This window comes from Chionomys nivalis, chromosome 19 (assembly GCF_950005125.1).
Source record: "Chionomys nivalis chromosome 19, mChiNiv1.1, whole genome shotgun sequence".
Classification (NCBI taxonomy): Eukaryota; Metazoa; Chordata; class Mammalia; order Rodentia; family Cricetidae; genus Chionomys; species Chionomys nivalis.
Genome location: NC_080104.1, coordinates 57,178,148 through 57,245,385, shown reverse-complemented (window position 1 = coordinate 57,245,385; position 67,238 = coordinate 57,178,148). Strand labels below are relative to the sequence as shown.

Sequence of the window (67,238 nt, the reverse complement as noted above, 5' to 3'; positions counted from 1 at the left end):
CTAAGATGGCAGGCTCCCCCGACTTTGAAATCCTCCCACTTTAAACACATATATACACTTATATATGTATGCATGTATATACATATATATGTATATATACACTCTATCCCTTCCCCTTCATTGCGGTGGCTGTTGTGTCTATACCAACATCCAATTCTGATTTCTCCCACCCGATGGAAGAACTAAATCATAGCTGTTATGTTTGATGGGTGTGGGGGAAGTGATCGATTTTCTCCTCTCCAGACTCCTCCCACACATAATGAGCAGCAGATAGGGCAGGACAAAGGAAAATCCGTCACTACTATCCCCAGCCACCATGGTAAAGTTGTCAGGGGACAGCAGTGCAGAGACTCGGATCTAAGGACGGCCTCCCTGGGAAAGGCAATGAGTTCACAGAGGCCATGGAAGCTTCCAGAGCTGGAAAGAAGCCTAGTAGTCCATACCTCCTTTGAGGTTGGGGTAAGGGCGGCTTCAGACGGAGTCTCATGTGAGGTTGATCTCTCCTTCATCCTGTGGAAAGTGGGGCACCCTCCCCAATGCTTTCACTAGACACATTCTCCTGTGCCCCTTGGAGAAGCATTGGGCATGTATGGGAGATAATAATGGGCCATAAAATACACCAAGCATAAAATTTCTTCTCCTTCAGCTTTGACCGAGTGTTGTGTCTGTGTTAATAGGGAAGTGGAGCCTCAGGCTAGAGAAAGGCCATGCCGCCTTGCTACCTCCTTAACCAAGACACGGGGTTCAGTGGGGGAAGTGGGCCCAGGATCGTCCACTCCCTAAGAACCAGGGCAGGCTTCCCATTGGGCACCTCTTTCTTGCTTTCCCTCTGGGAACAGTGGAAAGATAAGCATGGGATAAACTGGGGACTTTAATTACACGAGTGAAAGGAAAAGACAGATTTAATCTGCCTGAAATAAATTTTCCAGGGAGAGATGTTGGAAGAGCGTAGGCAACTCAGTAGGAGCCGTTTATGTGGGGTCCTTTCCCCCTCTGGAGTCTGGATTCCCGGCTTCTCCACATGCCACAGTCCAAGATTTTCAGTGCAGGTTTCCCTTGCCAGATTTGTGATACTGAAGAAATGTTTGCCTTTCCCCAAATCCCCATTCTATTTATGTTTGTTTGAATGGCACCACACTTCCCCTGAGCTCTTTCCAAACTTGCCCAAGCTAAATATAGCTCCCCTAGGTCTGGGAATTATCCAATGCTATGTACTCTGAAATTCCACTAGCTGTTTACATGCCTCATGCCATAAGTCTAAGCCTGGCATTGCTGAGAACTCTCTGGCTGCGCCTGACCCTGTCCTGGGGCTACATTGCTGGCCTATAGGGTTTGTAAGTGGTGGCTTTGTTGGAGATATACAGCCAGTGGGCGCATATGGTAGTTGTTGGTGGCTGCTGGCTTCAGCACTCTGGCCAGCTCCTGGGACCATGGTAGGGGCCGAAGTCTCAAAGACTCTCATAGGCCACTTCAACCTTTGAACAGCTAAATCATTGAGCTTCACAAATCACTTACACTGCCTCCTCTTTCAAACGACTTTCTGGAAGGCAGGCGTGATTACAATTGCCCCAGCACTCGAGACAACATTAGTGGGGTTCTGGGGTGCTTTGTGGGCAGGAAAGATCCTGACAGTCCCTCTTGACCTTGGTCTGCAGAAGTGAGGAGAGAGGCTTGCAAAAAGCTTTGCTGGGGGCCACAGCACTAGCCTGCCAATGCGGATGGGCCTCTGGGAAGACCAGGTGAAAGCAGGAATGGTCATTCAAGATGTGCCAAGTACAAGTCCTCACGTGACCTGGAATTTATATTGAGGAAATGGAACAGCAAAGGTGAACCCACCACATGGCAAAGGTATCGCCCCTGGCAAGAGGAATCAGGGTGTGTTTTACAGCATGATCTAGTATCTCCCTCATTCTTGTCTTAAAATTAAGAGATGAGGGGGGTGAAGAGATGGACCAGTGGTTAAGACTGTGAGCTGCTTCTGGAGAGGACCCGAGTTCCCAGCACCCACCCACATCAGTAGGGTCGTGATCTCTTGTAGCTTCAGCTCCAGGGTATTTGACACCCTCTTTTGACCTCCACTGGAACCTGCACACATGTGGACATGTGGCATACACACAACTCACGCAAACACACAATACACATATACACAAATGATAAATAAAATCTTCAAAAACAAAGAGATGAAGTGCAACTCAGCATATCGGACTCAGTATTTGAGAGAGCATGGCATTCTTAATGACTGTCTTACAGTTTTTCAGATTCATCTTTTTGTTTAAAATGTGTTAGGAGGCGCACGAAGTGACTGAACTTCAACTTTCCCCCTCTAGTGCTCCCTAAATTTTAGAGTGCTCTCACAAATTGGACCACTAGATGGTACAGTGCCCCAAAGGATAAATAGAGTCAGTTTTCATTCATGCCTGAGCTGGCTGTGTTTCAGCAATCCAAGGGAAAGAACACTATGTGTGCCTGTGTTTGTCCTGTGCATTCCAGTCCAAGGTGAGGAGATGTGGGAGCCAGGTTCAGTCCTTCTCCACCATGAAGGTCACAGGCCTGCACAACCAGGGTGGGGTGGGTGTGCTGGTTAGGAATCTGGCAGATGCAGCCCCTCCATGCACAGGCAGGGTTTCCATTATCACTAATGCCTGCGACGTGCTCGGGGAAGGCAGAATATGTTTCAAAGCTTTATTTTCCATCTGCTGAATTGATTCTAATCTACAGGGCTGACTCTACTTTTGGCTCCTAGGAGGCAAACTTTTTTTTTCAATCCTCAAATAATAAAACATGAGGATTGATTTTGCTTAAGATGGCTATGCAAATAGCATGTTAAATATTCAACAGAAAGCAAATTAGCATCAACTCTAATGTCACGGTGGGGTGGGTCCTCTCCTCAACTTTTTTTTGATAGCTCAATCGAGTTTCCTTGTTGAAAAAAGGGGTCCAGTTTGAGAACCTTCTACCCACATTGCCATGCTCCCATGCTGTTGTCTGCAGCCTGAGCCATTTATCTGGCCTTGGGGGACAACCACATCAAGAAGAATTATTCAGAATCAGTGAGATGGCTCTGCTGGTCAAAGACTTGCCTATAAGCCGGATGACTCGAGTTTGATCCTGGGTCCCACATGTTAGAGAGAACTGATTCCCAAAGTGGTCATCTGACCTACATGCATGAGATGGCATGCATATCCCCAACACATACCCACATAATAAATACATAATTGTAATTAAAAAAATTAAAAGAATAATAACATTCACATTGCTTTGGAAAATATTTTCTTAAAGAAGTGCGGGTAAAGCCGGGCGGTGGTGGCGCACGCCTTTAATCCCAGCACTTGGGAGGCAGAGGCAGGCGGATCTCTGTGAGTTCGAGACCAGCCTGGTCTACAAGAGCTAGTTCCAGGACAGGCTCCAAAGCCACAGAGAAACCCTGTCTCGAAAAACCAAAAAAAAAAAACAAAAAAAAAAAAAAAAAAAGAAGTGCGGGTAAGCAGTGTGCTTTTGAGAGCTTTCCTTGGTCCCATGGTGTGTCTAGAGTATAGTTATTTCTGCTCTGCTGATGGGATGATTGGCAGGATGTTGTGGGACAATGCTCTTGTACACTGTAAAGATTTGTCACTCGTATTGGTTTAATAAAACACTGATTGGCCAGTAGCCAGGCAGGAAGTATAGATGGGGTGACCAGACTAGAAGAATTCTGGGAAGATGAAAAGCAGAGACAAAGACACCAGCCAGATGCAGTAAGAGAATGCCTTACTGAGAAGAGGAACCAAGCCATGTGGCTAAACATAGATAAGAATTATGTGTTAATTTAAGTTGTAAGAGTTAGTTAATAATAAGCCTGTGCAATAAGCCAAACAATTTATAATTAATATAAGTCTCTGTGTGTTTATTTGGGGATGAATGGGTGTGGGACGCAGAGAAACTTCTGTCTATAGCAGGAAACAGATAAGGTTAATTGTAAATTTGAACAGTAAATAAGACATCTTGTTAGAAACAACAAAAATGTATCAACTTTAGTTTTGTTGTTAAGGACCTCACTATGTATTGCAGACCAGCCTAGAGTTTTCCAGTCTGAAGAAAAACAAAAATAGAACAATATTTTAAAAATAAAATTGAGAGGACTTGAAAGATCTATTAGATGTTGTGGTGGTTTGAATAAAAACGGCCCCCATAAGTCCATAGGAAGTGGTACTGTTAAGAGGCGTGGCCTTTTATGGATTTGGTGTGGCTCACAGGCAACCCACAGCCACCACATTCTCCTAAGATCCAGAGAGGGCAACATACCCCAATGAACTGAACACCCACTTGACAAAGATAAGACCAGATATCAGCCCTAGAATTGCAAACATCCCAAACTCAGATGCCTAGATGCCAGTGTAAAGACAGAACCAATAACAGCCAGGACAAATATGTCTCCACCAGAGCCCAGCAACCCTATTACAGTGGGCCCTGAGAAATACATCATAGCTGAGGCAGAAGGCAAGGATTGCAAAATGGCCGTGATGAGCAGGAGCCTCAGAGGCAGGAGTCCTAGCAATATAAGATGGAAAAGAGAGAAGCTCGGGCATTGCTGACACAGTAGAGGAAATAGATACCTACGTCACAGAAAGTGCTAGATCTAAAAAAGGGGACACAAAACACCCAGGAAGTCTGGGACACTATGAAAAGACCAAATCTATGAATAATCGGAAGAGAGGAGGAAGGAGAAGAAACCCAGGTCAAAGGCACAGAAAATATTTTCAACAAAATTGTAGAAGAAAATGTTCCTAATCTAAAGAAGGAGGTACCTATCAAGGTACAAGTAGCATACAGAACACCAAACAGCCTGGACTGCAAAAGGAAATTTTCCGCAGCACATAATGATCAAAACATTAAACATACAGGACAAAGAGCAAATACTAAATGGGAAAAAGACCAAATGGCATCTAAAGGCTATCTTTTTGAATAGCCGCTGACTTTTCAATGGAGACTCTAAAAGCCAGAAGGGCTGGACAGATGTTCCATAAACTCTAAAGAGAACTCAGATGCCAGCCCAGATTACTATACTCAGCCAAACTTACAATCATGATAGATGGATGAAGAGAGGCATTACATAATAAAAACTAAATTCTGGCAGTATTTTTCTACAAATCCAGCCCATAAAAGGTGCTAGAAGGAAAACTTCAATCTCAAGGTTTCAACTACACTGAAGAAAACACAAAGAATAAATATCAGACCATTAAATCAAAAAGGACAGAAGCTCATACAACAACAAAATAACAAAAATCAACAAACACTGCTCACTGGTAATTATCAACATCAATGATCTCCAGTCCCCAATGAAAAGACAGACTAGCAGGATGGATGGGAGAACAGAATGCGTTCTGCTGCATCCAGGAAACACGGTCACATCAAGGGTAGACATCACCTCAGGGTAAAAGGACGGAAAAAGATATTCCAACCAAATGGACCTAAGAAACAAGCCGGCAACGCCATTTTCATATCTGACATAAAGACTTCAAACCTAATTAAAACAGATAGAGAAGGGCACTACATACTCATCAAAGGAAAAAATCCACCAAGAGGATATTGCAATCTTAACGCACACCCGACACAAGGGCACCCAGGTTCATAAAAGCAACGTTACTGCAGCTAAGTCACATATTAATCCTCATACAGTGATAGTGGGCGGCTTCAATACTTCACTCTCCCTGATAGATGGGTCATCCAGACAAAAACTAGACAGAGAAATGCTGGAGTTAACTGATGTCCTAAAACAGATATTTACATTACATTAAAGCACAAAAAAATATGCCTTCTCTGCACCTCATGGAACTTTCTCCAAAGCTTATGTCTACATACTTGGCCATAAAGCAAGTCTCAACAGATACAAGAAAACTGAAATAACACCCTGCGTTGAAGAATATTACTTTAACTATGAACAGTTGTGTTTGTTTATGCTACATTTGTTTAACGATATAAAGATGTGTTGGTGTCTTTGCCTGCCTAAGGTACCTGATTGGTCTGATAAAAAGCTGAACAGCCAATAGCTAGGCAGTACAAAGATAGGCAGACCTTATGGGGAGAGAGACTAAGTAGGAGGGGGAATCTAGGCTCTAGAGAAGAGAGGATGAGGAAGAAAAAGAGGAGAGGGAGATGCCCAGGGTCGGCCAGCCAGGAAATTACCAGACAGACAGACACAGAGTAGGACATACAGAATGAAAGAACTGAGGCAAAATGTAGATGATGAGAAACAGGTTAAATTAAGTTATAAGAGCCAGTGGGACAAACGTAAGATAAGGCCGAGCATTCGTAACTAATAATAAGTCTCTGTGTCATGATTTGGGGGCTGGCAATCCAAGAAAGCCTGCTACAACCCTGCATGCTACCTGACCACCGTTAAAGGTGGCTATCAATAATGGAAACAATAGGGAATTTACAAATTCATGGAAACCGAACAACTAGCTTTGGAATGAGGAATGGCTCAAGAAAAAAATTAAGGAAGAAATTTAAAACTTTCTAAATTGAATGAAAATGAAAATCCAGCATCCCCGAACTTATGGGACCCAAAGAAGGCTGTTCTAAGAGGCACGTTCATTGCACTAACTGCATTCAGAAATGCTCCCTGTTTCCACATTTATATGACTCACACGGGATTACTACACACAGATACAAAGCTGAGCCCGACAGAGCCATAGCTGAGCTCAGTCATGGGCAGTCCAGAAAGATGTTCAAGTCACTACATCTTGGCTACATAGGAATCAAGACAGTGCCTGCTTCCCTGGCTCCTCATTGATCTTCTGGCTCTGTGATCCTTCAGCTTGCCCTACGGAAGAGAAGAATCCTTTTATGGCGGTTCTTTTTTGCTGATTTCTGCCGAAGGTTCTGAATTTCCAGTAAAAACTTCGTTACCGTTGTTTAAAGATTTACTTTATTCTTTAGCTATGTAGGTAGCTGTGTGTCGGTAGTTGGGTCTATGCACATGACTGCCCACGACTGAGGCTGGAAACATACACTGGAGCTGGAGTTACAGACAGGTGTAAGCCACCTGACGCAGCTGCTGGGACCTGAGCCCAGGTTCCCTGGAAGAGCATCATATACTCTCGATTGCTGAGCCGTATCTCCAGCCCTCCAGTTAGAACGTTTAAGAATTTGTCTTTGTGCCGATATCAGCTTTCCATGGTGAAGCCACCAGCCTAGCTTGTGGCAGGTCAGTGGCTGGGATGACTCCTCACTGTCACACCAAGGCTATCCTTCCCGTGTGCTTGCTTTCACAATTCTCTCTTCCTTTCTTTCTTTCCTTTTCGTTTACTCTGTGATGAGAGGAGGTGCCCCCTGAGACCTTGGAATAGGAGTGCAGAAGAAGGAAAAGTTTTGAGGACCCCCACGCTTGAGGATGGGGTGTGGAGGGAAGTATAGATTACAAAGAAGCATGGGGCACTTTGGGGCTAGATGGATGTACTTATTTGATTGTAAACAATAATTTCAGAGTTATATGCATTTGGCAAAATTCATTAAATTGTGGCAGTATATTATGGCATATCAATTAAATTCCAATGGGGCTTCAAAAATATGAAGAAAGGCATACACACACACACACACACACACACACATATATTTTTAGCAAGTCCATGGGGAAACAGTTGCTCTCAGTAGTGTTGGTCTTACTCAGGAGAAATGGCACAGTCTTGCTCAGGAGAAATCAGATAATATCCACACAACTGACAAATATGTTTAGTCTTTGGCCACTTTTGAGAATCTGAGCTGAGGGCCAAGGCTGTAACCCAGTGATAGATACTTGTCTACATTCAGTTCCCAGTGTTGTGGGAGCTCCTTCCGCTCCTTCAGCCAATAGCCGCTGAGATACCAGCCCATTGGGGCGTGGCCTCTCTCTAAAAAAGCGGCCACTGCCCTCAGCTTGGCTCTCTGGCTTCCGGCTCCGCTTCAGGCGACTAGGCTCCCTTCCTGATTGCGCAGAGGGCTGTTGTCTGTGACGGTGATCTGTAAGTTTTTCCCCCTTAAATAAATAACCATTCTATTAATCATAATTCCAAACTGGTGTGGGATTGTTTGTGACTTACGCCTTCATCCCAGTACCAAAAAAAAAAAGAGAGAGAGAGCATATGCAAATACACACAAACGGAAACACAATGTGTAAAACTATTCGTCAATGCTCCATTTGTAAGAGCAAAGGAGCCATTAAATCTCCATAAACAACAGCGCAGTACAACTGCTCAGCGAAGCACTGTGCCATTGAAAAGAAATAAGGGCACTCTCGGAAATACTGCTATGGAGAGGCCCAGAGGGATGGCTAAGCAGTTAAAAGTAGACACTGCTCTTGCAGGTGACCCAAGTTCTGAGCACCCACATCTGCTTCAGAGGATCCCACATATCCATCTAGACTCCACAGGCATATGCCCTCACACGGATATGCATACCTAAAAATAAAATAAATCTCTAAAAAATGTATACTGCTATAGCATTATCAAGTGGCAATACAGAGTTATGGAATACTAAGTACATCATATTCCTGAAAATGCTGCACATCTTGATTAGGATAGTGGCTGCTGAGGGTGTATAAATGTGCAAACCTACACTGAGCTGCACATTTGAGATCAGCATGCTTTATATATAAGTTGCATCTCCATGAGTTTTTCTCCCCTTACAGAGAGGGAGGTAAAGAAGTGAGAGGAGCCTGAGGAAGTGCAGACAGTAGGCGTGCGGCCTAGGAGAAGGAAGGACTGGCTAGCTGGAATGTATGAGGTGACAAGAGTTTCTCTTCTCTGCTCTCGCTCCCTCTAGCCATCCCTTCCTTTTTGTGATGGAAAGACTTAAGCATGTCTAAATGACAATGGCTGATGAGAAGATCAATTTAAAAAGTTAGACTCTGTGTGCATGTGTGTGTGTGTGTGTGTGTGTGTGTGTGTGTGTGTGTGATGGAGCATGCCTGTAATCCCGGTCCCTGGGAGACTAAGGCAGAATATCATGAATTTACAACAAGTTTGGTCTACATAGCTAGTTCCAGGCCAACCTGGGCCACACAGTGAGATTCTGGCTCCAAAACAAAGCAAACAATGAGAGTGAGATGGTGTTCACACGGGAGAACCGAGGTGCAATCACGAAGACACTCCCCAGGAAACAGGGGTGGTGGGGGATGTGAGAATCCATGTCTAAACAAGGAGAGACATCCCCACTGTCCCAGGCACAGAAGGGGATGACGGGGACAGACACTGAGGACTCAAAGGATTGGGAACATCAGACACAATTGTCCTCTGTAAATGAGCGAGGACAACATGGCTTGAGGCAGGAGTTGCGTGGGAGTACGATTTAGAAAGAAAGAATCTTTCAGGAAGAAGGATAGGAGAATATGCAGGCTGGTTAGATATCAAGTACTTACTTTGAAGGTCATGTGACTTTCTCGGACAGCGTTACGTGGAAGCTGTATGATGGCTCCATGCATGCGCTTTGCCCAATTGTCACCAGTAAGACAGGGAACAGAAAGAAAAGGTCATTGCCCAGGGTGTTAGTAAAGTGGTGGCCACACAGCCAAAGATGGCTACATAGAGAGGGAAGGGTAGGGGAAGGCTGACTGATTCGAGGCAAACAGAAGAGTGAGGGACTGAGGTGCTGAAAACTGAACAGGAGGCAGGAAAATGAGGCCAGAAAGGGAATGCTTGAACTGTGGGTGCATGACGTCTCCAGAGGGTCTCTGCCTGAGACAGCTGAGGTGAAATGAGTCTCACACAGGGATTAAAAACCGTGTGAGTCGGTGGTTTTTTGTTTGTTTGTTTTTTAGGAATACTACCCAGTCACAGGTTCATGTAGTAATAATGTCTTCTGTGGATAAATATACCCGTGTAACGTGTATGTTTATGTGTGTATGTACATGTGCATACTTATGTGTGTACATGTGCATATTTATGTGTGCACATGTATATGTTTATGTGTGCATGTATATATGTGTGCGCATGTATATATTTAAGTGTGTGCATATGTATTTTTATGTGTGCACATGTGTATGTTTATGTGTGTGCATATGTATGTTTGTGTGTATGTGCATGTATATGTTTATGTGTGTGTATGTGTATAGTTGTGGAAGGCATGGAGATGAGCTAAGGGAACATGGAATGTTAAACACACAGGGTTGTTCATTCGAAGGAAGGGATGCATAATCTGTTATCCATCCAGGCTGGGAGCGGATGGGATTAATAGCCTGGTGAGCTTTGCAATATCTGTGTGCAGGAGACCACACTGGACGGAACCTCCCCAAACTCTGGTAAGGTTTTCTTAGTCAGCGTATAGAACCTATCTTTATGGAACATGTCACGTGTGCTTTACAAAGACTTTGATGCAGTCACGTCCAGTCTTTATTTGGCTCTCTTTGTACCTCAAGGAGATTTATGCATGCTTTGTTGTGCACACGGGACTGAGTTAATTATCACCAAGGAAGTTTTCACCAGATTTCAAATTCACCGCCATCCTCTCCATTTCAAACTTCCCAAACAATATTCCTTTGATTACCTACAAAAATTCTGGGGCCGTGTCACTTGGGGATGTCCTTATCCACCTACAACTATTAAAGACTTGGTTCTGCCCCCCCCCCCTTTTAATTGACTTTATTGAGCTATACATTTTTCTTTGTTCTTGGCTCCACCCTTTAAGTTGTTTGCTGGAGACTCTTGGTGAAACTCTGTAAGAATCACAACACCTGCTGCCACTAAAGCGGTAACTCATAGAATTAATTCATCAATAATTTGTTCTTCCTTCCTCCTCATCACCAACTGGCATTACATACCAACAAGGTAATGGTGCTATAGAAATTAACTTATGCCATATTCTCTGCAAAGATCTGCAACTCCTATATACAAGAAATTATAGAGTTGATAATGATGGGAAGGGCTCTTCTTAACTTACTGGTAAAGGGCCTACGGAAATTAGTGTGCCATTCGGTCAAATGCAGGTTGACTATTTGTTTCACCCGGATAATACCTGGCAGGAAGCAGTAGCATGTTACTCTGGGTGTAGAGATAATCACTACCCTATAGATGTAAAGATAATCATTGCTCTATAGATGTAAAGATAATCATTACCCTATAGATGTAAAGATAACCATTACCCTATAGATGTAAAGATAACCATCACCCTATAGATGTAAAGATAACCATTACCCTATAGATGTAAAGATAATCATTACTCTTTAGATGTAAAGATAATCATTACTCTATAGATGTAAAGATAACCATTACCCTATAGATGTAAAGATAATCATTACTCTTTAGATGTAAAGATAATCATTACCCTATAGATGTAAAGATAATCATTACCCTATAGATGTAAAGATAATCATTACCCTATAGATGTAAAGATAATCATTACCCTATAGATGTAAAGATAACCATTACCCTATAGATGTAAAGATAATCACTACTCTATAGATGTAAAAATAATCATTACTCTATAGATGTAAAGATAACCATTACTCTAAATATGTAAAGATAATCATTACTATATAGATGTAAAGATAATCATTACCCTATAGATGTAAAGATAACCATTACCCTATAGATGTAAAAATAACCATTATCCTATAGATCTCCTTTCAAGATTTTTTTAAAGATACCCCATGGGTATTACAAAAATTATATCTAAAAAATTCTAGATAGAGATTGATTTTGGTGCTTTTACAGGTGGCTCTTCAAAAGGACAAGGAGCTTACATCTTATATACAAATTCCACACCCTCCACAAAAAGATCGTCCCCGTCCTTCGTTGAGATCAACAGTCTGAACTTGTTTTAATCAATTAGCCGTTATTAGATGTTTCTCAGCCATTGAGTATTTTAACTGACTCTGCATACTGTGATCAAACTGTTTCTCTTTCAGAAGCTGCAAGACTTAAGCCTAAGCCCACTACTGTTATTTCACAATCTTGTCTGTCCCTTCAGACATCTGTACGACAAGGGCAACCTCTCTTCATATCTCCCTTTCCTGCTGATTCTAATTTGCCAGGTCCCTTAACATCTGCCAATGCTCAAGTCGATGAGCTGAGCTGGCCTCCTCCTTGCCCCTAATACTTCCTTTTCAGGATGCTCAAAAAAAAAAAAAAAAAAAAAAAAACAGTCCTATGACCGGCTTCAACTTCTTGTTCTTCTTTTACACCACTGCCCTCTACTGGCGGAATTAATCCTAGGCTGGTTAAAATCTAACCATTTTGACTTCAGGTTTTGACTCATACCTCAGAATCAGGACGTTTAAAAATATGTTCATGAAATGGTTGATACTTTTTCTAATATGATTGTTGCTTCTTCTCACAAGGGTGAAACAACCTCAGATTAGATTCATTATTTATTGTACATCTTCTCCTTCCTAGGGCGCCCACTACAACCAAAAACTGATGATGGCCCTGCTTATGGTAGCAAACACTTTAAGGAATTTTGCAATTTATGAATTATCAGTCATATTATTGTGATCTCATACAACACAAGGATCAAACTATTGTAGAATGGCACAAAAAATTCTTAAATGTCAACTTTAAAAATATTTATATATAATATTTAATACTTATATGTATACAGTATTTGTCTTTATATATACTGTATATGAAACACACATACACTATTTATTATTAATATATACAGTAAAGTATGTTACAGTATACAATATAATATTAGGAGTATAGACATTTAGCTATGCTAACTTTACTTTTTTTCCACTATAAAGGATAATGCTTCTTCTGCTTCCCCCAAACATTTTATTCTTAAGGAGACACAACCTAAGGTACATGTTTTTATGCTTTTTTTAAGATTGCCCGTCCCAGGAATGATTACTGAGCTACGAAGAGAGGTCTCAAGGAGTCCTGCATGGTAAGTAAAGCTACTGATATTACAGCAAAAATATTAAATATTAGCAGAAATCGACCAAGAGATGGGTGACCTGAGAACCACAGTTTTATAAAATGGAGCTACTACAGATTATTTGTTGGTCAAGCATCATCTTGGCTGTCAATGATTTCCTGGCATGGGTTGCTTTAATGTGTCAGATTTTTCTCCTACGATCAATAGTCAAGCTAATGATTTGCATAAAGAGATAAACACAGTCTCTCAAGTGACCTATGAATGTCCATCATGATTACCATGGCTTCCCCCTTTCCTTGGTCCATTGCTTGCTACTCTTATAATTATGTTATGCCTGCCTATATTAGCTAGACTAGCCAAGCAGGCAATGCATTCAACATCGGCCTCTATTACAGCCACAATCTTCTCTTTGAAAAATAAAAATGGGATGATATGGAAGGCATGGAGATTCTTGTGCTTGCAGATAAGCCCTAAGGGAACCTGGGATGTTAAACACACAAGGTTGTTCCTTCAAAGAAAGGCAAGCATAACCTGTTACCCACCCAGATGTCTAGGAGAGGATGGGATTAATAACTTGGTGACCTTTGAACTCTGTGTGGGTAAGACCACACCGGATCCTCCCCCAGACCCTTATTGTAACCTTATTTTTCTCAGTTAATATGTATAAGCCAGCCTTATGGAATGTATCTCATGTCCTGTACAAAGACCTTCAGTGTAGTCATGTCTGATCTTTATTTAGCTCACTTTTTCTTTAAGGAGATTTACGTAAACTTTATTGTGGACACAGGATTGAGTTATCACCGGGAAGGTTTTCACCAAATTGTGCTGTGCTTAAATATGCCTTAATAAACCACTCATGGTCAGACTCCTGATGTTTGAACTCACATCAGCTACTTAGCCATGTTGAACCAAACTACCTTCTTGTCCCCTGTGGATCGTCACTCCGTTGACCATGGTGGTAACAGAGACCCTGGATACATGTATGTGTGTGTATATTTATGTGAGCATGTATTCATGTGTGTATTTTGTGCACGCTTATTTGTATGTACATTTGAATGTTTATGTATTGTATACTTGTGTATTTAGGTGTATAAACATGTATATTTATATGTGTGCACATGTGTATATTTGTGTGTGTTCCTCTGATACATTTTCGTGTTGCCCAGGTTAGCCTCACACTCCTTATGTAGCACAGAATACTAAAACTCTTGACCCTCTCTACCCGACCTAAATCTTGGGGTAACAGATGTGCACTGCCAGCCTGGCTTGTACAGTACTGGGGATTGAACCCCGGTGCTTGTGCGTCCTAGGCAAGTGCTCTACCAACTGAGCCACATCCCCAGCCCAGACAGGAGCTTAAAAGTCCAGTTCCTGTATAACATGATAACCAATGGATACGAACAACATCCCAGTATGTCTACCAATCCTCAGGACAGTTCTCTCTGCTTCCAGTCCTGGATGTGTTTGTGTCCAGTCCTGCGTTTGTTGGATGTCCTCACAGTGGCATCTTTGTGCAGGGGAATCCTAGGAGGCCTTGTTCTGGCCTCTCACCACTGAGTTCTGCAAACTGGTGCTAAGGTGTCTTTGGGTGAACATTTCACCCTGTGTGACAGGGCACATGGATCTCCCCAATCACTGGCTCGGCCCCTCACTTCCCACCATTCTTTTCATGATTTCCCATTTTGAAATCCTGCTGGGCTCAGAGAGTCCCTTTGAGCACAGCATCTCCAGTCCCCAGGTAGGGAGGGACTGCGTGGAGCTGACGAACGGGGCTGTGGCCTCTGAGCTCTATTGTTGGGTGGTATGAAGGCCCTTCTCTGGAGCTGATGTGATACTTTGATGTGGGCCTGTCTTCTCCTGCCAGCTGGGAGCAGCAGGGTAACGGAATACTTGGTGTCCGATGTGGGGAGTGAGATTTGGGTCTGAAATGCATTTTCTCCACGCAAACAAGATGAGACCCAGTGATGTGGCCGAGGCTGTTGGCCGCTCACCTTTCCGAAAGATGCCATCTTCTCGGAACAAGAATAGGCTCTGACATGCGGGTGCCCCCAGGGAAGCAGCCATGGCAGCGGCTGGTGTTAACGAGCAGGCATGAGGGACTGCTCCCCGCCAGCCCTCCTCTGAAGTCACTGCCACTAGCGGCAGCGCAGGGGACACAAGGGCTCTTTCTCTGGGCTGGGGCAGCCTGGCTTAGGACTCAGGTCAGTGCAGTAGAGGTCTCAAGTCCTGCCAACACCCGCCAGTGTCACCGCCGGATGATGTCCAGGACCCTGAGGCTGGCCCTGCTGGCTTTGGCCTGTACTGTGGACCTGAGCTGGGCCAGTGGCTTCACAGGTGAGGGATCTAGGGGTAAGTTTGGAGAAGGGGCTTCCGAGGAGTGCGTCTCAAGAGGACAGTGCCCGCCGGGACCCTGGAAGGCCACAAGCATCTTCTCTGAGAGAGGCATCCTGTCCTGACTTGCCACATTGGCTGTACCAATAGCAACAGGTTACCGGGGATCCTGGGTCTGCATACTGGGTATGCGCTCAGAAAGAGGGCCTCCCCAGTGGGAGGATGCCTCTGATGCCCAGGTTCCATAGGGTTGAGACACGGATTTTGAGCTGGGTCTGTGCCTAAAGCACTGAATTTCTGGAAGAACTGATGTGGACAATGGGCTCCTAGGCGCCCAGCGAAAAGGTCTTGCGTATCAGTCAGGGAAGTCAGGGTGGTTCATGTTCTCAGGTACAGAATTAGAGTGAGCCAGGTAGCGAGGGTGCTGGCAAAAAAGTTAGAAAGTACATGGCTTACAAAGTTGTTTAAAAAAAAAAACAAAAAAAACAAAAAAAAAACACCTTGTGGGATTGAGATGCAGCTCAGCGTAGCCAGCATGTGTTAGCTCTGGCTCCTATCCCCAGCACCCCCGAAACCAAACCAACGTAGCCAAACCTGTAACCCTGAAACCACAGACCTCAAGGAATTGATCGTGAACCTTGGGAGTGGTTTTTTGTTTTGTTTTTCTCTTAAAACCTATCTGACTTGGTTGGGATTTCAGAGACTCCGTCTGTTTTGAAAGTCACCTCCGTTTCTGTGCCAGGTCCATGCTGTTCTCTATCTAGGGAGGGATTTTGTTTGGTACCGTGTATATGAGCCACAAAGTTTAGTCACAGGAAGAGTGGGGCATTGGGAAGTTCATAGAGATCTCACACGGGAGGTGCGATCCTCTCAGTGTTCCTGTGAGGCCACGGGACAGAGCACGGCCTTCCTTGGGGTTACCTGCTTGCTCGCTCTTCACCAGGAGAGCCATGGAGCCCGCACTGACTCACCACTGTGTGGAAGGTATTAACTTACTGCTTTACCCTGAAACTATAGGACGTGGCGATTACTTTATGAAAGACAGGGTTAGGACTCTGAGAAGTATAACACATTCTTGGGGACTGCTCCATTCCCGGCATGCCTGTGGGGTCAGCAGGCCTCTGAGGAAAGGAATTAAGTATCACTTGCCTTCACCAAGGGGATGGCCAAGATATACCCTGGGGAGTAGCGGAGGGCCCTGGTGACATAACTGGGCATTTGTGGAATAAGGTGAGGGTTGAGGGGCCTGAGCAGGGAACCTCATTCACTCTAGGGTAGTGGTTCTCAAACTGTGGGTCTCTACCTTTTCAATGAAAATGACCTTCAAATAGGGCTCTGTTGAAAACACAGATATTTACATTACCATTCATAACAGTATCAAAATTATAGGATGAAGTCGCAATGAAAATAACTTTATGGCTGGGGGTGACCACATCGTGAAGAAATGTGTTAAAGGGTCACAGCATTGGGAAGGTTGAGAACCATTGCTCTAGAGCAATGAGGTTTTCCACCTCCTGCTGTGATGACTCTCGAAAGGGATTTTTGCACAGCAGATTCTAGAAGGGGGTTTCCACCACGGCTCTACCTGTCCTAAGGGTTGGAGAGGGCACAGTGCTCCCAGGAGAAGATAAAAAGCAGAAAAAAACCCACCATTTCCCAGACTTCCCTGAAGACAGAGTGGGGTATGAAGGAGGATCTTTGGCCCCATTAGGCTCAGGTGGAGGCAGGTGCTTCTATAGATACTGAATTTATCCTGATGCTTCCTGGGTCCTTCATTAACATGGCTGACGGCTGACATCTCAGCCCAGGTTAGTTGGAAAATGCCCAACTCCAGCAGATTCTTGGTGGATGCCCCAGGCTTTGCCTTGCTCTGCATAGCCTTTCGGCTACTCTCAGCCACACCTAACCTGTGCTACTCTGAGATCTTGGTCTCTGGCCACATTCAAGTCCTAAGAGCCTCCGTTTCTCTCCAGAACATTCTGCAACCACTTTTGGTGAAGAGGAGAAATGGGTTTTCCAAGGGCTCGGCTGACCTCACAGAAGTAACTGGGCTATAGCAGCCTCCACCCTCAGAGCTGGCTGCAGGGCATGGGGAAGGGACAAAGTTGCCTGCCGTGCTTGCCTGGGAGGAGGCTGCTGCCCTTCCTTCTCCCCCCACAGTGGCAGCAGGGTTGTGTGGTGCCATTCACACCTTTGGGCTGCTGTTGGGTCCAGGGAGGGATCTGCAGAGGGGCCTTCATGGTCTAGCAGGTGAAAATGGCTGCTACCCTTCTGCCTTCAGGCCTCCACAGACACTAATCCACACAGGGGGGAAGGCACCGTGACATTGGGCTCTGTCTGCAGGCCATGCAGTCTAGGAAAGTTTGGGGGACTCTGAAGTTGAAGTGGTCTAGCAGCTGAGGGGGGCTGAGAGGGGATATAAGAGTTCCAGGACTCTGAGGCCAAGATGCTTAAGTAGCAGGTGGCTTCTCCCATAGTTCTGAGGGTCAGGATCTAATGCCAAGCATGGGCCTCGTTCTCTCTGGGGTCATGGGGGCTGAGTCCATTCCAAGTCTGTGGTTTTGGTGTGTTTAGAGATCTTTGACACTGCTTAGGTTGTAGAAGAATCACCCTTAGCTTTTCCTTCTCCCTCACAGGGAGAGTCTCTCTCTCTCTCTCTCTCTCTCTCTCTCTCTCTCTCTCTCTTCCTCCTCCCCCCCCCCCCGCCGTGTGTGTGTGCATGCATGCATGAATATCTGCCCCACTTTTCCTTTTTCCAAAAGTAGCAATCTTAACATGGCCCACCCAACAAGGCCACTCTCTGAGTTCCTGGGCTCTGGGATTCTAGTGTATTTTGGAAGGACACACCTTGACCCCTAGGGTTTCTGTGACATAAAGCGACAGAGGCTTCATGGGATGCAACCCATCATGAAGAGGTGAGGAGCTGGAAAATGTCAGGGGTATGAAAGTCTGAGAAGCCATGCTGTTAATGTTGAAAGAGGATGCTATCTCATCCTCTCATCCCCAGTGCCAGGCTCAGAGAGGGAGGCCCAGGCCAGGCCTGAGGAGATGAGCGGAGCTGGGATGGACCATTAGCAAAGGCAGGTGTGCCCTCCTACAGCGACGATGATGGTGACAGAAAGGCTGAAATGCCTACCACGTACACACACACACACACACATAAATTTTTATTCATCTTCCAGAACATTCCAAGAAAGCTGTTCCTGCCATCTGCTGGCCCACAGCACACATTTGTTGGTTAACTCTAGCCTGTCTGTGGGCCATGTGACCACACTCAGATTTACAGAGGCTGATATGTAGGAAAGTCTGTAGCAAATGGGACCAAAAGCAGAGTGACAATGGGAACAGGGTCTCCAGATCTGACTCCAACTCTACATTCTTGATCGGGCTGTCCCTTGAATCTAATATTACACTCAAATCCAGACAGGGTGACTCCTGGCTTTAAACAGGAGGGTTTTTAGCACATAGTTTGGTGTCGATGGCTTTGTGTATATGCAAACAGAGGGATGCTTTTGGTATTTGAAATGACAAGACCTTGACCAGGACTGGTGAGGCTGGGTCTAAGTCCCGTCCAACAATAGAGACCTCTGTCCACTTGCCTCCCATATACTTCTGACCCAGTGTCCCGTCCCCCCCCCCCCGTGTCTTGCTAACGCATCCTTGGCGGTTTCCTCTGCAGAAAACGGCCTCTCCCTGCTCAGTTACCAGCTGTGCAGCTACCCAGTGACCCGAAATGTCCAGAGGCTGCAGGAGGTGCAGACCTCACACACAGCCTATGTGCACTGTGGAGCATGGATCCCGTGGAAAAAGTGTCCCAAGACCGTGTACCAGACGCAGTACCTGGCGGTGGAGGTCCCTGAGTCCAGGAATGTGACCGACTGCTGTGAGGGCTTTGAGCAGCTTGGCTTCTATTGTGTTCTGCGTGAGTCCAGGGCAATGGGGCAGGGTGGGGCGCTGAGCTGGAGGGAAGAGTTGCTGGGATTGTGTGTGCAGGACTGTGAGGTCTCCCTGAACTACTAGAGCATTGCTGTTCAGTCTTGATTGTACCCCAGGAGCTTCTAGGATACTCTTCACAGCTCCTCCACCCCCAGTTTCTGATTCCATAGCTCAAGTAAAGTGCAGGGGTCATCAGTCTTTTAACACGTGCTGGAGAGACACCATGGGTAGAGAGTCTCAGTGGTCCTCAGACCCCACTGGACAGCGAGGGCTTCGGTGTGCCATGCAGTGACCTCAGAGCTGGTAACGGAACTGATCTGAGCCCAGCATGAGCTTCTGTGGCTTTTATAATGTTGAATGGTTCTAAAACAGTGGCATTTGAGACCCAGTGTCCCAGCCTCTCCAGCAGTGGAGGCCGCCTGCCCCCTCTTTCCAAGGCTACTGTGAAACTCTTGTCTCAGCTGGAATCCTAATCTAGATTCCACTAGAAAGAGATGGAGGGGCCTCCTGCCTCTCTGCCCAGTGGACCCCGTATCTTCCACCTCCCTGGTGCAGGCTCATAGGTGGTGCAGGCTGGTTACCCAGGTGATCCATATGGCTGCCCACGTCACGGCTGCAGCTGGGCACGGCTGGGGATTCAGGGCCCAGCTCCTAACTTGGGAGGGTCTGCTGTCAAGGGACATGGTGTGGGAGATCATGTCCTGGTAGGCAATGCAACTGGACTCAGACTGGGGCTCAGCTCTGGCCTGTGTGAGCCCAGTCACAATGTAACTGGGACAGTTGTGTACATCACCACAAAGGTAGGAAGACGGGGATAGAAGTTTTACATTGTATTGTATTCGGAGAGCCTGTGGTCTGGGGAGGAGGGTGGTGGCAGCCCCAAGAGCTGCCTGCCTCTTACCACTAGCCAGCAAGCTTATAGGGATGGGTGAAAGGCGAGTCAATCGTCCTGAGTGGTTGCCCTCTGGCCAGGTGGTCAGCCTTGTCGCAGGTGTCCCTGCCTCCCTCCTTATGAGTCCTGGCATTCCTCCTTCATTCTGTGGACATTTGGGCTCAGATGCTGTTTTCGTTTTTAAGTGGCTTCAGAGGTTGGGTATAGCTCGGTGGTAGAACGTGTGTCTAAAAAATGCAAGACTCAGGATTCAGTCCTCAGCTCCAGGGGGAGAAAACACATAATTATTTACGTGTGTGTGTGTGTGTGTGTGTGTATGCAGAGGACAACTTCTGGAAGCCACTTTTCTCCTTCCACCATGTGGGTCCTAGGACTCCAGCTCAGGTTGATGCTCTGTATCAAGCCCCTTAATCCACCTCGCCAGCTCAGAAGGTGCTGCTTTGTAACACACTGAGTCAAGTGAGTGTCTGCCAGTATCAACCTCACATGTATCCAAGGAATCTAGGTTAGGGATGGGGTAGGGGTTCACTCAGAACAAATGAGCCATTAAGAGCAGTTGTGCTAGGTTATTAATAAGACACAAAGTCATAATACAATATACAATACAAAGAGTGCCCCATCTTCCCTCCTGCCCCCAATGAAAGACATTTTCCCGTTCACCCAGTACAGCCTATAGGGGGAACTGAAACCTGAGGCTAGTAGTCCCAGAGAGGGTAGCAGGGGAGGCATCTCAGGACATGGAGGACATCGGTGATCATGGACACAGAAGCTCCTTTGTCACCCTCAGTAACTTGATGGGTCCTCTCCCCTCCTAGAGACCTCCATTCAGGAGAAAACAGGATTGGTGGCTCCGTTGCAGGAAAGGATTCCCGGATGGGGCAGTATCAGAGAGTCAGCGACAGGTTAGGGGTCATCTTGTTCCTAAGTTAGCAAGCTTTATTGGTCATCTTTGAGACATCTGTAGGAAAAGACATGTTATCCAGGCTGGGAGGTTTGTGCTTCCTCAGTGGAGCTTGAGGTCTCTTGTCTATCAGCAGAAAAGATTAAACCGCCCCTTCCCTTCCTTCCCCCTCCAGGGCACATTCCAGGAGGTCGAGCTCCTTGCAGCAGCCCCAGTTCTGCTCGGCCCCTCTCCACCTGCCAACAATTTGGCAATCTCGCTCCTTGTATAAATCCAGGACCTGCTAGGTCAGGGCACCTCCAACCTCCCATCTCCATGCAGCTGCCCAGGGACCCCTTGTGCTGACCACTCTGAGGAGCAGAGGAAGGAGAGCCAAGAAAGACTGTGCCCGCCAGCCGGGGATTCCTTAGCCCTGGGCGGCCTTGGAGGCTGTGGTCCAAATAGGAATCTCCAGGCCGCCTGGCTGAACAGGAACTCACTGGGTTGCCAGGCGCTGATCAGGGCTGCTTCAGTGTTTGCCTTGAGTTGAGAAAGGAGAGATTTTTAACTTTCTACCAAGTTGACTGGTTATTCCTTTAGGGCATAGGGTTAGTCACCAGCCTAAGTGGGAAGGGGAATTCCCAGCTGCAGTCAGATTGAGATGAAGAACTTCTGTTCCAGAACATTGCTGCTGTTGGGCAATCATTGTTAGAGCCTGTTTTATCCTTCCTTCCTTCCTTCCTTCCTTCCTTCCTTCCTTCCTTCCTTCCTTCCTTCCTTCCTTCCTTCTTTCCTTACTTCTTTCTTTCCTTCCTTCTCGTGTGTGAGTGTGTGTGTGTGTGTGTGTGTGTAGCCAAAGAACAACCTCAGTTGTCACCGTTGGATACCACCCATCTTTTGTTGAGCAGGGTCTCTCACTGCCTGGTGGGCTCTCCAATCCAGCCGTGCTGACTAGTCAGTGAGCCCTAGGGATCCAGCTGTCTGTGACTCCCAACTGCTGGACTGACAAGTGTGTCCCACTACACAAGGCTGTTTTTACCTTTTCACCTGCGTTCTGGGACTTGAACTCAGGTCCTGGTGCTTGTGTAGCAAGCATATTGCCCATCTCTCCAGCCTGGAGCCAGTTTCTATGGGGTCAGCTATATTTTCTTCTTTATTTCATTGAAATAAAGAATGGAGTTTCGAATTGTCTTAGATCTACAGAAAATGTGCCTAGAGCCTGCGGCTCAGTTTCCTCCACTGTCAGCATCTGTCCTGACTAGGACATGCTTCACAGCCCACGAGTGTGACTCATGTCAAACCTCAGGCTGAATTTGGGCTTTGCCCACCCTCTATTGCCTTTCTGTTGTCTCAGGACACCTTATCCCCACATCCTCCTGCTTGCTTGGCCTGAGGCCCTTGGTGATCACAATGTCAGATGGGCAATGTCCAGCTCTTCACATACAGACAGCACAGGGATCCCTCAGGTCTTCCTTTCTTTGGGACCTAGAAACATTGTATATTCAGTCACCCAGATGCCAAGGAAATGAAGGACAAACCCACAGCTTGCAAATGACAGAGTTACTAATCATGGCCTCCAACCGTATGTGTCCAACAGCAAGATGCAAAGCCCAGGCCCATACCACCTTGTGTGTTGTTTGCTTTGGCTGAGCATCTGTCCCTGGGACTTGTTCCCAACAGAAGTAAGGCCACGGCTCTCTTCATTAGCTACGGAAATTTCCCTAGACCCTGGGAGACCCAAGAGGATTATCTCTGAGACTGCAGCATCTCCAGGCTGCTTTTCTACCCATGCCCCAGGGCCCTGCTAACCTTCCTCCACCCTCATGGGGTGCTGTCTTAGTTACTCTATTACTAGGTTCAGAAACCATGACCAAGGAAACTTATAAAAGAAAGCATCCATTTGGGGCTTACTGTTTGAAATGGTCAGCATCCATGACCATCATGATGGGGAGCATGGCAGTAGGCAGGCAGACACAGCCCTGGAGCGGTAGCTGAGAGCTTACATCTTGATCCACAAACACGTGGCAGAGAAAGCCTAATTGGGAATGGGGAGGGCTTTTGAAATCTCAAATGTGATACATCCAGTGGCATACCTTCTTCAACAAGGCCACACCCCCTAGTCCTTCCCAAACAGTTTCACCAACTGGGGCCCAAGTATTCAACTATATGAATCTATGGGGACCATTCTCACACAAACCACCACAGGTATCTTCAGATTTGTTAGCACCATCTAGGACTTCTGACACTTGGAATGGCACCCCTGGACACTGGAGTGCTGTTCGATACATGGACCTTTAAATGTGTCTGAGTGGGAACATAATAGGTTTGAATGAAACCCATGGTGGCATGCACCTGTCACCGATGCCGGACACATATGCTGCCAAGTCCCCGGCCTTCCTTGGCACTGGCATTTTCCTCCTGCTGCTCTCCCCACTGACATTTGCCCCTATGCTCACATGTCAGCCCCCTTTCCCCTGGGGAGTGAGACTTTTGCTCATCCAAGCCAGCTGCTCCTTCTTGGCTGCCCTTGGCAGTCTGCTCTGCTGTGCGTGAGCATCTTCTGCCTCTGGCCAGAATGTTCCACTGTCCCCCAGCAGAGTGTGTTCCCCCAAAACATGTCCCCTGAGTTCCAGTTTTGCCTCTTGTGCTTTCTGTGCTTGGAGGAGTGCACACCCCCTGGAATCCTGCTCCCCTGTGGGGCCTATGGACTTTCAAGCAGTGTCACCCTTTCCAAGAGATCTAAAAGCAGTTTCCCCTGAAACCCCACCATGGCTTCCCGCCAGTTCTGAGCACTAGGACTTGGTGCCCTGCGTGTAGTTCTGGTTGATCTCACTTCCACCTGAAGCTGCATTAATGCTTCATTCACAGAGAATACACATGAATGTCATTTCAGCACTATAGCTACAGCCTGGCCAGCTGGCTTCAGTCGACCGCTTGTGCCAATGCAATGGAGTGCCACAACCTCTCCACGCTGGTGTCTGGTAGGAGGTGAGATGGCATGCAAGGCTGGACTGGACCTTTCCAAGGCTGCTGTCCCCAGTGTCCATCCCTTCCCACACCATGCCCCCAACTAAGAGTAAAGAGCCAGGATGGTACCCAGAGCAGCTCTCCAGCCCTCCTGAGGCTGCTCCTTCTCTCAGTACCCCATCCCTCTGCCCACACATCTTAGGCAACTATGACCTCATTTGACCCTTTGGCCAGCTGGTTCCACATCCCATGGATCGCCACAGCAGGACACAATGGGGCTCCGACTCCTCTCCGGCTTTCAGAAGCCACTATAAGAAGAGTCATTCTGCCGCTTGTCCCCAGGACTCAGACAACAAAGGGAAAGGAACAGATGCTGAGGTCATGGCATTGTCTCCAGCTGGGAAGTTCATTGTTGAGACTCCAGCAGCTCCAGTGCTCAGAAAAGCCCAAGGAGCACAAGAGAGGGGAGAATGGAGCTGGACAAAGTGTCTGAAGGCCTGGAAGCACCAAAAGTGTCTCTGTCACCCCAAACCCAAGCACCCAGGCCTCACAGGAAGTCCTCTGTGGCACCCCTTCTGTCTCCACTCCACCCATGGTGGTGTGTCAGCTTCCTGTGGTCCTTGGCCAACTTTCACCTCAGAGCTGAGAACTGCAGGGCTGTTCGGAACTTCTCTTGACCCAGGTGCAATCCTTTCCAAAAGGGCGACTTCCTCTGAGTCCACCTGGCCCCACCCAACACTTGAGGCTCTGACCCTGCTTGCTTTCTAAGGGTTTGCTAAATTGTATTCTTTGGAATTCATTTCCTAGAGGTGAGGTGTAGCCATGGCTGGGGTCCAGGCACAGAACAGCTTATCTGGCTTCTAGCAAGTGCTCAGTAAACATGTGTGTGTGTGTGTGTGTGTATGTGTGTGTGTGTGTGTATGTGTGTAAGAGAGAGAGAAAGAGAGAGAGTTTGAGTGTGTGTGAGAGAGTGTGTAAGAGAGTGAGAGAGTATATGTGTGTGTGTGTGTGAGAGAGAGGGGGAGTGTGTGTGTGAGTGTGAGTGTATGTGGTGTGCATGCACACACATGTCTGCTATGTGTGCATATTTATGAGTAAGCTGCTATTAGGAACAGAAGTAGCACTGGTCCTAGAAGAAGGTGGAGGTCCCTGCAAATGGACTTCTTAGGCTTGAAAGGCCAGGAAGCACTTGGGACCTCCCCTGAACCCGCTTTGATAGGAAAGAAGTGCAATGGTGTCAGAGCCAGTGTAGGCAAGCCTCCCACAAGGCCAGCCAGGAGGCCCCTGTCCCGCTGGAGAAACTGATCAGGACACATGGAACCTCTGATATTCAACACAGAATCAACTACGGGTGTGTGCAGCTCTCTCAGTTCATCCAAGCTGTACTCTTCATGGGTTTCTGTTGTTGCTTTAAAAAAAATATTTATTTATTTATTTTACTTTAGTGTATGTGTGTCTGCATGAGTATGCCATAGGTGTGGAATGCCTGTGGAAATCAGAAGAGAGTGTCAGATCCCCTGGAGCTGGAGTCACAGGTGACTGAGCCACCATGAGGGTGCTAGGAACTGACTGTCCTCTGCAAAAACAGCTAGGACTCTGAACCCCTGAACCACTTCTCTAACCCATTTGTTGCATTTGAGACAGGGTCTTGTGTATTCCAGTATGGCTTCTAACATAGCTGAGGGTAACCATGAACTTCTGATTCCCCCACCACTGCATTTCCGGGCATGTGCCACCACGCCCTGTTGTAACAGGTGCTGGGGAACTGAGCCCAGGTCTTCTCCTGTTGGCAAAGCTCTCTGCCAGCTGAGCCTGCTTTTGATGCTAATATGGTTCATCTGTATCACTCCACCAGCCCTGAACCGGTCCGAAGAGTTTGCATCAAGACCTGGGGTCTGCCCAACGGCAGAACCAGAGTCATCTAGCCCACCGTGCAGCTTGGACACTGACTGCTCCGGACTTCAGAAGTGCTGCTCCTGGTCAGGGGCCCGCCGCTGTGTGGCCCCTGCATCCACAGGTAGGGCTGCACTGAGGAGGGTCTCAGAAAGACAGTGACCCAGGGAAAGGTGCAGGGGGCTTAGCAGCCATATTTGCCTGGAATAGGGCAGGGGGTCTGCTGTCCCCATGTCTGGTCCCTAGAGCCTCCAGGGAGTTAAATGAGTGGGAAAGCAGCCGTGAGGGGCAGAGCCATGGTTCAGCAAGTTTTGGCAACTGCAAGTGGGTTTGTTGGAACTGTGTCCCCTGAAGAAACGCAGGCCTGGTTGTTCTGCACACATCTCACAGCCCAGAGCAGCGCCTGGTGGTCTGGCACATGTGCCCACGCTTCAGGAATGTTCTCTCTGCCCAGAGGCTGTACTATGGACAAAGTTGGATCAATGTTCATCACTTAAGAAATACAATTTAGGAGATTAGATTTAGGGTTCTTGTTTTGAAAAGAAAAAATGGGGAAATGCTTTGGTATAATGCTCTTGTACACTGTAAAGATTTATCACTCATATTGGCTTAATAAAATGCTGATTGGCCAGTAGCCAGGTAGGAAGTATAGGCAGATATGCACCTATACCATATATACTATATTGTCCTATTAGCATATACTAATAAAATTAGCATATATAATATCAAGGATTAATATATTATAATTCTTCTATATGTCAGTTATACTCCTGGACTGCAGCTGGCTCTCCATATCCAAGGGTTCTGTATCCAAATTATTTAAAACATTTGAAAAATGTTTTGTTGCTAAAGTGTTCTATACAGATAGACCTGAGGTAGTCACATTGGTACTGGACTGTAAATGGAAGTTTCTGTCCGACCTGGTCCCACAACCATTCAGTCTCAAATAAACAAACACACAGAAGCGTATATTAATTAAAACTGTTTGGCCTATTGCTCAGGCTTATTACTAACTAGCTCTTACAACTTAAATTAACTCATAATTCTTATATATGTTTAGCCATGTGGCTTGGTATCTTTTCTCAGTAAGGCATCTTGCTTCCTCTGTGTCTGGCTTGAGACTGTGTCTCTACCTTTCCTCTTCCCAGAATTCTCTGCCTGGTCACCCTGCCTATACTTCCTACCTGGCTACTGGCCAATCAGCATTTTATTAAACCAATATGAGTGATAAATCTTTACAGTGTACAAAGCATTATCCCACAGCACTGGACCTATAAGGATATTGATAAAAATCATCATTCCCTAAACAATCCACATACAGAGACTGACAGGCATTAGCAGTGTTTGAAGCACTATCAGCCACCCAGAGACAGTTAGTGTGTCTGGGAGGGAGTATGCTTACATGAAAACATGTGTCCACTTTAAGTATTTTTAAAATTTTTATTTATTTAATTTTTTTATGTGTGTTAATGTTTTGCTTGCATGTGCAATAGTCACAAAGGACAGAATAGGACATTTGATCCCCTGGGACTAGAGTTACAGATGGCTGTGAGCAGCCATGTGGGTGCTGGAAATCAAAGAGCTCTGGCTGCTCTTCCAGAGAAAAGTTCAGTTATATAGGGGACTTGAACATCTGTAGACTTTGGTGGCCCCTGGAAGTCTTGGAACCCACGTTCACCATTGTTGAGGGTAACTGAATAGATTATGAGTGTTATATGCACTACACGTGACAGCAGCCATCTAGTGTGTAGTGAGTCATATATATCTCTCTAATGTCAGGTGCTTACACTATTCACCTAGACAACAGGAATATCTAATATAAACAATGTTACATAGAATATTATATATCATCTTACTTGCTATCAGCATAAGAAAACAATGGTAGATTGGACTGATTATATATTACATTATAACAAAGACTGTAGCTGAACTGTGTTCCAAGGGTCTCTCTTCGAGGGAGGACCTTTGACTCCTCACAGGTGGGAGTCAGTGGTCTTTGCAGCAACAGGAAAGAGAGGGCTGAGAGCGGCAACGGGAAGCCCCTGCAGGCTTTTTATGCAGAACGACAGTCTCTTGCCTTCCAGGCCTGCTGACCACCGGTGGCCTCTTGTGGCCCTGGCCTGTCCCCAGGACTGTAACTCACTGGCATCTGCCCTCCAGGTGCAGAGAGGATCCCAGTGAGCTGGTACAATGTGACTGTGTTGGTGAAGATGGCCTTTGAGGACCTGCAGCGAGAGGACCCTGGCTTCCGGAACCACACACGCCTGCTCTACTCTTTGGTGAGTGTGATAGTCACGAAAGTCATGTTTCTCCCTGGGGAGATAGGATGGGGTGACATCCCACAAGTGTTCTGAATGACTGACTCTGAGCCAAACTTGAACTCTTAACTAGGGTAAATCAGCCTCACCGGTAACCCCAACCCATTGGGCGTAGGAAGATCGGGAGTTCAAGGCCATCCACAACCCTGTAGCAAGTTCAACGTCAGCCTAGGCTGTGTGAGTCTCTGGCTCAGAAAAACAACAACAAACCAGAGAGGCACACAGGGGAGTGGTTGTGATCAGGGTGTGATTTCTTGAGTCCCGGCATGTGTATCTGAAGCCACACTTGGTATGTGGGATGGGGAAATCCTTCTTCTTGAGACGGTCAGCTGAGAAGATGAAAAGGGTGTCCTTGTCAGTATGGCCTTGGCCGCTCAGTCCCCAAACCCTGAAGTCCTCATTCCCACTTTGTAAGATCCTGATCTGTCCTGTTTGGGCCAGGAGCATCCCCCAGTGTGACAACCAAACATATCTCCAGGCAGGGCCTACTGTCCCCTGGGGTCAAAGCCATACTCTTATAGACTCCCCTGCATGGTGGCCACACCTACAGACATGCCACAGCTATTTCCAGTCATGTTATCTCTCTATGCCAGCATCGTCCCAGGCTTGGGAATGCTGGGAGAGTAGGTCCTTCTGCCCTCCTGCTGTGCCCTTAAACAGCAGCCTACTCTGACAGCCAGCTGTGGATAGGAGTGGCCCAGTAGGGTTTGCCACCCTGCTGCTGGCTGAGCACAGGGTAATGAGCCCAGCAAAGACAGACGATTTCCATTCTGTACCTTTAGGGCCCACAGATAATGCCCCATGGGTGTAAAAATGAGAATGGCATCTGCCTTCAGTTACTACCCCTGCCAGCCAGTAGCCTGGAACAGATGGGGCACGCTTACCTTGCCCTGGTCACTGGGAAGTGACGCTGCCCTAGGGGTCTTCTGCAACCTCACCTCTGCTCAGAAGTTCCCTGATGCCCACTGCTGGAGAGACCCCTGTTTGTTCTTGGTTTGTTAAGGGGCTGTCCAACTGGCCACTAAGAACACAGCTCTGCGGACAGCCCACTAGAGTACAAACCCCAATCTGGCACCTGCTGTGTGTGTGACCTTGGATAAGTTATTTCCCCTCTCTGTGCCACAGATAATCATCCATTCCATGTGAATTATCATAATTCTTTGTGAGATGGCGGCTGGGATTTAAACAATATCCATGACCGAATGCCTACCTGAGCCACACAAGGTTTTTTTGAGCTCACAGTTTGAAGATTCAGTCCCTGGGATGACGCCATGCACATTCAGGGTGGGTCTTCCCTGCTCAGTTAGCCTCACTAGGAAGCTCGCTCACAGACACACTCCACCACTTGACTCTCTGGTGACCAGGTCCTAACAGGTTGACAGAACTAACCATCACAGCCTGTAAGGCGTTTGTTTGCAGCGGTTTCTGACACGCTGGGTCCTGGCACCGTGTCACTTGCATTCATTATTTCTCTAGCCCTGTGGTTGCCTCCCTCCCGAGGGAGCCAACTTGCCCAGGCAGGCTCCCGGCTGCAGCAGGTGCTGGCTCCTGGGCTCCCGGCTGAAGGGTTCCAGTGGGGGTGGGCGGGTCTTTGCTTGCCTCCTGAGTTAGTTGCACTCAGTCTTCTGGGAACGGATCCGGGTTTCTGCTCCCACAGAGGCAAGTCTGTTTACAAACCTGCTTTGGAGACAGCGGCCAGAGTGTGCAGTGCCAACTTGCCTGGTTTCCATAGGGTTGAGGATGCTGAGATGTAGGCTAAATAGTAAGAATCCTACGGGATACGCCAAAGGAAAAAAAAAAACAAACAAAAAACAAAACGATCAGACAGGACAGCAGGAAGACCACCCCCTCTTAGTGACTGCTCCTTGACTCTAGATTCCCGTGTCCTTGTCATTATGTGGAGGAGGCCAGATTCCTACAGGTGAGAGGACTCAGGTCATGAGGCCACAACTTTGTAGGCAACCTGGGGCTGCCCCAGCAAAGAGTCACTACCAATAGATGGCTTACCAGAAAGGTTCTCTGTGGCCCCATGGGCCGGAAAGTCTGTATCAGGGTATCAGCAGTGTTTCTTCTGAGGTCAAGAACCCCCAAAGACCCAAAGTCCATCCTCTTGGCTTCTGTGGCCATCTGTCCCCCAATCTCTTCACGTTGTCCTTTCTCTGAACGTGTTTAGCTGTGTGTCCACGTTTCTCCTTCTGATTGGTCAAGATGGGGGGGTCTCACTGTGTTTCTGTGGCTGCACTCAGACTCCAGGGCCCTAGCGACCTTGCTTTCCTCGGCCTCTCAGGGGGTTCATATACAGGCACGTGCCACTGCACCCAACTCAGATTCCCCACTTTGGATAAGGACAGCATCAAGGTCCACCCTCAGCTTAGCCAGTCACACTTATGTCCAACTGAGACCATGTCTGGGGCTGGAGGCCAGGGCTTCACATCTGAGTTTGGGTAGAGCTGGATGTACCAGCAGCAGGGGCGGGGCCTCCAGAAGCTAAGGACAATCTGGTTTCCTCTGAAGGTCACAGTCATGAGAGATACTGGAGCAGCTGTCCTCTGCCTGTCCTCCCCCTCCCCCACTTCATCATCTCCTTTTAACAATCTCAAGTAGCCCAGGCTAGCCTTGAACTCACTAGGTAGCCAAGGATGGCCTTGAACTTGCTTCCCCTGGCTCCACCTTCCAAGTGCTAGGATTCCAGGTGTCTGTGGTGCTGGGGATCAAACCCGGACTTCCTGCATGCTAGGCAAACACTCTCCCAACTGATCAGAACCCCAGCTTCATACCACTTCTTTACTCTTCGGGAGACAGGTGCGTATGCATGTGCGTGTAAGCCTGTGGACAATTTGTTTCAGCTTCTCGATCTTCTGGCTCCTTCCCCCAACACAGGGTGCCCCTCTACCATTGACCCTCTGGCTCTGCTTCCCAGGTCACCAGTGCCTTGCGGCCTCTGAACGTGTCTGTACACTACCTGAACTCCGCTGGTGGCAGGGACACCTTCACCACGGTGTCATGGCTGCTGCTGGGTCTTCCACGGCGCTTGACGGTGGCCAATGTCTCTGCCACATTGGATGACGTGGTGAATCGAGTCTATGAAGTGGTCAGCATCCAGGTGCAAGGTAGGCCTGCCCCGTGGGGACACTGCCAAGCTGGCTCGGCAACCTGGTCCTAGACACAGCGTTCAAGCAGGCTGAGTTCAGGTGTGGGAGACCCCTGGCTCAGGTATATTGCGACCTGGCCCTAAGCACACTGTTCAAGCCGGCTGAGCTCAGGTGTGGAAGACCCCTGGCTCAGAAGTATTGCTCTGCAGAACGTGGGTGTGGTTCAGCTCATCTTCTCCTCCTTCTAGACCGAATCAAGTTTAAACTCAAGTTTCCATGTGCAGATTTGGGGAAATTATCCTGCTCCATAAGCACCTGTGTCCCCCTACACACACACACACACACACACAAACACACACACACACACGATGTCTCTTCCACTCCCTTCCCTCCTCCCTACCAGCCCATCACCTGCCCATGGTCCACTACACTGCAAGCTACAGATAGATAACACATGAAAAACTCAAAATCTAGATATGGCCTTACTTTAGAAATAAAATTTATAACATCAATGGCTAATAAAAAAAACCAAACTGCTATGTGAGGGATTGGTAAAGGTTTTGGAAAACATTTTATGTCTGTCTCAGTTCCTGAGGCCTGCTGCTGGCATGTAGCAGTCACTAGTATGTGAGTGAGCAAAGGGCTGGGGGCTGGGGACAGGAGCAGCTAGGCTCCTGGCCAGCCTTGCCTCTGGTGTCTGTCATGTTGGGGGTGGAGCCCATGACCTGGTCCTTCTGAAAGTGTCTCTCAGTCACTGGTCACAGGCTCATTCCTGGAGGCCAGTGAGCATCCTTAGCTAGAACCTGTTACAGATATGGGTTTTCACTGCGTGGTTTGGGGAGGTTTGCATGGACAAGGTTGGGTGCAACTGGTTTATCTCCATAAATCACACGCATAGAAAATAGAAAATGCATGGAGATGAATGACTAGCAACCACACACTTATCTTCCTCCAGGAGAAGAGGTTGGTGCTTTGTGAGTGATTGTGAACTTTCCTGCTTATGCTTAAACATACTTAGCTATGACGTGACCTCACTTTGCTCTCCTATTCTGGGAGAATGACTTTACGAGAGGCAGATATTGTGGGGCCTTGGAGGGGAGGATGACAGACCCATAGAGAGAGCCTGGCCACCTGGAAATGTTGGGGGGGTGTTTCAGATCCTTTTTAACTTAGGAAGCTTCTGGTCCCCTTGGTTTATTCTTAGGCCCATGATGCTATGACCGTGGAAAGACAGGCCAACCCCAGAGCATCATGGGTAATGAGGACGTAGCAGTGATGTCATCTCACCTGTCCCCCTTTTCCGCAGATGTGAACGAGTGCTTGCACAGGGAGCTCCATGCCTGCTCCGGAGGAGAGCAGTGTCTGAACATGGAAGGCTCCTATCAGTGTGTCCCTACCCAACCGCCCAACCGCACAGATGAAGGTAATACCGGAGTCCTCAGATGGCATGGGAGTGACAAACGCCATGTCTAGGATAGATGACCTACAGACCTCAGCTACTCATGTTAACCTCCTATGAGTGTGTGAGGTCTAGGCTCCAAAGCCTGGAACAGAGGAGGGTCACAGGAGTCTGGGAGGTTGAAGAGGATTTGAAGAGTTGTGGGCAGATAAGACATACTTGGTTCGTTGGTGCTCAGGCCACTGGACAGGAAGACAGAAGCAGGCACTTAGGCACATGCCAGCTCACATAAGCCACATATAGGTGGGTGCAGGCACAAATGCAGGTCAGTGCACAGGCCTCAGGCCTACAGGCATACACACACAAGCAGGCTGGTGAAGGCACAAAGCTCTGACCCCAAGGCCATATTTATGTAGAATCACGCAAAAGTGGCATTCTTCCGGAAATAGTTAGATTCCATCACAACTTACTTTCTGTATATCTGCGTCAGTCATTCCATGATGACTCATGTCCCCTGCCCCAGATGACCAACATTAGGCATCTGGGCCTGGAAATCCATCAGCACCATGTTGTCTAAACAAACTGGCGTGTACAGCCTTCTCGTCCCTTTGCTCCCGGGTGTAGGACGGCTACTGGGTCCCTGCAGCCGTGTCTGCTCTCCTAGCGGGTGGTCCCCCTTGCATTCATCCTTTGATATGGCAGCTGTCTGGCTAATGCATGGCCTGCATTGGAAATGCCAGGACCAGATCAGAGCCCTGCTCTCAGATGCTCCCTGGAGAGCAGTGGATTGTGAATAGGACAGTCCCTGATCCCGGAGTTTCTGAAGAAAGAGAGGGACTCAAGGAATATTTATATCAAACCCGAAGGGATGAGCTGGGTTAATCTCTGGCTTTGTATGGGCGACAAAAAGGCAAAGCCAGGAGGCTATAGGGGGCTTTAAATACACAGACACACAGACACCCCCCACACACACGCGCACATGTACACACACATGCACACACATGCACACACCCGCGCACGCGCGCACACACACACACACACACACACACAGATCCACAGCAGCTCTCCCACTCCCACCCCGGTTTGGCAGCTGCCTCTCCTCCCACCTCCCATAAGCATCGACCTTTTCCCACCATAGCCACACTAGAGTGTAGCTCTAAGAGATAAGAGATGCTAATATCCAAAATAACATACCCTGTGATTGTCCCTTTGTAGCCAAGGTAACTTCTCCTTAATATCCAGCATCCAGCCTCTGAAATGTGGTGTTCTCTTCATTGTCATCTTTAAAGTCTGAACTTATATTTCAGTTGTGTTCACCGCTCATCTCTGACAGCAACGGAGTTGTTTACTTTAACGTACATCGTTTTCCCTCTGCCTCTGCTTCCAGCCCTTTGTCATCGCAGCTCTTCGGGCCTTTTAGCCTAGAAGGTGCATCTTGGTGCAGTGTAGAGACAGACTAGAGACCTAGAGAGAGACCCCCATGCCATCCTGTGGGCTGGACTAAATGACTCTCTGGAACGTCCCATCCATGGGATCCTGTGATGGGCACTCGGCTTTGGAGTAGGGACTTGCCAGATCCTATCAGTGCCTGGAGAGGCTAAAGGCACTTCAGAGCATGGTCCCAGCATATATACACATAGTCACTGGAGTGGGCCTCACAGCCAGAGTGAAGGCAGCTCTGCTCCTGCCCCTTACACAGGGTCCCCTGCTGTCTCTTTCTAAAGCTGTTCAGGCTGGATTCTGCATACACCCAGCCCCTAAGCTTTCCAGATGGGATGCATCGTGTTGCCTCCTGGCCTCCTTTGGCTCCTGGTAGTCACCTTCTCTCCTGGTGTTTTCTCCCCAGATCTCTCAAAACCAGGCATGAAATTCTTATCTCAGGTACATCCTGGTGTTGGGTGGGGAAAGATTACAGACCAGATCAAGACCCCATACCACCACCTCCCTGCTCAGTGGAGGAAACCATGGAATTTCGCATGCACACGCTCTGTTAAAACAGCCTTGTGTCCCTTCTTCCCCAGAAGGTGACAGGTCATGTCATTTAGCTCTAGTAACAGACAGGCAGTAGAACATGCCTCAGGGCTCACAGGTTAAGGGTCTCTTGAGAAAATGTCAGACATAGCAAGGCCACACCATACATTTCTGCAATATAAGACCCTTGCAGGCTCTGTTCCCAGGGTCTCCTGGTATTGAAAATGAAGACAGACAACTCTTTCCGCCTACACACATTCTGCCTACAAAGCCCCGTCTCCCTGGAGAGCATGTGACCTTGAGGGTCTGAGGAATAGTATGACTACTTCATACACCATCATCCCGGGGAACTTGGTGTGTGCCCCCCCCCCATGTGCCAGAGATTTCCTGATCTGTGGACTCCAGGCTGAGAATCCTATCCCTGCAGTGGGAAGGCAGGCTATGGCACAGACACGTGACTTTGGTCTAAAGGTCTAATGCTAGGCTCTCTCTGCAGCTAACTGTGCTGCCAGCTAAATTGGTCTATGGTCTTTGACACAATAAAGTTCTAGTAGCCTCTCAGATCAAGGGCTGAGAATGGATGGGGGACATGACCAGGGAAGACTACCTATCTATGGTTACATTTCTCTGAGGGCGGAACAGGCGTGTGTGTGTGTGTGTGTGTGTGTGTGTGTTTCCAGACTGGAGAGTCAGAGACAATTTGGCTGCAAGTTGCTACGAGGATCACTTGTATTTTAAATTTAGAAGCTAACACAAATGAGCAATCTGTTGGACCAGCTCAGCCACACAACTTGCTGGAAAATACAGCATGAATTTCAGATGCGTTTCTTGTGAAATTAGTCACCCAGCTGATGGGGCAGATGGATTCTCACACAAGATAACAGCCAAGAGAAATCTCGCATGGTTCGCTTGCCCTTGCTGTTCCAGGAATGCGTCCTGCTTTGAGGAAGGCATGAGTCCTTCCCATACTATCTTCATGCTCAGCTGGCACCTGCCAGTTTTTCAGCTGGCACCAAGACTTGTGGTTTGGTGGATCAGGGGTGCCAGCTGCAGAGATGAGCATAGCTGGCAGGGAATAAGAAGTCATGTTCCCCGAGGCAATGCTTGGTTATCAACCTCAAGCTGTGGGAAATTGCCACTGCTGTGGGTCAAGGGTGGTTAAATGGGGACAACTGGGAATCTCTCGAGGTCACATGTCAGAGACGGAGCCACACAAACATCTCCAGGCAGCGCTGCCCTCAGTGAGTGCGCTTCTGGATTGGAAAGGATTTTCTTTCAGCCAATGTTGTTAGAGCAACTTCCGCAGACCCCTGGAGGGTCTCGTGACAGTCAAAGACAGAGTTTGCAGCCCTTCTCCCTGCAATCAAAGAACTGCCGGACCTCAGAGAGTGAGGCGGCCGTGTGCACGGCCACCCCTTGGCTGCTTCCTAACCTGTTCTCTGGCTTCCTTTTAAGGGATCTTATTTTATTTAAATCCCACCCAATCAGAGGCATTTTTTTTTTAATGGAACAGCCCTTTAAACAGTGCAGCAGACAGGCAGGCTGTCTTCTGGAGTGCTCTCAGGGACGCTAGATCCGTGAGGCTGGGTGCTCCTCCCTGGCTTCTGGGTAAGCTCCCAGCCCCCACTTTCCTATTGACTATTGTATTGCCATATTGCTGTTTGCCATGGATGTGGACTCAGCAATGCTTGGCCTTCAGTGTTCTGGCTATCGAAACAGCACAGCCAAGGCTTTCAGCCTTTCAGTTTTTGAGAGGTCAGTGTCGCCTGCCCTCCCTCCCTCCTGCCTGCTGCCCTCTCTCTTTCCTCCCTCCCTCCTTCTCTCCTTTCATGAGCATCTGCTGGGGAGCTCAGGCCACCGAGCTGTGCAGTCACTGGAAGTCTGGGGTGAACCTTTCCTCTTTGGGGTGCCAGTGACTGGAGCTGGGAGTGAGAGCCATAGTTCGGTCTGGGCTGCAGCTCCCTCTTGGCTGGTGCACGCTCTGCATTCCCACCCTTGAGGAAAACGTCATTGTCTTAGGTTTCTATTCCTGTGATAAACGCCGTGACCAAAAGCAACTTGGGGAGGAAAGGGTTTGTTTCAGCTTACAGCTCAGAGTCCATAGTGAAGGAAAGTTAGGACAGGAATTGAGGCAGAGGCCATGGAAGAGTGCTGCTTACTGACTCGCTCCCCATGGCTCACTCAGCTCGCTTTCTTATACCACCCAGGACCACTCTGCCCAGGGGTGGCACTGCCCACAGTGAGCTGGGCCCTCCCACATCAATCACTAATCAAGAGAATACCCACAGAGTTGACCACAGGACAATCTGATGGAGACATTTTCCCAGCTCAGGTCCCTCTTCCCAGAAGACTCCAGCTTGTGACAAGCTGACGAAAGCCAACTCAAACACTTACCAAGTGAGCAACTGGGCATCCATCTCTTCCTATAGCTGAGACTTCCTAATGCACTCACTTCTGTATCCTGGGAGTGTTCCCGGAAACAGACAGATGTGAAAGGTGATCACTGCGCAGAGATCACTCTCTCTCACGTGTGTACACATGGGGGTGACATTCATACAAGTAAGCACATGTGCTCGTGGAGGCCAAATGTCAAGCTTGGTTGTCATTCCTACGGAGCCAGACAGCTTGTGCTAGGATTAGAGGTGTGTGTACCACAACAAGGTCTCACCGGGATCTGAAACTCCCAGATAAGTTTAGACTGGCTGGTTACTGAGCCCAGGTATCCTCCTGCCTCTGCTTCTGCAGAGCTGGGATTTCAAGTACATATTACTGTGACCGTCCCCACCCCTTTCAGGTTTACTTTTAATTATGCATCTGCATGCTTGTGTACGTAGGTGGGTGTGCACTAGTGTAGTTACCTGCAGAGGCCAAAAGAGGGCGTCAGATTCCCTAGAGCCAGAGGGGTAGAGGGCATTGTGAGCCGCCTATTGATTCTGGGAACTGAACTTGTGTTGCCTGGGAGAGGAGGAAGTGTTCTTCACTAAGTCATGTCTCCAGGCTCCCGGGGACAGGGGGTCCCTTCTCTAGGGAAAGCTCTTGCTGCAGGAAGACTCTGATGGTCTTGCTAGCTGTTTCTGGAATCTGACCATGGATGTATTCTGCAGGTGACACAGTGACTCCCACAGGAGGTGGACAGTCTGTAACAACAAAAGTCTCAGCCCCAGTTGTCACTGTGGAAATAACAAGCCTTGGCCCAGACACCCTCACCTTTTCACCCAGTCCCAGGCACCCGAGGAGCACCCCAACAAGAAGTCAAGCCTGGACCCCAGGGCCTCCATCTAAGAGAGGCAGTAGCAGCACAGCCAGGCAGGAGAGGAATAACACAGGGCAAGATGCGGAGCTGCCCAGCACGGCCCCGAGCCTGGGAACGAGCCCCGGAAGTTCCAGCAGCATGCCGAGCTCCTTTCCCAGGACTCCAGAGGCAACCCACGGCTCTCCTCCGAAGACCACAGTTGCCCCACTGCACGCCACGGGAGGGCCACAGGCAAACCTCACTGTAGACCCTCCCCTTGTGACTGCTTCACCCACGGGCTATGTTGCATGGCACCCCAGTCCCACTTGGGAGGCACCCTCTCAGAACTCCACAAGACTGCAGAATGAAGACCCTCGCCCTTCCCTCTTCCCAGGCCTGCCATCGGCTTCAACCCCTGTGGCTTCAGAGTCCCCTGCCTGTGGTGAGTCATCAGGGGGCAGGGGCCCTAGTGGAATCCTCAGCCTGTGTGAGCCATGGTGTCAGGCTTGGCAGCAACGTAGAGTGTAGTTTCTCATCTCAAACACATGTGGACCCAGGCATAGAGCAGTATGGCCCTCTGCCACATGTGTCTGGTCTGGTTAGAGAGAGAAGAACTCTCTTTCTGTCCCTTGCCTTCTCCCCCTTACTTCCTAAGAACCCCTGGCTTTTCACAGCTGGGGCAGAAGATGGCCTGGAAGGGGGATACTCTAGGGAGTATGTATCCCATCTAGCACTGGGGCAATCCCCTGTAGTTTGGATACCCCAACAGTCCCATAATCCCCAGCAGTACAGCACCCTCAGCCCTTGCTAATGGACCTCAGCTTCCCAAACCCCAACTTCCTATGCTGACCCTGTTGAACCTCGGTTCTTCCCCACCCCAGTCACACTGGGTCTCCAGTGGTCATGCGCCCTGGAAGTCTGTCCTTCCAGCCTTCTATACCCACACTCTGGCTGTCTATACCTCACGGCTCTACTGCACCCTCAGCTGACCCATGCCATACACAATGGGTTTAGCTTGTCACCAAGTCTTGGGGACACCCAGGAATGAGTGACCCTTCCAACCAGCAAATGGGCTGGGGCTCACAGAGACCTAGCGGGGACAGCTCTGTTTTGTCAGCTTGCAGAGCTGATGCCACTGTGGAATTTGCCCAGGCTGAGCCACTGTCAGCAGTGAACTCCTCCATTGTTTCCTCTGTGCCCACCCACATGTGTGCGGGATTGTCTCACAGGGGTCATGGACTTCCGTGTCAGAGGGACTCTCGAGCCAACAATGCCCATGGCCCTGAAACACCAGCATAGAGTTAGGGTGGACTGCCTTGTGGAGGAACCATCCAGAACCAGCAGAGGAGTGGTTTGAGGCTGCCTAGGCCCCCAGGGCTGAGTCTGAACCACTTCCTCTGGAACAAAATATCCCAGGAACCACTTTCTGTTGTCTAAGACATGTGACTTCTGCTAAAAAGCCAAACTAAGATCCCTATAAGGTCCTGCATACAAGGGTCACGGTCTGTGGGTGGTCATGACAATCTGCGTCATTGGCAAGTGTCACCTCCTCTCCATTGATAAGTATTAGACTCTAGGAAGCTCTTTTTCTGTCCCTCAATGTATTCAGATCAGTTTTCACGTCAACATGTATGTCCCACTTCCCAGTTCCTGGACCCATTGGAAAGGTCACCGTCTCCAACATGACCAGTACCAGCTTCTCCCTGGAGTGGTCAGCAGACATCAGCTTCTCCCCTACCTTCTACCTCACTTTGGTCTCTCCTCGGGGACCCGCTGTGACTATGGAGACCCAGGACAATAACGTGACCTTGTCAGGGCTGGAGCCTGGAGCCTTGCACCTGGTAGAGATTGTGGCTAAGGTGTGTGGGAAAGAAGGTGCCAGAAGACAGCTGAGAGTACGGACAGGTAAGGATCTCTGGGAACATGTGTCACCAATTACCCACAAGGGGCCAAATAGACAAGCATGAAAGACCGAACAGAGGAAGGCCTGCCTGTGGGCTGCTGGGTGTCCATCCCCTTCTCAGCACAGAAGCACCTGGCTCACCTTGTGAGCGATGGTGGCAGAATCCAATACAGGGACCCCACTGCATGGGAGACAGTCCTCCCCACACTTACACAGTCAGATAAAATCCCCCACTTCTCCTCATTACTTCTGACATGTTTTCCCAGCACTTGGTTTTCTACGTGTGTGATTCTGTAAGGAGACTTCACATCGCAGGGAGTTTCCTGCACAGTGGGGGCTGTGTCTCTCAGGTTGCGGGTACATTCCTTGGGTGATGCCTAAGATGTCCTATGGGGGTGCAGTAAGAACAGCTCATGTTTGGATGGGCCAGCAGGGAAACCCCTGAGTCTGAGCCAAGCCAGGAGACCCCCGAAGGTCTCCCTCATTCTGGAAGGGAGGGGCTGTGCATGGATGTGTGCCCTGCACTTTCAGACAAGTCCTGTGTCTCATGTTCTGTCATGCCTCTGTGCCTCTTACATCAGGTTGCATGCAACACTGGGCATGGTTCTGGCTTTTGGGTTCAGTGACAGCAATGTCCTCCGGGGACACGAGGTTTGAGGCTCATCAGGAATGCATAGTGGGCTGACTTTACCGTTTGTCTTAGGACTGAATGAGATTCTCTTGGGAGGTGGCCTTGAAGTCACTTTCATCTGATGCCCCAGGCCCCTTACATGAAGCAGGCATATCACAGACATTGAGGAAGGGGCTGTGTCAGAAGCCAGGACTTCAGTAGGGAACATTCCAGATTATGCTCATGTTCCATATGATCCTAGATGCTCCAGAGAACAGAGACTTACAGAGAACGGGCTGGGCCAAAGTTAGACCACAGAGACGCAAGTCTGGGGGTGGGAAAGGCACTGCCTAAACAAGGCCCCCATGAGGCATGGGCTCTGAACGGAGGCTGTGATGTCCAGGTTTACATGGTGAGTCCGATTGCCTCTTGGTGCCAGCTCCCTCTCAGCTGTCCTGGTTTGCTAGTCAGCTGCATGACTCGCAGGGAAGCCTCGGGGAAGGCCTGCTGCTCGCTGTCTCACATCCTTCGGAGCCTGGTGGGCTGTGTCTGTGGTCAGCAGTCACTATCCCTTCTTTGGGGCCAGGTCAGCCTTGCTACTCATGCAGTCAACAGGGACACTGAAATGACAGTCTATGACCTAATGCATGCTACATCCTGCAGTGGCCCGGAAACTTGCCGGTGAAGTCCGGATAGCAAACATCCGGTATTCAGAATCCTTCCGAAATGCCAGCAGCAGGGAGCACCGAGACTTGGTACAGCTATTCTTCAGGACGGTGAGTTGGGACGGTCAGTCCTGCTTCCCAGGGGCAAAAGTAAGGAGTCACACAAATGACTATTTAAAAATTTAGCTCCTTTTAAAATACCATGAAAAATTTAAGTGTTAAAACCCAGTGATTTGTTTGCAAAAAAATCTGCAACTGCCACCATCATCCAATTCCAGAATGTTTCATTACCCTTAGTGTGGAGATCCACTACTCATTCCAACTTATTCTCCCTCTGCCCCTCCCCCAGCCCCTGGGCTGCTACTTTGCTTCTTTAGACCTGCCAACTGGATGCTCATGAACATGGGCAAGATTAAGTGACATGTTGTTTCTGCCACTTAGTTAATGTGTTCCAAGTTCATCCACGTTGGCCTGTGCATCTGCACCCCATTTCTTTGATCCCTGTGCACCCCCAGGCCTGGTTTATGTGTTATTGGGGATGGAGCCCAGGGCTTCACATATGCCAGGCGACACTCCACCCACTGCGCTACAGCCCCAGTGCTGGATTACATCACTTTCTAAAGGAGAGAGAATGCACTTACCATAATCTAGTGATCTCATTTACTTGGAGGAATTTCAACCTCCTCTTAGCTTTTCCGTAGTCAGAGAGTTATGTTTTAAGGGTGTGTTGGACAGTGCCACCTAGTGGTGGTTGTGATAACTTGCTGGTATGTCCAAAAGCCAATGGGTGCTACTCTCTGGTTGACCACGCAACCTCTGGAGCTGTTCCAATCTAGCGCTACAGGATCTGAAGCCCTGCCTTCCATATTCTGGAATTTCCAACTCTCCCAGTGCCTGGACCCAAGAGTCTCTGGTGGGGTGGTTTAGGAGGCACAACACCTCTCTTTAGCAAATTGTGGTTTTTATGTAACATCAAGCGACAGATGCTGAGCCCCTTCTCCACTCTGGCGGCCAACTACGGCAGTTCCACTACAAGTTTCTAGATCGGTCTTTCCTTTTAAAACCATTTCCTCCTTGGCCCATTTTTTTTGGATGTAAATTGCTTTATTTGTCTCGTGTCTCCAGACAGACAATAATTGTGCAGCCATATACATGGGTGGGATGCCAAGACCAGCTCTGGAGGTGGAGAGCTAATGGCTCATTGTTTCCCAGCAGGGGCTGCAGCTTCGCCTGGAGACCACTTTAACCCAGTGCTGCCGTGGCTCTGCATATTGGGGTGGGGTGGGGTGAGGAGCAGGAAACTGTAAGAGAAGCACAGCTGCTGACTGAGCCCCCCAAAGGCAGCTGGACTGGGGTTGGCAGCTTATATATGGGATGATGGAACTCTCTGCCTTGGATGGCCTTGAGGAGGGAAAGTGAGGCCAGGAGCTCATGCCTTGGGGTACTGACAGTCTCTGGCTATGTTCTTTCCAGGGATAATTTGAATCACGTGAACCGTTGAGGCTCATGATAAGGGCACATGTCTTTGACTATTTTGGGCTGGATTAGAACAACGTGGTCTATGACACGGGACCCTGCTCTAAAGGACAGAGGACAAAAGCAAGCCCTTCGGAGGCAGGAACTGGGTGTCCTGTTAGGGCTGCTGGAGAAACTCATTCAGAAGTGGCCTGAAACAGGTGGAGAGGAAGAAGAGAGGGGGATGTTCTGAAGCATTCGAGGCAAAGAAACGTTCTAGAAAAACAAATGGAGTAGCTGGCCTTCCTCAAGACTACTCACCCAGCCCCCACTGCCCCTACCCCTGAGCTAAGAGCAGCCAACTGTTAACCGCCACTGGGAACTTTTGTGTTACAGGCCCGCAAGGGTGGGGTCCTGCTAGCATTGCCCCCCATTCCACCCAAAGTCAGCTCTCTGCAGCTGTCTGCTCCATGTAGGGGGAGAGAGATCCTCCGGGCATCATCAATACCTGCAGGCATTTGTCCTGGCCTTAAAGAGATCAAGAACTGATCTGGGGGCCTGGACCTCCTTGTCACAAGCCTCTCCTACAGCCAGGCAGAGCACCAGTACAAACGGCCTGTGACCTCAGTAGGCAGCTCTTCTCACGTTGCCTGTTTCTCTAAGGTGCGGGACTCCTTACCAGCCCCTCTGTGTCAGCACATGGATGCAGGCAGGATCCGGGTGGACATCATCAACATCACAAATGGCAGCGTTGTGGTGGAGTTTAATTTGCTAATAATGGCAGACCTGGATGTCCGGGAGGTGTCCACCGCCTTCCTCATGGCCCTGCAGAACACGTCGGTGCTGGAGGTGGACAAAGGCAGAACTTTCATACAAGGTATGCAGGGGCTGGGCTCGACCCTGCGCTGCCCCAGTTCTGGAGGCAGAGGCAGCATGAAGTCAGCATGAAGGCTCTGGGTTAGGAAAATGTGCTCTGGGCCTCCTCGTGGAGCTTTCTGGGAGCTGGCCGATGCACGAAGTAAATGGGGACTTTTCTGTCTCCTTATTGCTACCGTGATTATTGTTAAAAATCAAAGGGTTTATTTCAAGTCTCAGAGGTGTTCCTCCCCTGTCACCTGTGCTTTGGCGGGCTGGGAACCAGAGGGTCCTTCTGAGCAGCTAGACTATCCAGGAAGTTTCCATGGAGATCTTAGCAAAAGTACCAGTGACGAAAGCGAGGGGAGGAAGGCAATTTGGACTCTTCCCTCCTCGGAGGTGATGATAAATGCCACATGGCCCATAAACAGATCCTTTATTTTATTTAGTCAGAGTCTCACTGTGTAGCCTTGGCTGTCCTGGAACTCACTGTGTAGACCAGGCTGGCCTCACATTCACAGAGATCCGTCTGCCTCTGCCTCCAAAGTGCTAGGATTAAAAGTGTGCGCCACCACACCTGGCCCTAGATGGTTTTATGCTTTGATTTTAGAGAAGACTTTAAAATTGAATGTCTTTATTTCATTTGGAGAGGGAGGAGGATTCCCTAAGCCAAGTCAGGTTTTCAGGGGGAAAGACTGCGAGGTGTGAATGACCTAAAAAGACCAACCTTCCTGTCAAGCAGAACAAAGCTGCTCTTGTAGAAACAATGAGAGAAAACCTCTCATCACTTAGTGAAGAATTAACAGCCTGAGTACAGAGCGAGTTCACACAGAACTGATGAAGACCAAGCCTGAGAGGTCAGTGTGCAAAGATGAAAGCAGACAAAACCGCAAAGGAATATATAGGTCACTGACACATGATCACCATGAAATGGACAAAAGGAAAAAAAATACTATACATAAAACTGAGTTACAAAACAAGCCAGCTCCCAGATTCCCTCTGATACGAGCATTGACCCTGACAAAGCATGGCGGGCAGGCAGGGGTTGTGGAGTCTGTGGAGCAGGCTGGTGGGGTAGAATTTTCTCACTCATTGACTTGGCAGTTGATTCTGAGACTTTGTCCTGGGAGAAGGGACCTCAGTTCAGACCATAGCTAATGCAAAGATAGCCGTCATCAGAGTGCCTTCAAAATCAAAGTTATCGAAAATAACCGGTAGTCTGGGGTAAGAAGAACGCCCAGTTCTGTCCACACCACGGCATCCGTGAATGGGGTTTGCTGAGGGGGAAGATGCTGGATAATCACATGCTGAGTTACAATAGGGTGTCACATGTGAGTATGCACACATGCTTGTGTCTGTGTTGAGCAGGCACATGTGTGTATGTACATGTGTATGAGTATATATGTGGACATGTGCATGCATGGTAAGTGTGCTGCCACTGAGCCAAGCCTTGGTCCTGGAGTATGCTTGGTAAAGACAGGAAGGAAACCCAAGACTCTGCAGCCCCATGGTCTGTGCTCTTTGCTCTGCGTTTTGGTTCCTATCACCCTTCTGCAGGATGGACGGACCAAATGGGCAGAAAGATGGAAGGTGTGGGAGGAGGGGTGTAGCAGGTCACTGGGCTCAGTGCTTTGCTGCTCGGGTCTCCTGGGCTGGAGGGGGTGCAGCTCTGCAGAAACTCTGTTCCTGTCTCAGGGCTGGATTCTTCCAGAATAGCCCTGGCTCCCCATGTCCATGGCAGTTCCCACCCACACTGAGTCTTCTGGACTGTCCTGAGCTGGCCACATTTGTGTGGCCTGTTCTCTGGATATAGTTCCACCCTGCCTCCTGATATGCACCATCCCAGATGCCTGCAGCTGATGGCACTGCCCACCCCAGAGCTACTTACAGCCTGCCATGGCTCCTCTTCTCCTCTCAATGCTTTTCAGACTACGATGAGTGTGAGATGAGGGAGGATGACTGTGAGCCTGGGATGTGCAGAAACACCTTCGGATCTTACACGTGTGGCTGTGATGGGGGAGACTCACATGTGGAATATTCTGGAAGATCCTGCGATGGTAAGTTTTATAGCCTTTTCTGGAGTGCTATCTCATCATCTTCTCTCTTAAGGGCTCTCATTTCTAAGAGAAGGGGTCCTTTGTGCAAATGAAGTCAGCACATTGTTTATGACCTGGACAAGTTTCTGTGTGTGTTTGTGTGTGTGTTTGTGTGTGTGTGCGTGCGTGCATGCATGCGTGTGTGCATGTGTGCGTGCATGTGTGTGTATGTGAATGCGTGTGTGCATGTGTGTGTGCGTGCATGCATGCGTGTGTGCATGTGTGCGTGCATGTGTGTGTATGTGAATGCGTGTGTGCATGTGTGTGTGTATGTGTGTATGGGCATGTAGGGGGTGTGTGTATGCCTGGCTCTCCCTCTGCTTTCGTATATGTCTGATGGAGGGAGACAGCCATCTGTGTGAGTGACAGTCTCTGGGCAGGGGACCTACTCACCCTGGGGACACAGAGTACAGAAGAGGTCAAGTCATGTTGGAGCTGTCATCAGGGCCAACTAAGTCAGCACCTACCTGGTAGTGGGGTCCAATCATACGGTAGGGACTGGCTGAAACTTGGGAGCCTACAGAAGTGGGTGGCACAGAAAAGCCTGCTGCCCAGGAATGTGGGTGACGTTTCCACGGGAGATCTTTCCAGAGATCCCTGGACATTGCAAAACTGTGAGCTCTGGGGCAGGAAGGAGGCCAAGGCAAGGGGCACAGACTCCTGAGAGGACAACTTAGGACTCTGTTAGGAGATAAACCTCAGGACCTTGGGGACAGGTCCTTGCTGATTTGGGTGAGCCCACAAGTGTTATGCAGTAAGTGGACAGCCGGCAGATCTATTAGACTCTCCACGGGAAGTGCGTATGCACACTCCACCTGGATTAACCCATTTCTGCAGAGCTACGAGGACATCTGTCCTTTGGAGAAGTCACTGTCAACTCTGTAGAAGCATTTCCCCCTTCTCTAGGATCCCAGCAGCTTATAAACCTGACAGCCCTTGTTCTCACACCCAAAATCTACAGAAAAATAGTCCCCCACAAACTTTCTTTATTGACAGTAGTCATACAGGAGGTCATAATGTATCTTCCCTAACAGCAGCCTCAGGAAGGTGTGATCTATTGCTCTCCTGCTCTGACTTCACAGGCACTAATACTCTGTATCCACCCTTCACCTTGGCTTCAACTAACCAAGGAAATTAACTGTTTATACAGGAAGAAGGCCTGAGTCGCCAAAACTAGCCTCAGAGAGAAAAATTCTTATCTGGGCACCCTGCTGGAGTCAAAAGCAGCATCTCCAGAAGAGATCATTTTAACTCAACCAGCCAGATGCTAATGCAAATCAAACCCATAGGTTAGTATAGCTACCAGTGCTGTGTTTACAACCGCATGGGGAACAGCCACGACCCCTCTGAGATGTAAAGTGCCCTACTTGTCCAATCCACCAGTTTCTTGAGACTCTGTGAAAATGCATGCTTGATACCTTTGTTACCGCCTATGGGATTGCTAACTTGTCTGATCCCTATATAAATTGAAACCTTTGTGGAGACCGGGGAGAAGCAGGCTGTCTCAGCCTCATGAGGCACTTACTGAAGCAGTTTGTTATCTGGAGAGGGCAATAGGGCCTCCTGGGTTTAGAGCTGCCATGGCCGGAAGAGCAATCTGTAACACTTTAAATGATTATAAATCTGGTGGAATAGATATATGTCGCTGGAAGAACAGGAAGCTAAGAGATCTTCGAAGGCTTCTTAGGTGCACACTTTCCCTCTCTCCCTGACCTAAAACGCCTTTCTCTCCTCTGCCAAACCTGTGCACTTAAAATTCCAAGTGCAACTCCAGCAAACTGCCCAGGTGAGAATTTTTCTGTCTGAAGCCAGTTTTGTGACTCAGGCCTTTTTCCTGTATAAACAGTTAATTTCCTGAGCTATGATCCTATGTTAGTTGAAACCAAGGTAAATGGCAAATACAGAATATCAGTAGCCTGTTAAGTCAGAGCAGATTAGTAAATCACACCTTCATGAGGCTGCTGTTAGGGCAGACGTAGTATAACCTCCTGTATGAGGCTCCTTTCTTATCAGTGACTACTGTCAATAAAGAAAGTCTGTGGGGACTATTTTTCTGCAGATTTTGGCTGTGAGAACAAAGACTGACTGAATTCTTTTCACACCAGGGCTTCAGTTGCCATGGTGTCCAATTGCCCTACAGAAAAGTCAGGTTTATAAGCTGCTGGGATCCTATAGAAGGGAGAAATGCTTCTACAGAGTTGGCAGTGACTTCTCCAAAGGACAGATGTCCTCATAGCTCTGCAGAAATGGGTTAGTCCAGGTGGAGTGTCCGTACACAGTTCCCATGGATAGTCCGATAGATCTGTCGGCTGTCCATAATAGTTGTGGGCTTACCACACATTCACACTTAGCGCATCCATGGTACTTGAGGACCAATGGAAGCTCAGTAGCCCGATCTGTGCAAAGTGTGAGGACGCTGTGACTGGAGCAGGCACCTCCTGGATATGGCTGCTTTAGAGTACAGTATAGGGCCTCAGAGGCCTGCCCTGTCCCCCAGCCCCAAACAGACTCACCCTGAGCCTTTGTCTCCTTGGAACCTGCAGGTGGCTCTTCTGCAAACACAATCCAGACCCCAGGCCCAGAGTGGCCCCCTACCCCAGCAGGAACCAGAGTTGACCCTGTGCCAGATGCTAGCTCCGTGCCCCAGGACCCGCCCCTGCGGCTGAACCTGACTGACGCGGTTGGAGTGTCCTGCGAGATTGAGATGGTGGTCATTACCATCCAGAAACGCTTCCTGCAGCAGGAGGCCATACCCGAGGCCTCCTTGTACCTGGGGGAGCCCTCCTGCAATGTGAGCAACAGCAACAGCACGCATGTCTTCCTGGTGGCTGGCTGGGGCCAGTGCGGGACCCTCGTGCAGAGCGTGAGTCACCTGGAGGGGCATCAGGGTGGGGAAGGTTTGCACCTGGTAGGGCAGCCAGCCAGGGTCTTCACTCTAGGCCTCTGACTTCTAAGTGAGAGAACCCAGAAGAGGAAGTCAGACAGGCCCATGCCTTCACAGTCGGCACACTGGAATCCTGAAGAGATGCATGCTTCACATTGCAGAATTCTTCTGGTGCTTAGGCCCTGGGGCTGGCTGGAGTCAGGATGGGAAGGGAAGGTAGGAAAGGGGAGAAAGTCAAGGAGTCATGTGGGAACATGTGAGTGCATGAATGTGCATGTTTATGTGTATGTTGAATACACCTGTGTGCACATGTATGTATATGTATGCATGTGTGTTAGACATATTTCTGCCACTGTGACAACGTGTCTGAGATAAGTCAACTTCAGGGAGGGAAAGGCAGACTTGGCTCACACTCAGAGGTTTCAGCCCATGGTTGGTTGGTTCCGTTGCTCTGGGCAGGAGAGCATGATGCTGCAAAGCTGCACACGTCATGGTGTCCAGAAATGGAATGGGGGGGGGCAGAAAATGGGGGAGAGAGGGAGAGAAGAGAGAAAGATAAGGGAGGGAAAGAAGGGGAAGAAAGAGATGGGGGAGGGGAGGGAGAAAGAGGGGAGGAAGAGGGGGATGGGAGATTGAAGAAGAGAACGAAGGAAAGAGGGAGGGGGAGAGGAGAGAGAGCAGGAGAAAGCGCATTTGCTAAGATCCAAGTGCTCCTTCAAGGCCCCCCTCCCCCAATGCCCTAACTTACTCCATCTAGGCTCCACTTTCTTTGTTGTTGTTGTTGTTGTTTGTTTGCCTTTTGGTTATTATTTTTGTTAGTTGTTGGTTTTTTGAGACAGGGTTTTTCTGTGTAACAGGCCTAACTGTCCTGGAAGTAGCTCTTGTAGACCAGGCTGGCCTCAAACTCACAGGATCCGTCTGCCTTTGCCTCCCAAGAGCTGGGATTAAAGGCGTGTGCCACCACCACCCAGCTAGGCTCCCCTTTCTAAAGTCTCCCAGGTGCTCACAGATGAGCAGCCACCACAGGAGCCCAACACACCCCTGGCAGCCCCTTGTGTCTGAACAGCATCTGAGAGGACACCAGCAGTAAGACCAATAGCTGTACCACGTGCTCAAGTGTCCCCTGTGTGTCAGTACCTCTTGGCAGGGACAGGATGCAGGAGCCAGCAGATAGAGGCTTAGGTCACCTCTGTTTTCTGAGCCAAATGTCTCATCTGACAGTTCAGTCCAGCTGGGTTTGGGGGATGCCGGGAGAAAAGGGAACACCACCGATTAGATATGGTATGACATGGTAAGACACGGGTTGACGCAAGGACACAGTTGCACGTATATGACGGCATAAGCATAACTGGTAGACTGGCCTCCTCTGGGTGAGTAGGATGGGGGCTAGAGATAGGAACCAATGCCCGACATGAAAATCTCTAGCAGGTGACATCAGGGGACACTTGTCAGGGCCATCACACTTCTAGGGATAGCCCTCTAGTACCTGGAATATAGCTGCAGTTGGAACTGGGGCACACAGAGACCCAGGGGATCACTAACATCCCCTCTTGTTTATGCTCAGAACATGACCAGCACAGTGGTGACGACCACACTGAAGAACGACCTGTCCCCAGAGGGTGTCATCCACCACCTGCAGATCCTCAGTCCCATCCACTGCGCCTTCCGCAATGACCTTCTGACCTCCTCAGGCTACACCCCACAGTGGGGGTGAGTGGGAGGCTCCCTGGCCTCCATATAACCTAGGCTCCCTCTGGGACCTTCGCTTGAAGGCTCTCCAGGGTGTCTCTCCTCCGAGGGCTTTCTTGAGTCTGCCTACACAACTGCCATCTTGCCCCCATCTCTGCCCGAGTCCTTTGTAGGATTAACTAGAGAGGACCAAACGCTTTCCCAACAGCTAGGCAGAACAGCTTCTAGGGAGTTGCCTCCAGCTCCTCAGACCACAGCCTCCACATGGTAGCCCTCTCTCCAGGGCAACTGCCCACACAGAGAGGAGTCCAGCTTCTTGCTTGCAGCCAGCTGTGCATGTGTCACCTCCCCTCACCTGGCCTCTTCCTTGGCTTCCAGGAGGGAAACTCAACTGAGATAAGGCCTCCACGGGATCAGGCTGTGGGCAAGCCTGCAGGGCATTTTCTTAATTAGTGATTGATGGGAGAGGACCCAGCCTATTGGTGCCATCCCTGGCCTGGTGGTCCTGGGTTCTATAAGAAAGCAGGCTGAGCAAACCATGTGGAGCAAGTCAGGAAGTAGCCCTCCTCCACGGTGTCTGCATCAGCTCCCGCCTCCAGGGTCCTACCTTGTTTCAGTTCCTGTTTTCGCTTTCCTCAGTGGACTGTGACTCTGGACATGTAAGCCAAACAATCCCTTTCCTCCCTAAGTTGCTTTTGGTCATGGCATTTCATCACAGCGAGAAACCCCAGCTAAGACCGTTAGAAGGCTGGGGTCAGGACGCCCTCATTTTCTTGGAAAACCATGGTGGATATTGGGTATACAGGAGCAGATTATTGCACCAAACCGCCAAGCAACACAGTGATGGTGAAGGGCAAAGGTATCGGAGGAGTGAAGGCCTGGCTGAACCCTTGGAAGACACAAAAGGAACTCTGGTTTGTCTGGTTGAGGCACGGTCCGAGGGAGGGATGAGAGACTCCTGGTCTCTCCATCTTTCCTCTCTGTGTACCCCATTCCATGCCTCTCATGCTTTGGGTGATGCTCTGGTTTGTTTTTGTCAACCCGACAAAGGCTAGAGTCATTTAGAAGAGGAAAAAGCCTCCAACGGACTGCTTGTACGCAACTCTGTAGGGCTTTTGCTTGATTAATGATTGATGTGGGAGGGCCCAGCCCCCTGGGGCCAGCAGTCTGTATAAGCAAGCAGGCTGAGCAAGTCGTGGGGAGCAAGCCTAGGCCATTTTCCTTCATGGCCTCTGTTCAGCTCCTGCTTCATTCTTGGCTTCCTTCCCTCGACCATAACCTAGGATATGTAAAGCAAATAAATTCTCCACAAGCGGCTTTTGCCCAATAACTCAACACCCTATTCTAGAGACCAAATTGCCAGGGTCAGATGAGGAATGCTCTAGACAGTGAGTTCATGACCTGTAAGCACCACGTGAACTTTCTCTTGTCAAAAACAGAGCTGCAATGACTTCCGGCTGCTGAGAAGCAGTGAAGCCGAGCACCAGATGTCCTGGGGGCCGCTCCATCTCTCTGAAGGTGAGTCCTCCGGCTCTGGGTTTCAAAGGTGAAGAAATGGTCCCAGCTGTCTAGTGTGCAGAGGGCCTGTTGGAAATAAGGGGCTTTAAGGATTTTTTACAGGACTCACAACAGCGGCTGAAATACTCCTCAAGACTCTTGCGTGATTGTGTGGGGTTAAGATCGTCACATATTGGACAGAATTTGTTCCTCTTGGCCTCCTGAGAGATGGGATCTACTTCTGTGGCCGTGCTGTGGGGAAGAGTCCCAGATTCCAGAGGCTCAGAGCACTGAGTTTGTTGGGTGCTATGACCTGAGTCCCAGGAAGCTGAGGACAGGAGGTCTTTGACACTGAGTAAATACATCCAGTGAATACAAAGAGGGAGGACCCAAGCTGCAAATAGACAGCTGCAAGTGTGCATGCGCGTGCATGTGTGTGTGCGTGCGCATGCATGCATGTGTATACTCATGTGTGCACACATGTGTAATTGTAAAACCGCATGAAAAAGCTGTTTACTTTAGAAGATGAACCAAAAGGACACTTCAGATGATTATATCCATGTATTTTCAGAATCAAATTTTCCAAACATGTTTCTTCCCTTATATGATCTAATTATTTGGAAAAACTATGGAATTTACATGCTGTGGGTACTAAGACAGAAGTTTCTAGATGCCTCCAATCCCAGCCTGAGACAGGGATGTGGGCAGGCCCTGCTCCTCTGAAACCTGCAACCAAGCATCCTTTTAGCCTCGTCCAGGTACCACGTGGCCCATTTTGGGTTCCCCAGCTACTTCTCACTGCAGCCATACTGCAGTTCTAGATACTAGTTCTACTGTGTGAGGGCCCAGATCCTCCAGGGTGGCTTCATCACTAGTCCTTCTACAATGGCCCTATTTCCAGAGGAGTCCTGAAGTTCTTGAATTTGGGCTTGAATGTATCTTTTTACACTAGATCACATGACATAGAGGACAAGCTTCCACACATATCACATGTTGATGATCATAGGGAAACATAGCCTTCCTTTATCCTGAATATGTGCTGTCTGCTTTAATCCCATTTGGGACTCTCCCGTGGCCACGGCTTCTCTAGTCAACTATTCAACCTGCTTAGTTTGCATTGCTGAGCAAAGACATGGGTAGCGTGGGATGACTGGGGGATGCACAAATGTCCAGGAGCGTTAACGAGGCTACTGGGCACTTCTGCAGTGTCTGAGCTGGGATTCCAAGTACCAAGAGGGCTTGCTTCCCCTCTGTGTGGGTCATATGTGCACTGGGAGGACTTCCTTCAGCTGTGTGTGGGTCATATGTGCACTGGGAGGACTTCCTTCCACTCTGTGTGGGTCATATGTGCGCTGGGAGGACTTCCTTCCGCTCTGTGTGGGTCATATGTGCACTGAGAGGACTTCCTTCCGCTCTGTGTGGGTCATATGTGCACTGGGAGGACTTCCTTCTGCTCTGTGTGGGTCATATGTGCACTGGGAGGAGTTCCTTCTGCTGTGTGTGGATCATATGTGCACTGGGAGGACTTCCTTCTGCTCTGTGTGGGTCATATGTGCGCTGGGAGGAGTTCCTTCTGCTCTATGTGGGTCATATGTGAGCTGGGAGGAGTTCCTTCTGCTCTATGTGGGTCATATGTGCGCTGGGAGGAGTTGCTTCTGCTCTGTGTGGGTCATATGTGTACTGGGAGGAGTTGCTTCCGCTGTGTGTGTAGCCATGCATGAGGTGGGAGGGATTTATTTCTATTGTTTGAGAACTAACTACACACATGCCGGGTGGGAGGCCAGTATGGGTTGGTCACGTGTGTGCTGGGGGCTTGCTGTTGGTCTTCATTTTCCGCTCTGCTGTTAGATATTTTATCTGCTCAGTGTTCTCTGCACTTAAAACATTTCTCCTTGCTCCGTGGATAGACAGGGTCTGACCACAAGACCCACCCAGTGATGTTTGGGGCCTCACATGCCAGGGGACACTGTGTGTCCAGTTGTACAAGCATTTCTGAGAGTTTGCTCTCCATTGCAGACTTAGCCTACTGTGGCCCCAGTCATGAAACAGCCTGGCCTGCCATCCCACTCTGAGCCATGCTGAGTTAGTGGCATGGCTACTAGTGATAAGGACCAGACTGGCTGGGCAGCGTCAGGACAAGGACTCTTTGCTCTCAAGGGCTGACATTCTGGACTGTCACAGTCTGTCCACAGTGCCAACAGGGCCAGTCTCCTGCCTCTGCTTCAGTATCCTCAAGGCAGGTTCCCCAGCTGTGCTGGGAAGAGCCCCTTCCTGGCCCTTGGAGGCTGGATTCTGGTGCCAGCTCTCCTGTATCCCAGGGAAGATACCTGACCAGGCATGGGGACCCACATTCCTGGGGACATTTCATAGTTATAGTTAGAGGATGGTACCTCACCCCAGCATGCCCAAACAAGTTTGTCTGGTTGAAGCTTTTTGTCTAGGTAGCCAAGAGGGAACCCAGGACCGCTGTAGGGCAACTGCTGACAGCAGCATCCCTTAGGCTGCATCCTAGAAGACAACACGGTGTTCACCGTGGGACCTGGAAGTCACATGGGGAAGGGAAATGGGATCTGAGTCATGCAGACGACCCAGGTTCTTTCCTAACCAGACCTTTCAGGAATGCTAGAGGTGGAGGGGATGGGGGATGAGCGTGACTGGGGTACACTCATGATCTCTGCTTGGATGTCCTTGACAATGTGTCACACTCATCCACAAAGCACTTATGGGCCAGGGGCTGGTTAGTGACTTGAATTTTGTCCCTACAATGTGAGGTGTGTGTGTGACTCCAGAAAAGGGCATTGGTCCTTCACTTCCCACCCTGGTCTCTTGAGGCAAGGTGGCTTATTTATTCTAGAGCCATGAGGACAGCCAACCCAGTCATCCTCCTGCCTCCATGCCCACAAGACTAGGATTTCAGGTCTGTAGCCTCTATGTGGCTTCTGGGAATTTGGTTAGGTCTTCATGCTTTCACAGCAAGGGTTCTTACCTTCTGAGCCATCTCTCCCAACCCTGAAAGTATTGACAGTATGGATATTTAAAGACTGGGATGGTGTTCGCCCAGTATCAGGCGGCCCTGATGAAAGAGAATGGAGTGGTATATGACACAGCGATCAGAGAGAATGGCCCCTTCATCTCTGTGCTGTGCACCCCAAACAAGTCTGGACCCTTTAGCAGCCTACTCCTCGCCCCTCTCCAGCCTCTTCCCTTGGCCCCAGAACACTCAGTCTTCTCTCTGTCTCTGGTTTGCCTTTTCTAGAGAGTTCTGATGAATGGGTCTCATTAACCACGGTCCTATGCTATCCCTTACATACCATCTCCTAGGTGGCATGTGACATCAGAGCTCTATTCCTTTCTGTGGCTTGATAAGATTCCATTGTATGAGCTGGACACAGTGGGGCTCATACCCACAGTCCTATCTCATGGAAGGCTAAGGCAGGAGGATTGCTGAGACTGAGGTTACATAATGAATTCCAGGTCAGCACACGCTACAGTGATGTGAGACTGTACCTCAAAAACCAAATAAACAGGCAAAAACCCCAAATCAAACAAACAAAAAAACTCCATTGTGTGTCTTGGTAACAGTCGGCCCATTTGTTCCCAAGGTGGTAGACGTTGGGGCTGTGGCCCCATTTCACCTATTATAAGCAATGCTGCTGTGGACATGGTATACAAGCACTCATTAGAGATTTTTTTCTCCATTCTTTGGGGTCTACACTCTCCTGGACTTTTGGCTGCTACTCTGGCCTTGGGTGGGGTGCTGCTCTCTGATGTAGGTGGTATACAGGCCCAGCTGTGTCTCTGCATGAGGAGATAGCTGGCTCTCCAGCTGTGAGGGGCCCAGAGACTCCTCACAGCCCTACCTATGGGCAGAAGCTTCTCCTTGCACACTTGTGGGCTGAGCTGCTCTCTTGGGATGAGGGCTCCTGCCTCCCTCGCTGACGCACAGTTACATACAGGGCGTTGTCTCGAGGGGCCTCAGATCAAATTCAGAGCGCACTGTTTGGAAGTAGTGAATGAACACCTCAAAGCCAGCCGCCGATCTAAGCACGTCTTTTGCTTCCTACCAGCTTCACAGTTGCTGAGCCAGGTGCCAGCCATAGGCACATGCTTCCCCCGACATGAGCCCCTCCCTCTCTTACCCTGCACCTATCTTCACCCACAGGTGAACCTGCACGTACAAAGCCAGGCCTGGGGACCCGTTACATCATTATCATTGCGGTAGCTGCATTTACTGTGGTGGCAGGGGCTACGACCCTTCTGATCTTGCGTTACCAGAGAATGAGGGGCAAATACAGTCTCAGAATCCAGACCGATGACTTCAGCTACCAGGTGTTCGCTCAGTAGGCGACCCAGCTGATTGGGAGACGGGTAAGCGTGAGCACATCTGAGGCTTCACCCTGTGTCCATCACCTGTGGAGATGGCAGAGCGGGCTGGGTGAGGGGTAGATGCTGCGTGATCCCTAACCAACACGTCTCACTCCCCAAAGCAGCTGAGATCAATCAGAGAAGGAACATTTGCAGGTCAGCAAAGAGCTCTGCCATTTACAGCATGGTCTCAGGAAGCCAGAGGCAGTACAGTGATCCTGGTACCCCACTCTGAATCTTGGCCTCATCCATGAAGGATGTGTTCATGAGACAGTCCTTCACGTCCCAAGAGTGCAGCTGGATCCACTGTGACACTACAGGCTCCGGCCAGCATTAAACTCAAAGGCCTTCCGCTGTGAGGCTGCCCAACCTGCCAGTCAGCCTGGTTTGTTTGGGGGGTATAGTGTGCCCCCCCCCAGAGAGCAGTGACTGCACATAGTCCCCACACAGCTTCCTATAGCTTCAAACCGCCTCTTGATCAGCTAAGATAGCTCACACACTGTAGATGCGACAGGTCACCACACTGTGCTCTTTAGTGATGACCAGAAAAATCTGTCCATATCTGGAGCAGACAAGTTCGTTTTTTTATTTATTTATCTGAGTGTAAGATCAGGGATCAGAGGACAACTTACAGGAGTTGGTTTTCTTTTTCCACCCTGTGGGTCCCAGGATTGAACTCCCATCTTCAGGCTTTTGGTGCCAAGTTCCTTTCCTGATTGAACCATCCCACTCATTTTAAAAGAATGCTTTGATATGGTTGGTGGATCTATGGCTGTGGAGCCCAGGGGATAGAGGGCCCCTCTCTGGACTTCTCCTTTCCCTCCTGTAGACTGATCCTGTGACCTCCTTCCCCACACAGGGCACACTGTAAATAAGGTCCGGTGATTAACTCATCAAGCATTGGCAAGACTCCACTCTGGGCAGTGCTGTGTCAGCCCTTGGGGATGAGCCTCCATGATGACAACCACCTCTATCTGCCCCCAAGAGGCTGAAGATGCAGAGCTGCACCCACCAGGCCAGTGACAGGTCTGCTGAATATGTGACAGGGTGCTGTAGTGGCCCTCACCCTCAAACCTAGCACAAACCCGGCCCCTCCATTACCCAAGCTACTGGCACAGCCTTCCCAGCTTTGACGTTCAAGCTGCCCACGTGACCCTTGCTCCCCAACAATTACATGACACGTCACACCTTCACAGACATTTGACAGTGCCTGTGATGCTCCTTCATGAATGGACCCATCTGGTAAATTCTCCACTGTGTCATTGTCCCTATGCAAACACTCTATGTGCTCCTCGGCACACGCCTTTCACTTAGGCGGTGACCCAAGACGTCCTAGATGAATATGGGAAGCTTTCTGAGTGATAATCACGTGATATGTAGGCACCACTCTTCCATGTGTCCAAGCACATCCATGGCCATTTATCATGGGATGCTGTGACGGGGAAGGGACAATTTACCCAGCACACCACAGGAAAACGGAAGGGATGGGGAGGTATGTACCATGTGAACAGGCCCTCTGCTTGGTTGATTTGAAAGACCAGAACTGGTTAGTTAACACCTAAGGCAATAGTGAGGTTAGCATTACAATGGGGTCTTAGCCTTTAATTGATATGCTTAATTCTGTCGAGTGTGGTTGTCACACAGAGTATTTAGGGGAATGGATTTTTTGATTTATTGCATATTCTGGGGTTAAGAATGATGACCAGGAATCTGTGTGGCTAGCTGATTTCAAGCAATAAATTTCTCCTGCACTGAAGTGTGGCTGGCTGTGTTGCTTCCCATGTGGTGTAACTGCTGTGATAGTCTCCCTCAGTGCCCCCAAGGGCCAGATGGTTCTGTACCAGACACTCCAGGGAGTTGCTGGGGCTCCCCAAGTCTCAGCCATTGGTTTGGATTTCATCTCATTGCCTTGCACTGGCTGTTCTTGAGAAAACGTAAGGATCTGAGAAAACTCAGTTACCGAGCCCAGGACCAGGCTGCTCTTTGGAGTTTAAAATTCTCTTTCACATTTCACCTTCAGTTTTCCTGTGGTCTCCGTCCTGTACAAAGGGAAACTCAGCCTCCTCCTCCTCACTCTCACGCCTTGGCATATTCTGTATTCTTTGGTGAGCGCTGCCTGAGCAGTCACAGTACATCAGACCCTGAGCTCAGTTGTTCAGACAAGAGGGTATAGAGGGGCAGAAGTACCCAACCTTCACAGAGTACACAATTGTGTTGGGGGGATATTTAGATCAATAGAAAATGGGGCCAATAGCAAGCGATCAGAGAGGCATGTGATATATTGAAAGTTGTCCCTGATATCATCCACCACCCAACTACCAATCTGTCTGTCCATCCACTCTTTCACATATCCACCCATATCCTCAACCACCATATCCTCAGCCATCCATCCTATCCCATCCATCCATCCATCCATCCATCCATCCATCCATCCATCCATCCATCCATCCTCTCGCCTTCTACCCTATGCAATCCATTGATTCATCTACTCACACACTTATCAATCAATTCATTGACCTAACTACCTATTGATACATCTACCCATCCACCCACTACCTCTTTACTTTTCCACCTACCTTCTCATTTATTGGTCCACTTCATCCATCCATCCATCCATCATCCATCCATCCATCCATCCATCCATCCATCCATCCATCCATCCATCCATCCACTTACCCATCTATCCATCCTACCTACTCACATTCTAACCTACCCATCAATAGTTGATTCATCTACTTACCCACTTATCAATCAGTTCATCAATCTAACTACCTATTGATCCATCTATACATCTACAAATCTCTCCACCTACCCATTCACCACCCCTCCTCACTTTTCCACCTCACTACTCACCTATTGGTCCTCTTACCCATCCATCCATCCACCCACCCATCCATCCATCCATCCATCCATCCATCCATCCATCCATCCATCCATCCCTATAACCTAGGAGTTTTTGTTGAGTCTGTGTTCTTGTGTGGATGTATGGGACAGAATCCTTGCTGTACCTATTCACAGCCTATCTGAAGAAACTCCCCATGAATGCACCATGCATTCAATCAAGTCGAGAACTCTCAGGAGGAGGGAGGCTCATGTGCTCACATTCCTTATAAATACGTCCTTCAAACACATTCTTTTGGGGTGGTTCAGTTAAAGGGATTCAAGTCAAATAGTGCTGAAGTAGAAGGAATGTCCCTGATACAGATGTCACTCCCAACTGACTTCAGGCTTCAGAGCTCTGGAGACATTAGTCCACACATGAGCAGTCAGGTCTCCTGTTGGTGGCAGAGACTGTGGGCATTTTCTCACTCAGTGCTCACCAGGGCGTAGAGGGTTGAGGCTCTCCCACTACAGCTGAGGACATGGGCATCAGTTAAACCAGGCACCGAATTGGAAACAAACTCACCTGTCAAATCCATTGGAATTAACTGATCTGTTCTCAAGTTGGCCTCCCCCCTGCCTCCTGGGGGAGAGGGGAGTGTAGTTGGAAGCTGTTTGTTTGCTTCCCAGCTGCCCAGAGCCAAAATAACCACATAGAAACTATATTAATTGCTATACGGTTTGGCCAATAGCTCAAGCATATTTCTAGCTAGCTCTTACATCTTAACCCATTTCCATTATTGTGTGTATCTCCATGTGGCTGTGGCTTACTGGGCAAAGTTCCAGTGTTTGTCTCCTCCGGTGACTACAAGGCGTTTCTCTGACTCTGCCTACTCTTTCTCTATATCTTTTCCAGCCCGGCTATAATCTGTTAAGCCATTGGCCAAAAGCAACTTCTTTATTAACTAACGGCAATAAAACATATTAACAGCATACAGAGGGGAATCCCACATCAGGGGAGGAAGGCCGTGTGGGTTTTTGAATGTGCCTGAGATGTCCAGATGGTGGTGCAGCCCCCCAAAGTGGTCACCCTTTACCTTCTGTGGTTCTTTCCGGGTTCCTGGGCATACTCACCATGGCCCTGCCTGACACGGGGTCTCAGGGTGTGAATGGCACACAGTAGAGGTCTGATGGAGGTCAGGGCCTGATGGAGGTCTGTTTGTGGTAGAGGGTGTGGTGGAACGAGGTCTGTTGGAAATGGAAAGATCTAATGAAGGTGACGGACTCATGGAGGAAGGTTCTATGGGGGTAAAGATCTGATGAAAGTGGGGGTCTGGCACGGCTGATTCTGATGGAGGTGGTAGGTCTGATGGAGGTGATGGGCTAATGGAGAACCTCTGAGCTTTGCCTCGGTGCCTGGCCCAAGCTGCAGCTCTCTATCATGACCACTAGATGGAGTCTTGAGCCAAGTCTGCAGCCAGGGCTGTGCAAACCCTTGTGTTTCTCTTGCAAACGCAGCTCTGGCTTCTCTTGCTTACGCAGCTCTGGCTTCTCTTGCTTGTTAGCTGGATTTAAGCCTCCTGCCCTTAAGTAAAGATGAATCTGAAGTTTTTCTGCAGGTCTGTGTCTGTTGGCATGAGGCCTTCGAGGTGACGCTTGTCTTTGAGAGGAGGACCCCGCAGTTCTCTTTGGCAGGCTGAGTTAGAGGAAGGGAAGAAGGGAATAGGACCTGTGGGGAGGGAGTACTGACATCCGCTTTACTCAGTAGACATCCTAGGGAAAGCAGTCCCTTTCTTTCCTCCATTTCCATTTCTAGGAGGAAAAGATGGTTGGGCAAGATTATTAGGATTCCCCAGTCTTTGTGTCAGGTGTATTGCAGGGCCTCCATTCCAGCAGTGGCCACAATGGCTCTTGGTCTGCAATGTGACGTCATGGATGCTCAGTGCAGTGGCTGGCCTTGTAAGACCCCACACACAGCAGACCTACCCTGGTACCTCCCTTTCTCCCCAGACCCCCTGCCTTCCAGGAGCCTAGAGTGAAAGGCGGGGCAGATACTACCAGTCATGAATCAGGCTGGGGAGATAAGTGGACTCCCTCCCACCAGCACACCCTGAGGTGTCCCTGGACAAACTTAGAGCCTACCCCTGCTGGGGCTTTCATCCCCAGGACTTCCAGGTACTGCCCCTGGAACCTTGCATAGGCACATGGCAGCCAGGCTGGTGCCAGGGCTGAGCCCTGTTTGGGGATGCCCCACAGCAGCTGGAGTAACCTCTGGCTCACAATGTCCCCACGCTGAGTTCTGGAGCTGCTTTTGGGGAGGAAGTGGCCACTTGACCTTTCTTGGGGTGCCCATAAACAAGTTAACCCTCCAGGGCCTGGCTGGCTTCTCCCTGGGGAGGCCTCGTTTCTGCACCCTTTCCTTCCTGCCTGCTGAACCATCATTTAACCGCTTGCCATCGGTCCCCACCCTAGCAGCACATGGCATTTCTTGGCACTGAATCCAATTTCTAATGGCATCCAGCTTCCCTGAGGAGCTGGGCTGCTGATGTCTAAGTCAGATCCAGGGAATGGCTCCTGCTTCTTTTCCTCCAGAGTGGGTACCGTTACTAACTCAATTTCACGAGAACAGCCATGTGTTGCCCTCTGTGCAGATACATTGGACCTGCCCCACACCTTCTCACTGTCATAGATGTTCACTAACCAGATTGGAAAGTGACCCAAACCACAAGGGTCCTCCTTAGAGCAACCACCAGGGTACTTTGAGCTGTCACAGGGACCTCAGTTCCTCTCTGGAAGGTCCCCGGGCAGGTGTGGGCCTGGAACAAAGGTGAACAATGCCCTCCAAGCCTACAGGTCTTCTCTGCCAGGTGCTGCCTCACCTCACACCTGTGGCTAAATCAACTGTTGCTGGTGCAGAGTGTAGGAGACGGAGCCTGGAAAGGAGGGCATTGAAGGATCAAAGTCACCATCCCAGCTTCACTTGGCATTTGGTCCACTGGTTTCCTGGCTCTGATCACCTGCCTCGAGTTGACTGTTACCCCATCAAGCACGTTTTTTCTCCCAGGAAGCTGCTAAGCACACACACACACACACGCACCACACACACAGAATAATCAACTTCCTCTGACAAGAATATATAATATAGACCCCATCAAGATTAATTTCCAAAGGTAATTCCTTAAGTAAATTCAACTTGGGAATCTTATTTATTTATTTAGCATACATCTGGGGCTTTTCAAATCATGTTTAAAGGGGCCCTTGATTCATGTTTGACCAACTCCAGCCATGAAACCAACCTCACCATCAATCCTGCTAATTAAATTCCCCTCCGACGTTTTAAACCGAGTTTACAAATTCAATTTATTCCATTTGTTCTGTGAAGCACCTCAGCCGCCCCCACTCAGGTCCAAAAGGGCTGCAGAAAGCTAATGAGTTTGTTGGATTTGGTGGTGTGTAAGTGGGGTCCAGGGATGAAACGCAAGGGCCCTCCGGATGCTGGGCTAGCGCCCGAGCCCATGATTTCTCTGTACGCAGGTGGCTCCCGGGTCCTAGTAAACATCCCAGTTCTGTTTGTGACATTACTTTGTTCTTCCTGGTACCTTTTGACTCAGCACTGCTAAACCACAAGGGGGAGCTCAGTATAAAGCTAGAATTACCCATGTGTGGCAGGCAGGAGCCGGAGGTGCTGTGGGGGAGCCCTGCTGTACCTGGCTCTCACAGGTATCACAAACACTTTTCACAGAGTCCACTGTGCAGCCCATGTACCTGGGCCCCACGGCAGATGTTTCTCAAGATCAGAGAACATGCTCTGAGCCAGGGCTGCTTTCCTGTCCAAAGTATCGGTGAATTCTCAGGGTACCACACTGTACTGACAAGCCTGCCGTGAGCTGCAGGTCCGGGGCCTGCATGTCCTGCAGAGGAGGCAGACTCCCAGGCACTGTCCAGGCCCCTGCACATCAGTCTACTCTTCCTTCCCATTAGCCTGGCATCTGCTAGGTACAGGCATTTCTCTTCTGAATTCTCCCAAAGCTCCTCCCATTAGAGGGCCACATCTCCTACAGGGCACATTTCCATTTGCTTTGCCAGCTTGGCAGCTCCTGCATGGAACTGGGTTCCTGGTACCAGGGGGCTGCAGTCACTCCCCTCCCCTCCGGGCCCCGCTTTTCACCTAGGTACTGGAGATTGGACTCAGGTCCTCAAGTCTGTGTGTGTGGCGAGCTCGTTACTGACGGAGCCATCTTTCAGCCCGACAGGCAGGACTTTCCATGCTGACATCTATGGATCTGTTACCATGTGCCTGGTCGTGCCACATTACACATGACGTATATTTAAGCTGCCCTTCACTCTGAAGGAACCCTGACTGTCTGTGACACTGGGCAGAGAGGAAGACACTGACCTGTCTATCCATGGCCTCTGTATGTGATAATGCTGGGGAGGCGGGTGGATCCCCCCCGTAAAGCCCACTCCATCCTTGGCATCCAGAGTTATTATTGGGGATCAGTCATGCGGGCACTGGGAACCTGAATGTCCATCCTTGGCTTCTCAGACTCCAGGCTCCAAAGGTCAAAAAATATACAGCCTGACTCAGCGCCTCAGACATGTAGAGCCAGGTGATCCTGTGGTCCCTCTGCCAGTGGCATCACCCAGGCCCAGGTGGACAAAGTAATGCTCATCACATGGTGATGTGGCCAGAGAGACTAGAGTCAAAGCCTGGGCCCTGGCAGCCGCAACAAATTAGGTTTGGCCATTTGTCCTCAATATGCCAGTTAAAGACAGATAACAATGAAAAGCCGAAAACCGAGGATTGTTCGCTGTGGCCACATTGGGAAGAACAAATAAAGGGATCCAGTGATCCCTCGAGTCTGTCTTTGGGTTGCTCACATGACGTTCAGGTTTAAGAGGGCAGGCAGTGTGCTTAGCTAAGCAGTCTTGTTCAAGGTGTGGTCCCACCCACCACGGACTGATCATTGTCTGCACTCTAGTCTCTCCTGAAAGTTGGAGGAACTGTGTGAAATCTCTTCCCCGGAGACAAGACTCTTGGGGAAATTTTAGTTCTTCAAGAGCCAGTGTCTCAAACAGTTTGCCAGTCTGTGTGTCGCTCCCTGACGAAGCTCTCTCTTATGCCAGAATGGCTACAAAGGACTTAAACCTCATATCCCAGCACCCCTGAGAATCAGTTCTATGACATGTGTAGGGTCTGAAGGGCACCCACCCTTCTGTCACCTTTGCTACATTGAGAACATGGGGTCGGGAAGTGCAGGGAGCAAAGGCTTTCCCTCCCCACTTCTCAGGGATGTGTGTGCATGCCGACTTCCCAGATAGACGAGGGCAGCCTCTCTCTGTCTCCAGGTCTAGGTTTCCCCTTCTTTTTTTTTTTTGGTTTTTCGAGACAGGGTTTCTCTGTGGTTTTGGAGCCTGTCCTGGAACTAGCTCTTATAGACCAGGCTGGTCTCGAACTCACAGAGATCCGCCTGCCTCTGCCTCCCAAGTGCTGGGATTAAAGGCGTGCGCCACCACCGCCCGGCTAGGTTTCCCCTTCTGAGCGATAGCATCATCCCAACCCAGACTAGGGAGAGCTGAACAAAGGGACAGGAGATCTTAGCTCGGGGTCTCTCAGTGGCACAGAGACTGTAAGAGGCTGTGAAGGGGAGCAGAGGTGTGTGGTAGACAAAGCATAGTCTGCATTGTACTTCTTGGGTGCGTTTCCGAATATTCTTTGTAGAATAGCAGAAATTGCCATCAGACCAGCTAAAGCAAGCACGTTGGTAACCATGGTAACTCAACACTGGGCTGAGGCCTCAGGTGGCCAGGAGGGAGGTCCATGGGACCTGGGAGAGGGAGCTGTGGCGAATGGATCGGACTGAAAACCTTTCCAGTCTTTGGAGCTAGAATCCCTGGTCTTCATGGAGCGGCGTCTATCCCCATTACACAAGACCTGAAGCCCTAGCAGTGACAGCAAATTGTAGCCACTGGTGCCCTCGCTGGACTCGCATGGACTGGGCAGGAGGCCTGAGCGTGGGGCAGTCCAGGCTTCCTTCTCCAAGGCTGCCCAAGCCCTGCTTGGGTATCTGCATTCCCAGGTTGGTGTCAAGGTTGAGCCGAATGATTGCGGAGCCTGGTAAATCAAGGTCTCTCTGAATCTGGCCACATGGAAAGCAGAAATAGACATAAAAAGCCAATACGGTCGAGAGGGAGAAAGATAAATTCCTATCTAGAGCATTCAGTGGGAAACCAGTCTAACACACAAGCTCACAAATTCACCAACGTCTATAACTATCTGTACAGTCACTAATTGACCGTGCCCAGAATCCTTGTCCACTCCAGCTTCAGTAGAACTGGTTTGAGGGGATGTTCAGAAAAGCTGGCTGGGTTGGCAGGCCATATCCTTATCCAGGCTGGAGGCTGGATCTGAGCCTTCCTAGCCCTGTGATGGGAGATTGTGGCAAGAGTCTTCAGCGGGGCAGAGAAGCTGCGGAGCTCAGATATTCCCAGGGGGGCATGGCGGCGAGCGATTGCGAGCCTTCGCATCATCTCTGTGGTCCTAGGGACTGGCATTGGCACAGCCCAAGCATCTCTAGCCCAAACGCCTGAAATCCATAATGTTTCCCCATCACCATGTGTGTGTGTGTTCATAGATGGGATAGGGATAGAGAGGAGTTTCTGGTTTGATAAACCAGAGTTATCCTGAACATGGAACCATGCCTTAAATTACTGGGGGAAGCAGTAAAGCAGTTACCTCTCTGCCATGGTGCTCTGAGCAAGACCTGAATCCTCTTTGTAGATTTCAAACCCCCAAAGTGGATCCTTCCTGTGGTGGGGATGCAAAGGATGAGAACTGGGTGCTGCTATCTGGCTTCTCGGGCCTCATCTCAAGAGGGCGCTGGGGGCAGAGCCTAGCTCTGAAAGGGAGGTTATGCCAGGAAGGTCAAAGTGTGAAAAACAAGATGGAGTCACTGATGTCAACCCCAACAAAGAACCCACAAGGGCTTCTCTGTGGGATCACCTGACAGTAATTAGTGCTGCGCACCGCGCCCCTGTGTTTGCGCTCTGTGCGCTGGCACCCAGTTACCGAGCTTCGGGCAAGGGAGCTGGAGGTTAAAATACACAGACACACACAGACAGAGACAGCGACATGGGTCATCCTTGAATTCCCCAAGAATGCCCCCTTTATTGTGTTCAGGGGCAGATTATATAGAGATAGCCACGCCCCAGCCAAACCCACCAGAAACCACTCTCCTGCCATCAGGAACTCCTGAAGGTCTCGTGCTCAGAGCAGCTGTAGGCATTCAGATCAAGGGATTACAAGAAATTCAGGATCTGGGGTCTCACTGCTCCCAACAAATTAGTACAGAAAAGCGTCAGGACCCTGAGCCCTGCAAAGGCCACCACAGCCTCACAAAGGACATTTGCCGGCAAAGGCTGAAGTTTGACTACGCCCGCAGTTCTCTGAGGAACTTGGATTCCTGTACAAAGGAACTGCTCTCCCAAATCGCTGTCTGTGTGCTTCCTACAAGCTCTCTGGTTGTGTTTTCCAGAGTGTAGAGGCAGCCATTATGGGGAAATAACAAAACATACATTCTATTCCCAAGGAATTTGGTACAGAATAGGAAGCTCTAGGCACATGAAGGCAGCCCACGGACCCAGGGCTAACTGCCAGGGAGCATCAGAAATGGGCTGTGAGAGTTGGGGAGGAGGAAAGTATTTCTGGGGGAAACTAGGGAGGCCTACATTCTGGTCTCAGAGCTTTCCATGGTGGGCTATCAGGGATGGACTTCTCTGGGAGTCTGGCTATGTCTGCTAGGTCAGACCTTCTTTTGCCCACACTGAGCGAGACACTGAATCCCTGAGCCTACACACCTGTGATATCCCACAGGCACCCCTTGCATTTTGGGTAATCATGACCTAAGGTTTCTCTCACAAAGCATATGACCACAGAACACAAAAGGGACACCCTCCTCTTTTCAGCCAACCTCTATGCCCTTGGCAAGGCTGCAGGGGCGCCGAGGGTGGGTCTTACTGGAACTCTGGGTGACAGCAAATTGCCTGAGGTCCATGAGCGCACAAAAATCCTGTCCTGAAACTTTGGATGACCCCCAAATACAGTGCAAGTGTCCACTGTCCAAATGTAACTCCAGGCAAACCTTCCCTCTTTCCCAGGGCCTCAGCTTCCTGCTGAGAAAGCTGCCTGGCCCAGTTCCACTCAGAGGCAGCCCCCAGCCTCTGGTTCTGACCCTGCACTCATTCCCCCTGCCCATCAGATCTGCCTTGAGGCAGGATGAAAGGGAAACCTGAGACTGCCTATGGCAGTTTCTCCCCACAACCAACTTTTCCACAAGTCTATCCTGCCAGCCTCAGGCTTAATCTATGGATTTTTCTGGACACTGAGATTCATACCTTTGACCCAGAGAGCACTGTGGGTCACTGCCCTGGCAGGAACTAGAAGGGGAAGGAGGAAGTCTGTGCAGACGGGGTGTGTGGGTGTGTGGGTATGTGGGTGATGTGTACCGGCTCTGGTTTTTATCCTCCTTGCTCTCACAGCTGGTCTGTGAAGGCAAGTTGTCCCCACCCGTGGCCAGCCTCTGGACCCTGGCAGCAGCTGTGGCTTCCATGCCACCCTTACCCTTTCTCTGGTGCAGATCCTGGCGAGGCTGCAGGCCGGC

The 67,238-nt window shown here is 49.3% G+C and overlaps 1 protein-coding gene across 1 annotated transcript; it reads left to right on the top strand.

Moving 5' to 3' along the window:
* Nucleotides 1-15,083: 15,083 nt before the first annotated feature.
* Umodl1 (uromodulin like 1) lies at nt 15,084-57,474 on the top strand. The gene is made up of 17 exons (XM_057794339.1): nt 15,084-15,162; nt 18,839-19,081; nt 25,690-25,851; nt 27,888-28,006; nt 30,966-31,155; nt 32,444-32,560; nt 37,612-38,181; nt 39,387-39,644; nt 40,916-41,028; nt 43,036-43,249; nt 45,156-45,284; nt 47,867-48,186; nt 49,772-49,917; nt 50,423-50,555; nt 51,336-51,414; nt 55,556-55,761; nt 56,618-57,474. The coding sequence occupies exons 1-16, from the start codon at nt 15,084-15,086 to the stop codon at nt 55,735-55,737; spliced, it is 3,054 nt and encodes a 1,017-aa protein (XP_057650322.1). The 3' UTR covers nt 55,738-55,761; nt 56,618-57,474.
* The last annotated feature ends 9,764 nt before the right edge of the window (nt 57,475-67,238 follow it).

Coding starts and splice junctions, on each gene's coding strand:
- Umodl1 (XM_057794339.1), top strand. CDS start 15,084: ATGATGTCCAGGACCCTGAGGCTGGCCCTGCTGGCTTTGGCCTGTACT. Junction 41,029..43,035: donor TACAGCTATTCTTCAGGACG/GTGAGTTGGGAC, acceptor TGTTTCTCTAAG/GTGCGGGACTCCTTACCAGC. Junction 50,556..51,335: donor TGGACTGTGACTCTGGACAT/GTAAGCCAAACA, acceptor TGTCAAAAACAG/AGCTGCAATGACTTCCGGCT.